Raw genomic sequence first — 72089 nt, forward strand, 5'->3', positions numbered from 1 at the left:
ATTGATTGGTCAAGATCTCCCTCTCTCCTCCCTCTCTCCTCCCCTCTCTCGGCAACTCCCCACCTATTTCACCCTCTCTCTCTACTCTCTCTCTAACTCACCTAAGTGTTGGCAATGCTCACCTAATAGGTGAATGGAGTCACCTAAAGGGGTCACCTAAGGTGCCCCGGACACCCTAACGAAACTTACAGGGCAAATAAATTGCAACCAAATTGTTGGTCCACATTAAATAAGCCTATGAAATCCTATATAAATCACAAAAATCACACAAACACGGCACATACAAGGGCTTGTGTTGTGGTGTCTTCAGCTTTACCTTTGATGTTTTGTTTTGTTTTCTTATTCTATGTTAGCTTGTGTTCTTAATTGGTTTTATAACTTTTTAACTTCATAATTAAAAAGGCTTTTTTTGTTGAACAAGAAACCAAAGTCAAACCACTTACAATCCTATCCGCATGTTATTACTTATCAAAGTATTATCAGATTATACTGTAATGGGGTTGTGGTCTTACTTGAATTTCTTATATTCTTTGAAAAATATTTTTCTAGTTATTGATTACGAAGGATATGATAGACTAAGTAGCTTGCCCGATGATCTTATCCATAAAATTCTATCTTTTATTGGGATTAAAGACGCTATTAACACGTGTGTTTTATCATCTAGATGGAGATATATATGGACTACATTACCCTATCTCAACTTCTCACAAAAGAATCTTCGCACTTCATACGTGCCCTCCAAATTTGTTACGGATGTTTTAACTCACCGTAATAATCTAATTGGACTGTCTTCAATCACCCTTAGCTATGGTCGGTTAAACTGGTATCATGTCGAAAAAACTTTAAGTTATGCATTACGTTATGATGTTCAAAAACTGAAACTTAAATCCTTATATGGGCATGACATTACAGGCCCGGTCTCTCTCTTTAATTCTCAGTCTCTAAAACATCTTACTTTGTACGGAGGTTACTTGGTACCATTGCTTATGCCTACATCGAAATGGGAACTCTTAGGTTTAACAACATTGCGTCTTATGTATGTTACATTATATAATGACAATACTGATGATAAGTGCATAGGCCTTTTCTCCAAGTGTGTGAATCTCAAGAGTCTCACCTTAGCTCATTGCACAATGAAGGGATTAGAGGGTTTTCGTATTTGTCATCCTCGTCTTTCTCATCTTCGTATTTATGACGGCAAAGAGAAGCTCTTTCGAGGTGATCAAGCTGTGCATATCTCTAAAGACACTTTGCATTCTTTGGAGAACTTGGATCTCGGTACTTTAAAGGCAGATGCTAGTAAAATATTTGGTCTACTTCAACACCTACATGGTGTCAAGTTTCTTGCACTTAACGTGGAACTCGTTGAGGTATATTTTTTAAATATTTCTTTTATGGACAACATACTTTCTAAAGGCGTTCACTGTTCGTAGAGTTTATTTTGGTGAAAACTTTGGCTGAACCCATAACTACGGTTTGTAAACCTAACCCGCCACGTTACATAGTTTCACCGGTTTTAGTCTTTTAGACAACACAAAAAGTTTTTTTTGAACATAATTTTGTATTAATTTTTGAAATAATGATAAAGACTATTCATGAATATAATACATACACGTAACTTTATTTTCCTAAAATAAACGAAAAATTAAATGATAAAGGTTCAATGTCCGATTCCAAGTTCTGAATCGTTACAACTATAGATTTACGCAGCCTGTTTCAAGTTCTAAATCGTTAAAGCTATAGATTTACGCGACCTGTTCCAAGTTCCTAGGAATTTAGGTTTATGAACACCCCTAAATTGCTTTCTTTGTGCAGTTTCTTTCTGCTTCCATGGAACTAATCTCAAGTCCACCTTCTCCATTTACTAATTTAAAGAGTTTAGAATTTTACGAAGTATTTAGACCTCTTGAAAAACCTTTATCTACTGAAATCATGAAGTATTTTCTAGATGGTTCTCCAAGTGCTTCCTTCAAATTAACCACGTACGAGGTATTTACACTATGACAATTTTTTATTTGACATAAATTGTGCTTGGTGTTTTAGGGGTAGAATTAAGTAAAAAGTTTATTTTCTAAAATGAAAATGAATTTTAATCCGTAATTTTTCAAATCAATGTTAAGATGAACAATGTAAGAAAAAAAAAAGGTGTGTCAAGGTATTTCTCTTGTTTATTGACTTTTTTTCTCCACATGCATATGCATATTCCACACTCATTTCTTAAATGTTCATCATTTTTTTATTTTTTTATTTTTTTATACGATGTTATTTTTTCATAAAAACTTCATCATAAAATCGAGTTTTTTTATCTTTAATTTGAGTATCTTATTGCTATATAAAATATGACAATTAAAAACCCAAAAAAATTGTTGTATAACATCTATTGTGCTGAATTTTTTTTACTGGATTTTTTTGTGCTATATTTTTTTTTGTACTTGATTTTTCGTCTATATTTTTGTGAAAACAAAAGGGGTGTCAGATGCTATCTTCACACTTCTACTTAGGGGTTGTTTGGTAGCCTCTGAATGGTCATTAAAAGGCTACCTCTTAATGGAATCATTAAGAATTTTACCAATGAGATGGTAGAAGAATGTGACATGTGATGATTTACCATTCAGAGGTTATCTCTTAACCATTCAGACCTGAGATTACCTCTTATTCATTCAGAGGTTTTAAACCATTAAGAGGTAGCATCTGAATGATCATTAAGAGGCTACCAAACAGCCCCTTACAAGGACCAAAATGTTTTAGTACTAAAATGTCCTTCCTCCATACTTATAAGGAGTGACACATGTCATTATCACAATACTTCTTAGTCTACTTAGACAAATCCCACTTTTTAGTGAATCGTTACCCGAAATTATAAAGAAGAGTATTAGAAGCATAAAATATATTCCAACTCAAAGGAAACAAACGCGCTATAACCGCTTGACTTGAAATAAGTTCAGGCAGGGAAAGATTTTCCTTAGGGTGCAACCCGAACCTAAAAATTTTAGACGAACTCAAAAATCAAGTCATATATGTGAATCCAAACATGACCTATTTAACTCAAAAAAAATCGTAAATTAATATATTAAAATTAAAAGTTTTCCACAAACGAGATAATAGAATTATATTTTAATTATAAAATCTTATGTTAATTCTCTTTTTAAGTTATGGTTATCGCATAAAATATCCACTTAATTTCATTTGACATAAAATATATTGTAAAAAATAAAATATAAATAAATGGGTTAAACGGGTCAACCCGCCAACCCGACCAGGTTGATCCGAGCCCGACTTGGTTAGCTAAACGGGTTCCCGGGTTGAATCTGAAACTGACCCGAACCTGTTTAGATTAAACCTAAACCCGAGAATTTCGTGTTCGGTTCGTGCCGGATTTTCGGGTCGTGTCAGAAATTCACACTCCTAGTTTCCTCGTCTAACCCTGCCAATAGCTTGCTATGAATGAGATTTTACCAGATACTATTGTTTATTTGTGGTGTTGTCAAACAAAAATCAAAACCCTCATTAAATTACAAAACATTATTGAGTGCTTGTTAACCTTTTGTTTTGATGTCATATTTTGTTTCAAATAGAATAATCTCTTTAGTTAAGCAATGTCTATATTTTTATTTGAAATGGCATTCAAACAAGAATTCTTGTTTATTGTTTGATACTATATAAACACTGCAGGAGAGACTTCAGAGAAGAAGGGATCATAATCATATCGATCCACCAGGCACACAAACTCAACATCACATTCGGATATGGTCGACAAAGATGACGAGTAGTTTGAAATATCTAATTGAGCAAGTTAAAGCAAAGTTTTGATGAATATGCATAATTTTGCTTTACATTACGGTAGAACTACCAACTATTTAGTATTTACTATGTATATAGTAGTGTATTAGTGTTTATATATTTTGTATTTTACATCACAAACGTTTAACAGATGAAGAACAGACTATTAAAAGCCATTATGGTTGAGTTAAAGTTCAATCTCATCTAAACTATTAAAATTAAGTTTTAAACCACCAAATTATAGCTTAAAAGATGGGGTTGTGGATATTTGACACTTAACAAAAGCGATAAAAGTGCTAGATACGTTTCAGCAAACATTTAGAGAAAACTTCAAATGGGAAAAAATTTATTATAATATCAAAAGTAGTTATAAACATTAGAAATGAGCCTTAAGCTGATTACAACAATTTAGTCTCAACTTAAGTTGATTACAACAATTTTTTGTGGTTTATGTGTTTGATGTCTTCACAACTTCATGGTTTTCTATTTGATAGGTTTCACATGGTTACACTTCACAATTTCATGGTTTTATATTTGATAGGTTTCACATGGTTACAAGATTTCTAGATTTCTAATTGTATGTCAGTGAGTTTAATTCATCTAAATTGTTCATGTTGTTTGAATGTAGTGACGAGTCAGGGATTTTTGTCATTAGGGTCACAAAAGTTTAGTTGTTTATATCAGTGGCCGGACACAGACATAACCCAGGATTTGTTTTCTGGAGGTGTGATCGGATGGTTTCACCATACTTTTAAGGGATACGATCAAGATTTTTGCCTAAATAATATACTAATTTTTTTTTTCAAGGTGAGCGCCCGCTACCCCATGGATCATAATGGGCCCGCGCCTTGTTTATATAGAGAGCCATGGAGGTACTTTGTCGATCGCATAAACTGTGGGTGATAGTTGTTAGCTATCTTTATATTTGAGAAGTTTCATATAATCATAAAATAGAAAAGTTTCTTACAAAATTATAAATATAGTTATGCATAAAATCGAAAAAGAAAAGTTCTTTAAATAAAAGGGTTATTAGATTTTATCACCCCCAACTATTGGCTATTGGCCGCTACCACCCCCAACTATCACTTTAACGTCTGTCACCCCCAACTTAACACTTAATGTGTTCTGTCACCACGTCGTTAACTGATCACTAACTTTTGATCTTGTTACTACACTTTTTGGGGTGTCATATGGATCTTGGGAAGGTTTTTAGGGATCTTAAGACACCCCCAAAAATATAGTAACATGATCAAAAGTTAGTGATCTGGTGACAGAACACACTAAGTATTAAGCTGGGGGTGGCGAGAGTCAAAGTGATAGTTAAGGGTAGCAGCGGCCAATAGACAATAGTTAAGGATGATAAAATTCAATAACCCTAAATAAAAGGACTTAATAATTTGTGATTGTACTGTGGCCATCTTCTATAGTAATGTTCATGTTTATCATGTATGTTTCAGTAATGTTCTTAAAAGGTAACCCAAGCAATGGGCTAATCTAAGTAAACAAGAGAGATGGGCTTCAGCCCACTATGAAAAACACACAAGATTTTCAACAATGATTAGTGAATAGTAATTGTATGATATCTTTCCATATAAAAACTGACAATGAAGATTAAAGACAAGTCCGAGTTCGATATTAACCGAGTTTTACCACGTGAGCCTATGGGTGGTGGGTTTTCTCTGAAACTAGTGATGGTGGGTTTGGGCTACCCAACACTGTCTGCAATTGCGGACGTATGAGATCGCCTCTTGCCATCGGGTTACCCTGGATAGACAGACTTTTATTCGTTGCTCATTCAAAAAAATAATAAAGTTTTACCAACTATTAAAGTAAATATAAACAATTACCCGAATTTATTAAGATAATATTAGTAGAACATGGAGTTGTTTACAAGTATCAAAGTAGTATGGGGATGTTATTTTACATTCCCTCTTTTACAGTTTCAAGTAGATTGTATTGAGATGCATTATTAGTTTATTCTGTTTTACTAAAAATAGCTACAATCGACGTCTTTTTTAATTACTAAAAGTTATCCAATCATGAACCTCAATCTTCGTGTGCCACCATAAAAGTCTTATTTTCTGCGTCGGTTGGGGTCATCAAAATTCCAATAATTGTATACTTTAGGAAATGGTAAAACAACTTCAAAAGATCTTATAAATTTTGTTACCGTTTAAGCTAGATTTATTAAAATTGAACGATTTATTTGTTTTATGGGTTAATTGATTTATGACAATGACAATGAATATGTTAATAATTCTTCATATATAAGATGTAGGTTATTACATGGTTAGGTTAATAATCTTAGAAACATTTGAAATTCTTAATTATTAGCATTTCCTTGTTTATTGACGTTTTCTTTATTCTAGATGTTTTATGTATTTATCATGGCGTTTTTCCTAACTAGATGTTTTTATGGCGTTTTAACTAGTTATTTTCATGGTGTTTTTCTAAACTGAGTGTTTTATGGCGTTTTCAACTGAGTTTTATCATGGCGTTTTTTCTGAACTGTGTGTTTTATGTCGTTTTTTCAGTACAAATTATGATTTTTCTGAGCTCAAAAGATATTAATTTAGGCGGTTAGACACAAAAAAAAATGGTTTTTTTTTAGATATATGGCTCAAAAAATGGTTTTTTGATCTGTTATAAATTATAGCTAAAAAAAATAGTTTTTTTTTGTGGCGTTTTAACTGGGAGCTTAGACTAGGGGGAGTGGGGCGTTCTCCCCCTCCAAGACGCCTAAGGCCGCCCCGCACACCACCCCCATTAGGCGTTCCATGAGGCGTCCCCCCTTTGGGCATCCTCTTCTCGTCGCTAAGCTCCTCACACAAATCAATTTTTGGCCGTTGAGCATGCACAAAATTTCAAGAATTCCCCCCTCCAACGGCTACTTTGACCAATTATTGGTTTTTTTTTTAACCAAATCACATATATATATATACATCCACCATACAACACCATTTTCATTAACACACTCTAAAAATATACAACACCATTTTTATAAAATACATTCTTTCAACACAACCATTTTGTTTTTTTGGAACCACAAATGGAGTTCAACGTCCCTTCGTCATCCTCGTCCGACGACGATACAACTTCATCTAGTTCTTTTGAATTTGAAGAAGCCATCAACGAGGTGGTAATGACAACGATCAATTTAATGGTTCAAGTTGCTAGTGAGGACAATGAAACGGATAACCAACCGATTAGAAGAAGAACTCAGATTATGCGGGATCGTGCCGCAGGACAACAACGGCTGATGCAAGACTATTTCGGGGAGGAGCCGGTATATGACGCGAAGATATTTAGACGTCGGTTTCGCATGAGTAAACGTCTATTTACCCGTATTACAAACGACATGGGGGAAGATTATGATTATTTCAAACAAAAGTACGACGCTCGTGGGTATCTTGGCTTTACTCCATTACAAAAGTGTACTGCGGCCATCCGACAACTTGCATATGGCACAAGCGTTAATTCATTTGACAAGTACCTGAGAATGTCTGCCATGACTGCGTGAGAGTCACTCACACACTTTTGTAAAGGTATATTTACTAAATTTTGTTTTCAATTTTTTTATATATTTAACTTTAGCGTCAATTTTTTTATATGTTAGTGTCAATGTTCGTATACATATTTAAATTTATATAGGTGTGATTGAGTTGTATGGGCCGGCTTATTTACGACGTCCGACTTGGAGTGATCTCCAAAGGATGTACGACGTGCATGAGCACGTTCACGGTTTCCCCGGTATGATCGGTAGCATCGACTGCATGCACTGGAAGTGGGAACAATGCCCTACCGCTTGGCGTGGTACACATACTAGAGGCGACATTAGCAAACCGTCGTTAATATTGCAGGCGGTTGCATCTTATGATCTTTGGATATGGAATGCATATTTTGGTCAACAAGGTTCTCACAACGACATCAACGTGTTTGAGTCTTCGCCGGTTCTCGAAGAGATTATAAACGGGTTGGCACCAAGTTCAGCGTTTTATGCGAGCGATAATTACTACAAACGCGGATATTATTTAACTGACGGTATCTATCCGGAGTACACAACGTTCGTAAAGACGTTCACCGATCCTATTGATCTTAAAAGAAAATATTTCAAGAGAAAACAAGAATCAGCAAGAAAAGATATCGAGCGAGCGTTTGGAGTTCTTCGAAAGCGATGGCACGTCATCAGTTATCCAGCAAGATACTGGACAAAGGAAAAAATGCATGACGTCATTTACACATGCATTATTTTGCATAACATGATATTGGAAGACGAAGACAAAGCCATTTGCCAAGATTACAATGAGAATGACCCTTCATTGTTCCCGGAGTATTGGACACAAGAAGTATCATCGGAGACACGAATCGAGAACATAATGGATATAAAGAATAGAGAAACACACAACATGCTTATGTCTGACTTGATCGATCACCCATGGGACAACAAACAACCAGGATACGAGGCGGAACTCGTTAACGAGGATGAAGGAGATAATGAGGATGAAGATAATAACGATGTAGTCGACCTCGACCTAAACGAGTATGTTAGTGACGATGAGTAGTAGATGTGTATTCTTGTATGTTTTTTAATGAATAAATTGTATGTTGGTTATTTTATTTAATGAGTATCAATAATTTTATAAAAAATATAACACTTTATATTTTTAACATAAAAAAATCAAAATTAAATGGGTGTCACGTGTCGCAAGACGCCCTACCCAGCAAAGTTACCCCACTCCCCCTTATTTGCTCAAAATCCTCTAATCTGACGTGGCGCCACGTGTCGCAAGACGCCCTCTCAAAAGGATGCCCCACTCCCTTTAGTCTTATGGCGTTTTTTGAGCTATATGGCTAAAAAAATGGTTTTTTTGAGCTGTTGTAAATTATAGCTAAAAAAATAGCTTTTTATGGGTTTTAATGAGCTAGTTAAAAAAAATGGTTTTTTTGAGCTGTTGTAAATTATAGCTAAAAAATAGCTTTTTTTTGGCGTTGCATTTTAACTGGGAGCTTATGGCGTTTTTTGAGCTATATGGCTCAAAAAAATGGTTTTTTTGAGCTGTTGTATATTATAGCTCAAAAAATAGCTTTTTTATGGCGTTTTAATGGGAGCTATATGGCTCAAAAAATGGTTTTTTTGAACTGTTGTAAATTATAGCTCAAAAATAGCTTTTTTTTGCGTGGCATTTTAACTGGGAGTTGATGGCGTTTTTTGAGCTCAAAAAAATTGTTTTTTTGAGTTGTTGTAAATTATAGCTCAAAAAATAGTTTTTTTGTTATGGCGTTTTATTTGAACACCCAGTTCACGTGAGTGGGTTTTTTTTTACAATATTACCCCTTAGTGTAATTTAACATCAATGCCACATGGCACTACCAAAATTGTTCTCACCGTTCTCACACTTTTCACCGTTCTCTCTAAATCCTGACCCTTAATACATAATATCGATCATAAGAAATTATTCGGTTTATTACTTTTTTTAACGGCTACAATAATAAATAATTAAAAAACTATATATTATTATAAATTAAAATTACTATTCATGGATCTTTGTTAACAATATATATATATATATATATATATATATATAATGGGAGAGATAAATCAGCTAATAAACTTTTATTTATCTCATATGGGGTTTATAATCATTATTACATTTAGAATTTTAGATGTATTGTTACTATAAAATACTATGGTTTCGAGGAAAATATAAAATAAAGATGGCTAGCACGATTATATCTTTGATGGAATATCAATGGGGCCTATAACGTTATATTGATATAATCTGTCATCGTCGAAAATAATACATGTAATTTATATAGTGTAGCTTTGAAGATAGGGTACTTAGTTTGGTGAAAACACTAGTAAATTTATTGACTTTCATCCAAAAAATAGCAATAAATTTAGTTATCAATAGGGTTGAGATCCTGTACAAACAGTGCTAATTATAAGAACCGTAAGAACAGATCTGAACCATTGTTAATTTAAATCAAGGGTTGATATTGATTATAAATAAAACTCTTATAATTAAAAATTACTACTAACAAATTAGGGGTAATTTTGTAAAATTGCTAGTCATTTGACCATTTTCTATTAAATACAAATTCCACCAAGGTTTTTTAAACTAAAATAACTTTTATATACTTGATTATTTTTTTTAAAAATATATACCATAAAATCAAGTATTTTTTTATCTTTAATATGAGTACCATATTGCTATACCTTTTTGTATTTATAAAAGTGTTTTTTAAAAAAAGTTAACAAAAGGTGTTGTATATTTGTGCTAATAAGGTGCTGATTATGTGTTAATTACAAAATAATACAAACAAACACCAAAAGTAGATATAATCAGCACATCTGGTGTGCTGATAATGGAGAACGATTGAAGATGTTGTGCTAATGTCGTTTATGTTGATAAAGGAGAACGATTCGAGGACGATGTGCTGATAATGAAGAACGATTAATGATGTTGTGCTAATTATATAGTGTTGTGCTGATTATATTTTTTGTAATTATTTTTAGTTAGTTATAAATAATTATGGTCAAAAAGTCTAAATTACCCCTAAACTAATTTTTTATTGATGGACACTTGTCAATTATGTATTGGTTCTTATGGTTCTTACAAACTTAAGTGTTTGTATTTGATCCCATTCCGTTATCAATAATGTAAGAAAGTAAAGATATAAATGTTAGAGTACAAAATAATTGAAAAGTATGATAAGTTTGTCTTTTCTTATTACGTTTTTTTCTTTTTTTTTTCTTTTTTAACCATTAAGTATACCCTAAGGAAGTAAATTTAAAATTGATTTGATAGTTTTTCTAAACTGCAAACTTACATGTACCTAAACTACTCCTAAATCTACTTCTTTACTTATAAAACTATATGTAATGTAGCGTTCACGTGAGAGAACGCATCATCACATCAGACCCATGTTCAGGTAATATTGTGTCGCGGTGCTGTGAGCCTAGTCTCTGTGGGCTTGATTACGTTGACGAGGGCGAAGATTTCACATGGGTCAAGGCTTTCTGGTCGTTGTAGAATGGTTGTTACTAAAATAAAAATTAAATAATAATAATCCAACTTAAAATTTTATAATTACCTGTATACTCTTTTCACAATTCTCGCTTTCTATTCTCGTTTATCTCTAGTTACTCTCCAAGTACTTTATAAACCATGAGGCAATTCACAATCAATAAACAAATAACTACCGCACGGATTTATTAGATCATATTTGAAGACTCGATTCACAAGATGATGGGTTAAAACCCCTCCAGTCTACATAACACCTACATTAGGACTTACGTGATGTACTTTTTCCGCCTCTCACTTGGTTATTACATATGATCTAACTAGACTTAAACAGTCATCACTTGAAATTATTTCAAGTGTCTGATACCATTTGATAGTTTAAGGACTTTTTATATAATAATTACATGTTTGATAATTAAAGGATTTTTTATATAATTACCGTAAAAAAAAGAGTAAAAATGAGACAAAATGTTAGATAGTTAAAGGACTTTTTAGTTTTTAGCGGCACTCGGTGATGATGGGAGACGAGGACGGCGATCGCTAGTTCAATCGTTGAACTGGGTGGGTTTTATCTCATCGTACTGTCGTGCGTTTGGGCGAGTGTTCATGGGCTTCTGCCATAGGTGAGAGTTTTCCCTAATTTGGAGATGAATGTGTCCTGATATAATGAATTTCGACAGTAGCCTGTTTAAAGGATTCGTTCCGTTTAAAAAAATTGGCGGGGCGAGTGGGTGAAGTTTGTTTTGAGGATATAAACATTCGATTGGACGAAGGGGTAGACGACGTGTTCACGTGTGTGCGGTGAGGTCACGTGATGTCCCTACACGGCGGCCGGTGTACATGTTCTTGTGGGGTCCACGCCCACCCTGTTCATTTTGTTTTGTAGTCACATCGGTTTTCGTGTTCTTTCCAGTGTGAAACTTACGAAATATTGAAGCGTCTCTTTCAATGTCAAAACACACAACTACTGTTTTATTATTATATATTAAAGATGGAATTTTATTTATATTATTATATTGATTAGTCAAAGTAGAATACAACTTAACCTTAATTTATCATCAAGATGAGTAAAACCGTATGTGTTTTAGGGTATACTGAGGCGGTAAACCCACTCGGTATCGACCCCCCTCTACTGCCAACCAACTTTGTCGATCAAGTTTAACGAAATAGAGGGAGTTTTCGGTGAACCTTCACCGAATCGGGGAGAGGGAGGGAAGGGGAGAGAGAGGGGTGTGTGGTGGAGTCCATGCCTTCTGAACCAATCACACATTTTTTCTTCTTTTGTAATAGTTTACCTATTTCAAAGTGTCTAACCACCGCCAACGTTTTTTAGCAATATGTAAACAAAATAGATAAAATGACGTGGCACTGTTTGATTGGGTGATTTGAGAGTTTACCTATTCAAAGTGTCTAACCACTCCCTTCACCCTTAGTACTGTAACTAGTGGGTTACATATGTGATTCGTGTATGTGTGCGATAATAACATGAATGGAAGGGATACGGTCGATACTGGTTTTGTTCACTTCGTTATTGATATGGTGTCGTCACTCGATATAGCAACCGAAAGAGAAAAGTTTAAAAAAATAAAGTCGTGATATTTCCAAAAAATGGTGGACACGTGTTTTTTCGATCTGTTTTAAAAAATTATATCATGTATTAAGTTTTTGTCAAAGAAAAAACTAACGAATAAGAAAATAAAACTATTGGGGTAAAGGTGTATAACATTTATAGTAAAGACTTACTTTAGGTTTTTTTTTTTTTTTTTTTTTGAAAAGTAAACTTCATTAAACACACCCCAACCTAAATGGGCAAGAGGACAAACAAAAAATAAACTTCCGACCCAACGAGCAAGATGCCAATTTACAACATATACAAAGACGAGTTACACCAATCTGTCCATCTAATCTTTTTAAAGGAAGACCTATTTTTAAGCCAAACATAACCTCTACACTTGACTTCACCAAAGACTTACTTTAGCCAAGGAAATGTTTTTAGTCTATATTTTTCTGTTTCAAAAATTTATATCACGTATTTAGTTAGAAAAAAACTAACGAACAAAAGTTATAATAGAAAATAAAACTATGAATTAAATGCTAAAATGGTACCTGAGGTTTGATCACTTTTGACACTTTAGTCTAAAATTGAAACCTTTTGAATCTGGGTCTTTGTGGTTTCAATTTTGTTGTCCTTTTCATCCAAAATCCAAACTGAGTCTGATTTTTCAGTTTACCACATGCCTTTTTGTTGTTTTCCTCCTTTAATAAAGGGTAGAATGGTCTTTTAACGTATTATTATTTGGTCATTTGGTTTGTGATTACCACAAATTGCTCGAAATATCATGTATTGGTTACATCTTGATCATACTGCGATTACATACAACACTGTCAAACTTGCAAAAGCCCCATATATTTCATTAGATTAATTGTCATTACATACAAAATATAATACATAACACTTACAAACGCCCAATACTTGTTCACCTAGACCAAACTAACACAACCCACATCCTGACTAAGAACCAACTGAACCCTAGGATCACTTTAAGCATCTTGTTCTCCTTAGCCATTTTTTTACTTGTTCTTCAAGATTTCTGTTCATGTTTTCCATTATGATTGCATTCTCTTAATGTCTGTTAATGGTGCCCAACAGCCCTGGAATCATAACAACAAGGTTCTGGATCATGGGTGGCTCAGCCCAAGCATCAAAATCGCAGCTTTGATCCTATAATGAAGTTCAGATCAATTTTAGAAGAAAATTAGATCAACAAATTTGTAATCAAATAACATACTGGTTTAGGTTTGTTACATCGATGGAAGTGACGACCCGGGTGTCGTCCACGAGGTGCGAAGTTGGGTTAGAGCTCCAGAGGTGCAGACCACCATTGTGTTAATCTTCAGTTGCAGGTGGCTAGGGTTGAAGAAGGATGGTGGGGACTCGGGTTGAAGAAGGGACGGTTATGGTTTTACAAAGGGATTTTGTGATTTTTATTTTTTTTCATTTTTTTAATTTGTAATAATATTGTGTTAAAAGACCATTCATGTCACCGTATTTTTTTACCTTTTCATGTCTTTTCGTAAGTTTTGTATTATAAGGCTCTTTTATCTTTTGCCTTTAAATTATAATTTAAAATTTGTGATATTAGTTCACTGTCTTAGCTTAAATAAGGCGTATTGTTTCTAAAAAATATATATGTAGATAAAAGTTCCGATGATTGTAGGTTTATCATATCTTTTAGTAGAACAGTAAATCTGGTTTTATAAGAAACACATTTAAGTTCATTAGTGTTTTATTTATTCCATTTCTAAAAACAATAAATCTAGTTTTATAAGAACCACAGGTAAGTGTAGGAACCGTTCGCGTAATTAAAAAAAATAAAACTAATTTTATTGCTAGATTAAAATACAGAAATAGAGAAAGCTGAAAAACTAAATACAATTACAACTGAAATAAATAAAATATAAGAATTGGAGATGAAGAAGATTGGTTGAGGCACGTGTATACACGCTTCCCTTAAAACAAATTCCCAGGGTACAACAGCCGGAGCAGAAGTACTGTCGGAGTTCGCCTACAACCCGAAGGTTACCTTGAAACTGCAAGAGAGAGATTAGAAAAGTTGTGGAGAGAAAGTGAATTGTTGTTGTGTTGCTGGTATTCGTGGTCTCCTCTGCAGCTGGGTATGGAGCTGTATTTATACAGCTCCCGATTTGAAACAGCCAAAAACGAATTAAATGAGAGGTTTAAATCGCATTAAACGTCTTCAATGCAATTTAATACGTCATTTAATTCTCAGTCATAACCCTTTGACTTGGCAGTTTCGTTGCTGAAGTATAACTGCATTTCTATTGAATGCTGTAAGCTTCTGCGCGCGCAATAGACACTGGTGCGCGCGCGTCCTTGTGCGCGCATGTCTGCACGCTCATGCGTGGTGCGTCCAACTGGCTCACTGCCATGCGCGCATGCGCCACCCTGACTTAGAACCATGCGCGCGTGCGCCACGTCACCTGTGAACCTCTACGAGCACGCCACACAGTCGCGCCGTATTGACTCACTCTGGTGCGCCGCGCATGCACAACAGGACCCATGCACCATGCGCAACCGCGCGTCGTGCCACGTCACGCGGTTCGAACCCGCACGCTACTTGGTCCTTGCAGCCCCTGTGATCAACCACGCGCACGTGGTCAAAAATACAAAGGCGGCTTGCGGCGATGCGAAGTGCAAAGTGCGCCATCAAAGCTCCACATTGCCCACGCCACGCGCGCGCGAGTGCGAGTTTCGCGAGGACACTAGTGTGTGCTTCCATGAAACAATAAGGATGGAGAGTTTCACCTTAAATACCCATTTAAGTTTCATCTCTCCTCCGATGTGGGACAAGGTGCTACTTTCCCTTTTGTTTCAGCTTCAATGTTTCAAACACCCAACTTTGAGCATCGATATCTCATTCATTTTAGCTCCATTTTGGACGTGGTTTAGTTCGTTGCGAATCTCTTGCAACATAGAACACAAACCCACAAATAAATATATGAAACCCGTTTATTTTATTATATTTATTTCTAGTCCAAAATAGGAAAAAATCATTTTCCTATATTTGTGAAAAATGTTATTTTCACCTATTTTTCCAACAGTAAGTTCATTATCTTTCATTCATTTTGTTTATAGCGAGTCTGTTTGCATTTCACACCAACTTGGGGAATAAGTTTGCTTTTGTCTTTGCTATGCGTTGACATTAATTCGCGTACTTGTTTTACGATTTTCTTGGTTTTGGTCGTCATTTGCTTAATACTTAGCACGGTTTTACGACTAGTGACGGATTTAGTGTGTTAGCAGGGGTAGCACGGGCTACCCCTCAACCCGTCTCCTTAGTGTAAAAATATCCCTCAACTCCGTTTCCGTTATACAAAGGATACTCCTGAATCCCTGATAAAAAAAATGGGATACACATAAATTTTTGGGCTAGATCCGTGGTTGATATGCCCTATTGTGTTAGTTGTTCTAGTATAAGTTTCTTGGTTGTAAGGCTTTCGTTGTCGGCCATTAGAGTTCTTATCTAAGGTCTTTTAAGACTGTGATAGGCTTTTACTATTATTTAGGATACTTAGCACCGTTTACAAAATAAAAGAAAAATATCACAGAATAGTAAGCAAGTTTTAAAAGTGTTCTAATTAAATGAACAGCTAAATTTGCTTGCAACTCAATTCACAAGAGAGAAATTTGATATCATCAATTCTCCGTCACAACCCATATATCATAATTGAGCTCACCATAACTTGATATCTATGCCCACGTTATGGAAACACAAAGAATAAACTATTCTCATACCTCTATTATATGCAAGGTATTACAACCCTAAAATAGATACATATTTCTTTCTTAACAATCACTTACATTGGCCTATAATGGGTTATTTGGTGCGCGTGTGGTCTAGTGATCATCAAGAATTATTTTGCTAAGTCTGGGTGCAGTGCTCTGTGCGCATGTGTTATAACTAGTGCAGTTTCAGGACCATACAAAAAACACTAAATTATATCAGAGTGAATTACAAGTTTTAATCTTTATCTATATACCTGATTTCTGCCGGTATCCTTTGTCTTTAATATTAACGAGTTTTGTACTCATTGTTTCAAAATCTTTCACTATATGTTTTTAACACCTAACAAATAAGGCATCCTATAATTTATTTCTTGTCTTCAAGTTTCTTTAATAATAGTAAATAGATTTGAATTTGCTTTAAATCCCTTTCAATATCACCATAAATGAAGATAAATAGATAATTGAATTTGCCTTCTTGTTTTGGTCAAGTATAGCTTGTAGATCTTCAGACTTGTACATGGCTTTATAGACTAGTGGTATCTTGGAGATGGGATAAGGCTTTGGGACCAATAGTTTCTAGGTTCGATTCCCACAAGGAGGTTTTTCCCATATTTATTGGGTTTCCTCCTGAATAGTGGAGATGGATATGATCGGGTGGTTCTGCTGGTGACATGATGATACTTCAGTAGTCCGTCAGTGATCCAAATTTGTCGTTCAAAAAAAAAAAGAAGAATCCACATATTAATCTACGATTGCTAAAGTTAATTCACCAAAAATGTTTGTTGTGTTAGATTAATAATTAGGGTAAAATGGTGGATTGGTGGTCTTCATATATAGAGAGAGACATGTTAGAAGTTTAGGCTCTAAACTATTACATAAAAACACTCTAGTCTAACACTCCCCAGCATGCTAAGCGCGGGAACATTGTGGCTTGAAATGTAAAAACAACCAGGTATAAAAAACTTTGTTTAACCAATGCGAAATCCATCAGGCCCCTCTTTGTTTAACCCACCACGGTTGGCGCGCTTGTGGCAGGTCAGGTTCTGGAGAAGTTGGTTGCGTGTGTGTTGCCTAAATGGTGTGTGCATCAGCACAAATGAACTAGCGCGTAACGGACCTGAGGGTTCAAGCGCGAACCACGCCGAGCCAACATTATGTTTGGACACGTGGTTCTAGAACGCAACATGGCACTAAAGCAAACTGCTCGCACGAGCCTATTGCGGACTAGTGTGCCACAGTGGCGGATCTTGACCTAAAACTCAGCATGGGCCGATGTTTTTTGGAGATAAAATCAGCCTGGGCCGAACCAATACACATTTAAAAATATTCTCGAAAACCTGAAATTTAACACTACTAAGCGAAAAGACCGCACGGGCCGAGGCCCGGTCCGGCCTCCTCTAAGCTCCTCCCCTGGTGTGCCAGTTCTAGCTCGCGCGTAGTTCAAATTTGAAATTAAAGCTTTATAAAACGCATAAGGTTGTCTACATCTTACCCTCCTCAGACCCTACCTTAGATTTGCTATTGGTGGTATTTACCGAGTATGATGATGATGATTTATTGAGTTGTCTCGACTTTTGTTTTACTATAGAATCAAGGTGAGCCTAGGTTGGAAAATACTAAAATACACTTCAACTCTCTGAAGAAATCTAGTAATCTACTTCTTGATTCAAGGTACAACTCGGATGTTATTGTCTTCCCCCACAGTTCACCAACTAAATTATAGGTTCTCACTTGTCATGTTCATAACTTTAAATTTACAACTCATAAACTAAATAAATTATTGATTATATGGTTTTCACTTTCACGAATAAAACTTTTTTCTCCCAATGAGCGCGTGTAAAACAAGCCAAAAAATAAGCAATAAAACTTTTTTTCTCAATGAGCGCGTGTAAAACAAGCCAAAAAGAAAGCAATGAACCAATATGACCCACGAATTATCTTGTGCAACTAATGTCGAAAGTTATGGGTCCGCCGCACGCATCAAATGAATCTATATAAAGATTTGAAGGAGAGTCTCAAATGATACGGCACCTAACAATAATTGTCTAGTTACATGAAATTCACACACATATACCGGAATATATAGTGACATCTATACTTAACAAATAAGTATCTGATTGCGTCACATGTTATCATTTTATGAACCCAATATTCTTTTTCCGTTTTCTCTTTGGTATGTATTCAATTTCTTAGTTAAAATGTTATAATCATTGGACTTAGCCTTGATGTTTAACTCAAAAAATTACCTTTCGATTCAAAGAAAAATCTTATTTCATCTCTCCTAAAACAGATTTATCCACTCATATAATTTAGGTATCATTGTTATACAATTATATAAATAGATAAAAGTGGTATTATAAGCAATATTTCATGATACTACTTGCCTATTTGGTTGCTTTATGTTGTGTGTATTTTTCATTTATTGTTTAGTTGAAAAAAGATGTTCAAGGCATGTAAATTTAGATTCTCCAACCAATACACCAAATTCTTGTAGATATTTGTTTTAACACTACTTATTTTACCAAATTCATGCACATATTTGTTTTAATTACACTACTTATTTTATTAACTTACAACACTACTTATTATACCAAATTCATGCACATATTTGTTTTAAAACTACTTATTTTATTTAATTTTTTAACGGCAATCAACAACATTTTATTCATCACCAAACTTTCAAACAATATATATCGTGTTTTATAAAGGCTCTAACTATCTGTACACCCTGTTTGCCTATCTGCACACTAAGGGTTTACCTACGCTGCGTATAGACCTATACTCAGCGTATATAAACCATGGATTTCAGAGCCTTATCAGCAATCATTGCACAGAAAACAAGGGTTTATATACGCTGCGTAGGGACCTAAACGCAGTGTATATAAAGCTCAATTTTTGTATTTTTTTTATGTATTCCTTTGTTTATTTATAAAAAAAGAAAATTATTTATAAAAAAAACAATATTATTGGTAAATAATACAAATATAAATTATAAAAATTAAAAATAATACAACTATTATGAATTATAAAAATTAAAAAAGAAAATTATTTATAAAAAACAATATTATTGGTAAATAATACAAATATAAATTATAAAAATTAAAAATAATACAACTATTATGAATTATAAAAATTAAAAAAGAAAGTTATTTATAAAAAAAGAACATAAATGGTAAATAATACAAATATAAATTATAAAAATTAAAAATAATACAACTACTATTAATTATAAAAATTAAAAAAGAAAATTATTTATAAAAAACAATATTATTGGTAAATAATACAAAGATAAATTATAAAAATTAAAAATAATACAACTATTATGAACTATAAAAATTAAAAAAAGAAAATTATTTATAAAAAAACAATATTATTGGTAAATAATACAAATATATTATACGATACGATGCAACACGATACGCTACTACACTATACGATACGATGCAACATGATACGCTACTATACGATACGATATAACACCCGTATAGGTCTATAGGTGTATATATGTCCCGTATAGGCCTATAGGTGTGGTTGAGGTCCCGTGTAGGCCTATAGGCATATACATCACCTATACGAGACTTATACTATACACTATACGATACGATGCAACACGATACGCTACTATACGATACGATATAACACCCGTATAGGTCTATAGGTGTATATATGTCCCGTATAGGCCTATAGGTGTGGTTTAGGTCTCGTCTAGGCCTATAGGCATATACAAGACCTACATGGAACCTATACGAGACCTACATGGAACCTATACACTACTACACTATACAATACGATGCAACACGATACGCTACTATACGATACGAAATAACACCTGTATAGGTCTATAGGTGTATATATGTCCCGTATAGGCCTATAGGTGTGATTTAGGTCCCGTGTAGGCCTATAGGCGTATACAAGAACTACATGGAACCTATACGAGACTTATACTATACACTATACGATACGATACGATGCAATACGATACGCTACTATACGATACGATATAACACCCGTATAGGTCTATAGGTGTATATATGTCCCGTATAGGCCTATAGGTGTGGCATAGGTCACGTATAGGCCTATAGGCAGATAGAAGACATATATGAGACTTATACGAGGTTTATACGAGACTTATACTATACGATACGATACTTAAAAATGTTTTTTTTTAAATTCACCGTTTTTTAAATTCACCCTTTAATTTTTATAATTCATAATATTTGTATTATTTTTAATATTTATAATTTATATTTGTATTACTAATAATATTGTTTTTTTTATAAATTAAGAAAGAAATACACAAAAAAAATACAAAAATGGAGCTTTATATACGCTGCGTATAGATCCCTACGCAGCGTATGAGACAAAAATGACACAACTACCCTTGTATTTGGCTTCGTATAGCCTCAACACAAGGGTATAAAGGACATTTTCAGACCTTTATATACGCTGCGTATAGGTCTCTACGCAGCGTATATAAATCTTGTGAAAAGCTGATGCTTCAAACCTACCAAAATGACCCCAAATTTTCAGATGGTTTATATACACTGCTTAGAGACCTATACGCAACGTATATAAACCTTGTTTTCTGTGCAATGATTGATTATTAGGCACTGAGATCCATGGTTTATATACGCAACGTATAGGTCAATACGCAGCGTAGAGGGTTAACCCTATACGCTGCGTATTGACCTATACGCTGCGTATATAAACCCTAGTTTTGCTAGGGTTTGGTGTGCCAATAGGCACATTAGTGTGCCAATAGGCACACCCTTTATAAATTTAAAACTTGATGCGCGAGTAAAAGTGCTTAAAATATATCTAAAGTGGTTAGTAAGCTACTAAGCCAACCACCTTTACATCATCGCCTAGAGCATAATAAAATTACATAAAATCGAAAACAGTATATTGATTAGTTATCTTTCCAATTCAAACCTCACCTATTTTTCCCATTCTATGTTTATCCATTTCGCCCGAAATTTTACCCACACGAAGGAAATTGCTTGGATCTCCCCGAAGATTACTTCTAAGTTTATTCGTTTCTCACCGAAGATGTGCTCGTTCCTTGCTTTCCAAATCTCACAACAGGTTGCCAAAAAAAAATACAAACACTATTTATTTTATTAACTTACAACAATTTGTTATTGTAACACTATTTCTCACTCCAAATCTTCATATTTTTTATATAAAACCTTTTGATCTATTTCGTTTAATTTTATACTCTTCCTATACTATAAATAGCTTATATAATTGTTAAAATCAACATAAAAGTTATAAATAAGTTTTAACGGATAAAATTATTATTTACAAACTATACATTTTAATATTAAAAAAACGACATCGACCATTCGTAGTGGATGGGTTGAGTGGACATGGGGCACACTAGCTAGCTTAAAAGGGAGTTGCACACCGCGTCGGTAGGGGCGTTGGTGAGGCGTGGGGGTGGCCATGGGATGGATATTAGATGCACAAAAAGTGAATTTTGCTCATGATGGTGACCAGTCTCTACGATGGTGCTCTAGTGATCAAACCCTGATATCACCCGATTTACTTTGAGATACATGATTTTTCTCTATGACTCCCTCATGTTGGCCTTAGGACCAATTACTAAGATAACACATTTTTCCACATTTACTTGACTATCATGAGTGGTCATACTTATAAACCCAAATGCTTAAAAGAGTTATCTTCTCTTAGTCTTAGTTTTTAGGTTTTAACTCACACAAGAGGATGTATATATAACAGTTTTAGGAGTTTTGTCTAGTAGATTTCTAGATGTTGCCATCTTTTATCTATTTTATTGAACGGTTAACGAATACTATACAAGCCCGGTCACCCGGACAAATCCATTGACGAAACACAACTCACACCCTTTTAAACATTATGTTAGGGGTATCTAGGGAGAGAAAAGAAAAAAGAAGAAAAATATTATCTGTATAACAATTGCAAGTTTTGTGAATAGTGTTTTTCTTTTTATCTTTTGTGTGAATAGTGTTTTGACTTTTCTTTTGTATTTACGTGTCGGTATAAATTCAAGTTAATTTATGTCTCGATGTAATTTTTATTGTGTTTTCTCAACTTTCAACATTAACACTTACAATCCTTTAACTTTCTAAAGACTTTGTAATCGAGTTTTATGTGTTTAGTTTTATTTACGTGTCAGTATAAATTCAAGTTACGTTTTAACTTAAATTTTATATTTTCTCGAAAATGAGTCGGGTCAAATATAATATGTTTTCATGCTTATGCACGTTTTTAGTAGGTCAACGTTTTGACGTAAATTTTGTTTGGAAACGAGTCGAGTCAAATTTAAAGCATTTTCATTAGATGGTATATATTTGATCCATTTTGCGTTTTAACACCGCCGCGATGCGGCGTACTATTCGTTTACTTAGAAAAAAAATATGTTTTCTTACGAGTTTATTTTTATGTACATGTTGGTATAAATACAAGTTGTTTATGTTTCGATGTAAATTTTATTCGAAAATATGTCAAATCATATATAATACGTTTCATGCTTATTTTTATGTATGCTTTCAGTTGGACTACATTTTAACGTTTTTTTTTTTCTGGAAATCAGTCGAGTCAAATGAAATGATACACGACTTCCTTTGAATTTATTTTTGGGTATTCTATGCATACACTTTTACATTGACATATATTTTTATGCTTTTATAGTTGTTAAGTGCGTTATTTTTCTATTTAAATTTTATAAACAACCAGCTCTAACGCACAACTTTAAAAAGACGTTATCCGATCACAAAGCGCGAATAACTTCTAGTTGGAACATAAGTCAAAGGAAGCAGGAGTCGGTTATGGCCTTTTAGCATTAGCCACACCCCCTCTATATCATTCTTAGATCCTATGGCATAATTTAATACTACATCCCTACCAACAATCCCCTTTTGGTCACAATTTAATACCAATCATAGTCAAAATAAGCACACATTTCTTACACTATTTTAACGTTTTTATGTCTTCAAACACTTGCAAAACAAAATAATATATTCCAAAAACAAATTAAGAAATACCCAAAATATTAGACACCAATTACTTCAAATATTAAAACCAACAAATAATAAAACTTGATTTCACATTTGGCCCATCAAAATACCTTTTTCCAATAATAATTCAAGATGTGCAAAAGATTCCATCCAAAAAAACAAACAATAAGTAACAAACCACGTTACACAATCGTACTACTTTTTAAACATCAAGCAACAACAACCCCATAAATTTATTCAATTCTAAGCAATCAAAATGAAAACCAACATTATTGCATTCATTAAAAATCCAAAACATATACAATATGTTAACTTCAGAACTGATTTTATTTTTCATATACCCTTTTTAAAAAATTAAACTTCAAATTTAATTATTTTAAGAGTTTAAGTAATTATCTACCGCGTTGCTGCCATAAACTCAGCCTCTATGCATCGGCGACCGTTCATGCATATGTAATTTAGTCGTCTTCGACTGCCGAAAAACCTTCAACGGGCTCGGAAAATACCATCCGCGACGCTTAGTCGTCGCGGGACTAAAACCATCACCCGCACCAACCGCAACCGATCTGGATCTCAACATCCTCGAATAATCTTCGGTTACGCCATGACCATCACTCTTATTCGATCCATCATCATGTAAATCACATTTACTAGATTTACCAACTTTAAAAACCGACCAGAAATTAATTTTACTCCTGCTAACATACGCAGGCTTCTTATTCTCCACCTCAACAAACTCTTGGTCCAACCCGTACCGCGATCGCGACCGTAGAAACGGGATCGCTAGCGATCTCGATTTCCGAAAAGCCGGTTCGCTCTCTATAAGATTAGAGATGCGACCTACTTCTTTATTCCCGTGACGGGACCCGCCACGGGAATACTGAAAGAGAGAGAATGATGAGGAGGATGAAGACGAAGAAGTTGATGTCGAATGTTCATGTTCTCGGGTATGAGAACATGAACATGGACGAGTGTTGGCACACTCCGGGCAGAGTGTGACCAGCCGGTCACGTAGACACGTAGGACAGATGCCCGTTGTTCTCCTGCGCTTTAAGGGGTGTTTTGGACATTTATAGACTTCTTCTTCCTCGGTGTAGAACGCCATGTTCGTGTTGTTTAAGGTTGTTTTAAGGTTTACTGTGTGATTGATTTTGGTGGATGAATGTTTTTGTTGTTGTAAGTTGTAACGGATTTCGGTTTTTTCTCTCACTTGAATTTTCTCTCTCCAGGAATTAGCCAGTTTGTTAGTGGGTGGGGTGTTTATAAAAGGAAGAGGGGTGGATCTTCATCTAACCGTGGTTGGGTTGAATTAACTATGGTTGAAACGATATGGGTGAGTCTAGTTTTAGTGTTTACATACCGGTTGGTGGACCAAGCTAGAAGGTTAGGATATTAAGGTGTCACAAATATGGTCCTTAGATTGTCAGCCATTTATTAAAAAGATATACTTTAACTATTTCATTATTGTAGGTGAAGGGAGCGGGATAAGTGTTCGGGTTCATCAAGTTGGACGGGAACGTTGTGGCAAATGGTACAAGATAGGATTCGGATTGGAAATTCTTGAGAGTGAACTTGATGTTGAAGCCGTAGAGATGTCTGTTACGATTTGGGAAGATGAAATTTGGGTTCATGAGTTCGTTTTCGAGTGCATTCTGCAATTTGGGTTCATCGGGTTTAGTTTAGGTAAAAATAAGATGACACTATTTCATCGGTGAGTTAACTCTCATCAATGAGTTAATTTGGCTTCAATTAGGAAATATATCTAATATACATAAAATAAAAGATATATAGGGTTGTAAACGAATCGAATGAACACGGACAAGGCTATGTTCGTGTTCGTTCGTTAAGGAAATTAACATGTTCGCGAACTGTTCACAAACGCATACCGAACATAAGTTTATGTTCGTGTTCGTTTGTTAAGGAAATTCAGTTGTTCACGAACAGTTCGTGAACACCGGTCTCGAACACAAACGAATGCAAGCAAATAACAACGAATGTAAACGAGCATTTAACTTGAAAAAATAAAAAATAAAAAAACATTGTTATCCTTAAACATTGGATATAAGTAGTTAAATACAACCATCAAATGATAAATTAAAACACAAGAAGTCTACTACACCACTAAATGATAAATCAAGGTTAACTAACCTAGACATAATTATCCCAAAAAAATGTCTTAGAGTGTCCAAATTTTAGCTAACTTAGAAAAAGACAGAGTTTCAAGTTTTCAATATATTTAGATAAAAGATTTATTATTTATTATTTTTAATATAATCACACGAACATGAACAAACGTAAACAAACATATTACCGAACGTTCACGAACGCAGTCGAACGAACGAAATTTATTGTTCGGGTTCGTTCGTTAAGCTAATCGAACAAACATGAACGAACTTGTCGCCGAACAGTTCACGAACTGTTCGTTAAACGTTTGGTTCGTTTATATATGTGCATAACGACTTACATGAATCAAGGTAAATAAAAATAAAGGGATTATTGAATGTTTACAAATGTAATTTAACGAATGATTTAGTAATCTTTGTAAATATGTATAAAATAATATTTATATATTGATATCGAGAGGGATCCAGTACAAATATGGAGTGACGAATAAATGATATAAATAACTAGAGTAATTATTATTAGAGTTAATTACTGTTTTCGTCTCTGAGGTTTGTTAAAAATAACGGTTTCAGTCCATTAGTTTAAAAATTGCGATTTCAGTCCATTAGTTTCATTTTCGTAACCATTTCAGTCCACTAACTTAACTCCATCCATTTATTTTGTTAACTTTGAGTTAACTAACTAATTCAGGGACGGTTTGCGTCAGTTTTAGAAACACAGGGACTTAAGTGTAAACTCTAAGACATTAAAACAAAAAAAATAGTAAATTCCAAAAAATCAAAAAAATTCCAAAAAACCAAACAAATTCCAAAAAATTCTAAAAAATAATAAAAATTCTAAAAAGTTCTAAAAAATCCAAAAAATCCGTTTCGGCGCGAACTGTTTCGAACCCGAACCGTTTCGAGCTGAACCGTTTCGACGCGAACCGTTTCGACCCGAACCGTTTCGAGCTGAACCGTTTCAAGCTGAACCGTCCGAACCGTTTCGACGCGAACCGTTTCGACCCGTACCGTTTCGAGCCGAACCGTTTCGACCCGTACCGTTTCGAAGCCGAACCGTTTCGAGCTGAACCGTTTCGAACCGAACTGTTTCGACCTGTACCGTTTCGAAGCCGAACCGTTTCAAGCCGTACCGTTTCGAACCGAACCGTGCCGTATCGAACCGAACCGTTTCGAGCTGAACCGTTTCGAACTGAACCGTTTCGAGCTATACCGTTTCGATATGAACCGTTTCGAACCGAACCCTTTGGACGCGAACCGTTTCGACGCGAACCATTTCGACGCGAACTGTTTCGAAGCCGAACCGGTACGGTTCGATACGGCACGGTTCGCGTCAAAACGGTACAGCTCGAAACGGTTCGGTTCGAAACGGTTTAGCTCGAAACGGTTCGGTTCGAAACAGTTCAGCTCGAAAGGGTTCGGTTCGAAACGGCACGGTTCGGTTCGAAACGGTACGGCTTGAAACGGTACGGCTTCGAAACAGTACGGGTCGAAACGGTTCGGTTCGAAACGGTTCAGCTCGAAACAGTTCGGCTTCGAAACGGTACGGGTCGAAACGGTTCGGCTCGAAACGGTACTGGTCGAAACGGTTCGCGTCGAAACGGTTCGGCTCGAAACGGTACTGGTCGAAACGGTTCTCGTCGAAACGGTTCAGCTCGAAACGGTTCGGGTCGAAACGGTACGGACGGTTCAGCTCGAAACGGTTCGGCTTCGAAACGGTACGGGTCGAAATGATTCGGCTCGAAACGGTACTGGTCGAAACGGTTCGCGTCGAAACGGTTCAGCTCGAAAGGTTCGGGTCGAAACGGTACGGACGGTTCAGCTCGAAACGGTTCGGGTCGAAACAGTTCGCGCCGAAACGGATTTTTTGGATATTTTAGGATTTTTATGATTTTTTAGAATTTTTATTATTTTTAAGAATTTTTTGGAATTTGTTTGATTTTTTAGAATTTACTATTTTTTTTTTGTTTTAATGTTTTAGAGTTTACACTTAAGTCCCTGTGTTTCTAAAACTGACGCAAACCGTCCCTGAATTAGTTAGTTAACTCAAAGTTAACAAAATAAATGGATGGAGTTAAGTTAGTGGACTGAAATGGTTACGAAAATGAAACTAATGGACTGAAATCGCAATTTTTAAATTAATTGACTGAAACCGTTATTTTTGACAAACCTCAGAGACGAAAACAGTAATTAACTCTTATTATTACATTACCCGAAAGTTGTAGCGTAATAATTATTATTTTATTTAAAGCATGATAACTCTAGTTATTTGTATTATTCGAACATTAAAAAATTTTTGTATTTGATTCTAAAACTTGATATGTATATATACACACACAAACTGTTGGTTCAGTTCTGTTTGTTCATGAAGGAAAACAATATAAATCATACCTGTCACAGCAGATAGTGCAGAGGAGAATCCTGTGAGAGAGTTCGACATGCCTGTCATCTTGATTTGGTTCCTCCTTAGGATGCTAACTGATGATGGTGCTAAGAAAACCGAAAAGGGATATCGGTTTGGAGAGGAGGCCGAAACTAATGATGTTATGATACTAATGGGGTGTGAATTGTGAAACTGAGTAACCCTTAAACCTCCACATAACTCTCCTTATATAAGCACCCAGGAGGAAACCTAATTAGTTACTAAGGGTAATATGGTCCATCAACAATTACCAACTAATTAATAATAGGTTCTAATATATTTTGATCTCTATAATGTAAATGATTAAGATGGCTATAGATTAAATATTAAACATAATATATTTAATCTTACATTCTCCCACTTAGCCGAGTAATCATTTACTATGAGTATTAGATAAGCCTGATCAGGAGTTAACACTCATTTTAGCCTTAAACAAGTACTATAGCAGAAAAATACAGCCGTTGAATCATTATGCGACTCAGGACCCCCATTAATCATACTATAGCCTTAATTTAAAACCTAGTCGTTATGATCAAAATACGCGTGAGCCCTTTGTTTGATTTGTAACCTTTTATTTGTCTATATGCCATTATACCGGTTGAACATATTCTAATAGACATACAAAATCAAACTTGAGGAAATTTCATTAAACATAAAACATAAGCTAGTACAATATGCTCAAATAAGGTCTTTACATAATCCCATATTCCGAACATGTTCTTCGTAAACCTTAGGAGGGAGACCTTTAGTCATCGGATCCGCAAGCATATGCTTAGTACTAATATACTCGATACAAAGATTATTTTCCTCAACACGTTCACGTACAAATAGATATTTTGTATCGAGATATAAACCAGCTCCAGTCGAACTGTTACTGTTCGAGAAACTAACGGCAGCTGAATTATCACAGTAAAGCTTCAATGGTCTAGAAATGGAATTTACGATTTTGAGTCCAGTGACCAGATTTCTAATCAACATTCCATGACAGGTTGCGTTATAGACAGCAATGTACTCTGCCATCATTGTGGAAGTTGTGGTCAACTGTTGTTTATGACTCTTCCAAGAGATAGGGCCGCCTGCTAACATAAAGATATAGCCCGAAGTGGATTTCTTGTCATCTTTGCATTTGGCAAAGTCAGAATCAGAATAGCCCACCACTTCTAAATGATCACTTCTTCTATAAGTCAGCTTATAGTCTTTCGTCCCTTGCAGATATCGAAGTACCTTCTTAGCTGCTTTCCAGTGATCTAGGCCAGGGTTAGTCTGATAACGGCCTAGCATTCCAGCAATATAAGCGATATCTGGACGAGTACAGACTTGAGCATACATCAAGCTCCCGACTACTGATGCATAAGGTATCTGGCTCATTTGCTCCTTCTCAACCTCTGTTGTCGGACACTGAAACGAACCGAAAACATCTCCCTTAACTACTGGAGCGACGGAGGGTTTGCACTGTTGCATGTTATATCGTGTAAGAACACGATCTATGTAGGCCCTTTGGGACAATCCTAAGATCCCTTTGTTTCTATCTCGGTGAATTTCGATGCCAATGACGTAAGACGCATCTCCGAGATCCTTCATGTCGAAGTTATGCGAGAGTAACCGCTTCGACTCATGCAACATGTCTAAACTATTACTTGCCAATAGAATGTCGTCAACGTAAAGGACAAGTATAGTAAAGTTGCTCCCACTCATCTTGAGGTAGGTGCATTGATCCACTTGATTCTTCATAAAACCTTGCTTCTTCATGACTTCATCAAACTTGAGGTACCACTGACGTGATGCTTGTTTTAACCCGTAAATGGATTTCTTCAGCTTACAGACTAGATGCTCCTGACCTTCAGGCTCAAAGCCTTCAGGTTGCTTCATGTAAACATCTTCGTCCAAGTCTCCGTTAAGGAAAGCGGTTTTAACGTCCATCTGATGCAGCTCTAAATCGAAATGAGCTACTAGGGCCATGACGATCCTTAATGAATCTTTACGAGAGACAGGTGAAAACGTCTCTTGATAATCAATTCCCTCTTTCTGAGTGTAGCCCTTTGCAACCAATCTCGCTTTGTAGCGTTCAACGTTACCATTCGGATCCAGTTTTGTTTTGAACACCCATTTGCATCCTACGGGTTTGACTCCGTTGGGTAATTCTACCAAATCCCAAACGTCATTTTTCTTCATGGAATCAAGCTCATCAATCATTGCTTTATTCCATTCAGAAGACTGATCACTGCTAATGGCTTCATTGTAAGAGATAGGATCATTGAGCTTTCCGGGATCCATTTCAGTCAGGTAGGTAACATAATCATCCCAATTAGGAGGCCTTCTTTGCCTGGATGACCTCCTGAGTAGATTATCGGGTTCAGCGTTGTCTTGGTTTTGAGCGTTTGATGTGCCTTCGTCATGAGGTATAATGGGTTCTGATTGTAGAGGTGAATTTGGAGTTGGTGCAGTAGCTTCAGGAACAATAGTTGCATTGGGTACAAGAGGAGTAATCGGAGTAATGGTAAGCGACGAGTCTCTCCCCCCCGCGTCTTGTACTTCTTGCAATTCTTCGTAAGGGTTGGTACTGCTCCCACTGACCTTGAAATCCTCCAGGAACGCGGCACGCTTGGTTTCAACAATACGGGTGACATGGGAAGGACAATAGAAACGATAACCCTTAGAGTTCTCAGGGTACCCGATAAAGAAACAGGTAACTGTCTTAGGGTCAAGTTTCCTTAGGAAAGGATTGTAAAGTTTTGCTTCAGCAATGCAGCCCCATACTTTCATATATTTAAGACTCGGTTTCCTTCCTGTCCAAAGTTCATAAGGAGTTTTAGGGACAGACTTAGAAGGAACTCTATTGAGTATATGAACAGCTGCTTTTAACGCTTCAGTCCAGAGGAATAATGGTAAGTTAGTGTTGGCTAACATACTGCGCACCATGTTCATAAGGGTACGGTTTCTTCTTTCAGCGACACCGTTCTGCTGAGGTGTACCAGGCATGGTGTATTGGTTCACAATCCCCTGGCCCTTACAAAACTCATAAAATGGACCAGGAGCTTGACCCACATCAGTATGTCTTCCATAATACTCACCGCCTCTATCTGATCTCACAACTTTAATCTGATGATCTAATTGCTTTTCTACTTCAGCCTTATAATCTTTAAAAGTTGTTAGAGATTCAGATTTCTCCTTAATAAGATACAAGTACATGTAACGAGAATAATCATCAATAAAAGTGATAAATGAAGTATGTCCTGTTATGCCAGCGATTTGGTAGGGACCACTAATGTCAGTGTGAATGAGTTCTAATAAATTAGAACTCCTAGTGGCACCTTTCTTATTCGCTAATGTCATTTTACCTTTAAGACATTTGACACATGTTCCAAAGTCAGAGAAATCGAGAGAAGGTAAGACTTCATCCTTCACAAGACGATTTAATCGTTCTTTTGAAATGTGGCCTAAACGCTGATGCCACAACATGGATGAAGTCTCTAAGTCTCGTTTCTCTTCCATCTTTGTGAGTGATTCATTAATGTTATATGACAACAAAGATTTGGAAAAGCCATCATCTAGTTCTAATCTATAGAGACCTCCATCCAGAACACCAGTACCATAAAGAACAGAATCATAATGGATAGAGAGTTGGCGATGACCATGGGAAACAATAAAACCGTCCATGTCTAACTTTGGTCCTGATACAAGGTTCCGAGTTACCTCAGGAACATATAAGGTATCATAAAGTTTAATACATAAACCAGTTTTCATAACTAATTGTAATGTTCCAATGGCCTTCACTTCTAATTCTCGATCATCCCCAACCTTAAGCGTTCTTTGGTTTCTTTCCAGCTTCCGGATTGAAAGGAATCCCTGAGTAGAATTGGTAACATGAACCATAGAACCAGAATCAAACCACCAAGAATTAGCAGGAACACTTAAATTATAGGACTCAAGTATCATAAAATAATCGTTACCTTTCTTAGCCAGCCACTCCTTAAAGTCAGGGCATTCCTTCTGCATATGTCCTGTCTTTTTACAGAACTTGCAGCGGATACTGCCTAAGGAGTTCTTAGAGCTGGAAGGTGCACTTGCATTAGTGTTAGGATTAGACTTATGGACTTTAGAAGCATCCTTCCTCTGATAATTGTGCTTCCTTTTCTTAGGATTGGAGGTAGTAAAGTTGGCAACATCAGTATGGCGATCCATCCTCATACGCTCCTCCTCCTGTACGCACATGGCGACCAGCTCACTCATCGTCCATTTTTCCTTCTGAGTGTTGTAGTTGATCTTGAATGCTTCAAAAGAAGAAGGAAGCGAAGTAATGATGAAATGAACAAGGAAACCATCACTGATTTCCATTTCCAGCCCCTTCAGCTTATTGGCCATGTCATTCATCATCATGATGTGCTCGCGAATGCCGCTCCTCCCATCATACTTAGTTGTCACCAACTTGAGAATAAGAGTACTAGCGTGCGCCTTAGACGTCCCTTTGAACTGAGCCTCCACATGCTCCAAGTAGGTTTTAGCATCTTCAGAATCAGGAATAGCTCCCCTGATTGCATTGCTTATGGATTGCTTCATAAACATGAGAGACATGCGGTTACACCTAGTCCACTTTTCATGAGTTAACTGCTCAGCAGCAGTACTTTGAGTGGTAAGGTCCGCTGGCTTTTTCTCTCTTAGAGCATAATCGAAATCAAGCAATCCGAGAGTAAGCATGAGAGCATCCTTCCATGCAGCAAAGTTATCACCAGTCAAAGGTGGAATCCCGCAGTTGGGTGCTGATAGTGGAAATAAGATGAGCAAGTTATGATACTAAGGAAGAAATTCTAATGTGATCTATGGGCACGTTAAACTAAGGCAGGCAAAATAATGACCATTTTACATAACGAAGCTGTGATAATGTCTATTACTAACATCAAAATAATAGACTTAACTAAAAATTCTACTTAAACGAAAACAAAACAGCTTTGGCCAGAAGTGTAATCGTTTAAGCATATGTGCAAAGTGGTTGTAACAAATCAGCTTTGGCCAGAAATTGAAACAATCACTTTAGTTATGCACTTGCTAAGTATGCCATCTATGAAAGAATTAAATCAGCTTTGGCCAGATATTAAAACATTCATGCTTATGATGCACACTTAGCATAGCTTTCGTAATACTTGAATGATAAGTAGATGTATCAAGTCAGCTTTGGCCAGAAATGATATATCAAAAGCTCATTCAAGTTAAGCTATTTCTGGTTTTGTAAAACATTACATTATCTGATTCTGATTAATTAACTAAGTAAATTACAAAACCATTTTTTTTTTCTTTAGTTCACATTTAAACAGCTTAAAATAATGAGATTGCGAGTCGCAACCACGATTTCGACTAATGACGTTATGGTTGCGAGTCGCAACTACGGTTTCGACTAGTCACGTTATGGTTGCGAGTCGCAACTATGGTTTCGACTAGTCACGTTATGGTTGCGAGTCGCAACTGTGGTTTCGACTAATCACGTTATGGTTGCGAGTCGCAACCTCATGGTTGCGAGTGATGACATTCTGGTTGCGAGTAGCAACCTCATGATTGCGACTAATGACGTTATGGTTGCGAGTAGCAACCTCATGGTTGCGAGTCATGACGTTATGGTTGCGAGTAGCAACCTCATGGTCTCGACTAATGACGTTATGGTTGCGAGTAGCAACCTCGTGGTCTCGAGTAGCAACCTCGTGGTTGCGAGTAGCAACCTCATGGTTGCGAGTAGCAACCTCGTGAACAGCTGTAATTGTGATATCATAACCGAAAATTCGAAATCTAAGGGATTAAAAGATATCCTTTCCTATTTAAGCTGATCTAATTTTGTTAACAGATTTCGAAATTTCAATCTCTTTATCTTTTAACAGTTTTCTAAAAATTTTAGAGGACAAAATTAGATCAAAATCAGGAAAAACACTTAATAATCCAAATCATATTCCAAAACATAACAGAATATTCGAATTTTCACATAAACATGATGAACCCTAATCATAAAAAATAAAAATTCTGGAACCCGAAACCTGAATTTTTAACAATTTTACTAAACAGATTTCGGCTAAAACATGATCCAGTAAATTCGGTAAACAAAACAATTAATCTTTTCATCGAAAACATGATTTCGAGTCGATACTTATGACTTGAAACCGGCTGTTGAGTTTTTAAAGGTTTCAAAAATTCCGTTTTCCAAGTTTCAATCCCAGAATTATGGATACGAAAACAGAACTGACTAATCAACATATGCTCTGATACCACATGTTGGTTCAGTTCTGTTTGTTCATGAAGGAAAACAATATAAATCATACCTGTCACAGCAGATAGTGCAGAGGAGAATCCTGTGAGAGAGTTCGACATGCCTGTCATCTTGATTTGGTTCCTCCTTAGGATGCTAACTGATGATGGTGCTAAGAAAACCGAAAAGGGATATCGGTTTGGAGAGGAGGCCGAAACTAATGATGTTATGATACTAATGGGGTGTGAATTGTGAAACTGAGTAACCCTTAAACCTCCACATAACTCTCCTTATATAAGCACCCAGGAGGAAACCTAATTAGTTACTAAGGGTAATATGGTCCATCAACAATTACCAACTAATTAATAATAGGTTCTAATATATTTTGATCTCTATAATGTAAATGATTAAGATGGCTATAGATTAAATATTAAACATAATATATTTAATCTTACACAAACTTCTCATGCAATTTAACAATCGTTCGATTTTTCTACAACCATAAATATATGAGTGGAAAAGGAAGGTTGAAGGATCATCGAGGGGCCATATTGTAATTCACTTATTCATGTTACTAGTCAAATATGGGATTATGGGGTGAGAAAGAATAAAGGAATATATGGGACTAAATGAAAAGGTTTGTATTTCAAACTTTTGACATGTATGATTAAAAAATACCAAGATTGATATTTTATTACATTGACCTTTTTAAATAGAAAACTATAAAAGAGTCATAGAAGTAAGGGGAATCAAATATTTTACAAAGATCGACCGTTTCATAGTTGGGTTTTTATAAGCCTTAAGAAGAGGAAAACAAAGGGTATTTAAACTTCTAAAATAAACTTCTTTTAAGCCTCAAATATTTGTAGAAGAAGAAATGGACCAAACCTTAACAGTCTGGAAGAAGAATACTGTTTGTTTTTAACGTATGTAGACTTCTTAAATAAACTGGTGGTGGTGTACGGAGGTGGACGGTGGGTGGTGGATGTGGACGATGGGTGGTGGTGGTGGGTGGTTGACGTGGACGGTGGGTTGTGGTGGTGGTGGTGGTGGTGGTAGATGATGGTGGGTGGTGGACGGTGGTGGTGGACGGTGGTGGTGGATGGTGGTGTTTAACCCTTACAGTCCTTAGAAGATCTTAAAAGTGGTTGGACCAAGTCCGCATCAAAAAGAGCTTGCGCAGTTTTTTAATGAAACGTATTCGGAAAAACAAACAATCTACATATGGCAATGTTTGCGCGGTGCAAACTGAAGAGATTGCACGAATCTTTTTTAGAAAAACAAACACCACCTAAACAAGTTTCTTCAACGTCTTTAGATGCACTCACATTTTGACACGGTCCCCTTAAATAGATTTTCGTTCACGTGCGAAACTAGGGGTGCAAACGAGCCGAGCCTGAGTCTTACCTTACCCGAGCTCGGCTCGAAAGCTCTATCTAATTATTTGTGGCGCGGGCTCACCTCAAAAGATCGATCTAAAATTTATAACTAAGTATTTGTATGTAAGATATTTTTGTGTTAAAAGTAAAATAAGTACATGGATGGGCTGGATAAATTTGGGCCGGGTAATATTAACTATTAAGAGGAGTAGAAGCTCAAAGATAGTTTAAACCCCAAAGTATAATAAGCTCGATAAGGCTCGACAAGTCTAAACGAGCTACACATACAAGGCTCGAGTTTGGGCTTGAAATCCAATCGATCTTTATTTCAAGCTTGGGCTTGAAAAGGCTCGGCTCATTCGATCTTTTTATCGATTTGATCTCGAATAACACGCGAGCCGCTCGGCTCGTTTTCACCCTTGTTCAAAACCATTTCTTAATGTACAACAATAGAACATTAACTATTGTAGATGCACTCACAAGCTTTAGATTAACACCAAGTTTTCGCGTGTTTTATCAATTGTGGGGAAAGAAAAAAGAATGAGTAGAATGAAACACTATTCAGAGTGCTTTTCTCTTATTTTATGAACAATATACTTCCAAGTGACTCTCATCTCGTCTATTGCATGTTTCGTTTTTCATAATTTAAATTCTTTAAAGTTTAATCGTTTACTAGATTTTTTTGAAGTCGCACATTGCGGCGAAACAAAGCAAATGATAATATAAAACAAACGTTATTTGAAAATAAAGGGTGTTGTTTAGGATGCCAAACCATCAGAATCGATTTGGTTCAATTAATCATCATACCGTTTTAAGATACCAAATACATACTCTATTTTGAATACAACTTCGTTTTAATAAAATTTATACCGAAATGTGGAAGAAAAAAATTAAGCACAACTATGTACATAGATTTTTAGAAAAAATTAACGAACAAAAATTATTAAAAATATTAAATTAAATAATAAAGGAAACATGATTAAAAAATAAAAAGGAATGATTAAAATAAAAAAGTAAAAGGGATTTTTAAAAACAAAAACTCTATTATGTATATAATTCTTTGCTCACTAAAAACGACATCGAAAGGAAAACAAAATAAAAGAAAAGGCCAAAACACATAAAAAATAACATGATAACAAAGAAAAAGAAAAAAGGAAATAGATAAAATGAGAAGAGAAGATGGGTTAAAAATGGGAAAAAGGTTGTTTAGACCTGAACTTGTAACCTTATGGATGCAACTTCAATAGATTAACCAATAGACCAAACACAAACTTTGTTCGTAGCTTATGTATAGTAAGTATATATATATATATATATATATATATATATATATATATATATATATATATATATATATATATATATATATAGGGTAGGGCTAGATAGAAAACCCTATATATATAAAAAACCCGAGAAAACCCAAGCTCCCGACATTTTTTTTTTTGAAAAAAATAACACATGTAATATACATGTTTTTAAGACTTTTGGGCCAAAAAAATCAAAAAAGCGCCGAAGGGATATTTTAAAAAAAAAAAAACAAGTTTCAGCAATTTTCAGCGAAATTCTGTCTTTTTTGCTTAACACGTGTTAGGAGCTGAAATTTGTTTATTTTTTTTAAAAAAATCCCTTCGGCGCTTTTTTGTTTTTTTTGGCCCAAAACACTCTAAAACATGTATATTACATGTGTAATTTTTTTCAAAAAAAAAAAATGTCGGGAGGTTGGGTAAAAATGGCTTCCCATTTGGGTTTCCAGAGTTTTCTAAGAATTTTAGGGTTTTTTATCTAGCATTATCCTATATATATATATATATATATATATATATATATATATATAGTGGAGGGTTCAAATGAGAAGAAATTTTTTGTAAGAATAAAAAAGAACAAACTTCAACCAATAAAAATGTTTCATTTTACTTCATTTAATTTTTATATTTAATATGAGTGTAAGGGTATATTGGTAAATTTAGATAGATCATTAATTATTAGTCTTCCTTTTTAATAACTAATTAATTAAATTTGTAACTTATTTTCAAAAAAATATATATATCTTTTCAAAGAAGAAAAAAAATCAATTTAAAGTGTAGGATAAATTATAAGCTGTGTAGGATGAATTACAAGCTGTGTAGGATAAATTTCAATATGTGTAGGATAAATTTCAAAAACGTGTAGGATAAATTTTGAGGTGTCTAGGCAAAAATTTTAGTGTGGATGATGATAGTCATTATGACTAATTAATTAGTCAAAGATAATAATAAATGAGATGAGAAAAAAAACTATTTAATGTTTTACAAATGTACCCTTTGTTCTTTTTCTTCTTAATTTAATTTTCTTCTCAAATGAACCTCCCCCTATATATATATATATATATATATATATATATATATATATATATATATATATATATATATATATTAACTATACTAGATTTACCACCCGCCGCAATGCGGCGGGGGATTCAATAGTTATATATCATGTAAAGGCAAATGTTTCTCACATGACCACCAGCCTGTGTGTAAAACCGAGAAAAAAATAACTAAGTCGATCTCTGACTCGCACGTTGCGACAGACCTATCAAATGGGGAAAAATCAATGTTTTAAAAACCGGTAAATACCGACAGGTTACACCGGTATTACCGTTTCCAGATGTAATTCCAGTACGAAACACCCTGGTAAATAAGTGAAACGGCATAAGGTTTGTACCGGCGGTAAAATCCGGTATACCGGTTTGAAACGTAATACCGGTACCGACACAGGGTTATTTTAGTTTGAGTTGATACTTATTTTCAATATATATGTTAGTTATCTTATGTCATTTTTATATATTATGATTATTCGTAACTAAAAGTTCTTATTTAATATTGTATGAAACGAAAATAGTTGATGTATTAAACACTCAAATTGCTTAAACATATCGTACACTTTCATTTAAAAGAGCTTGTTGGAAAATTGAATGATTTTCAATTATCTTTTGGATTATTTTTTAATTATGGATTTACTTTTGGATTCTCTTTTAGTACGTAATCATTTATTTTTGGATTAACTTTTGAGTTGATGTTGTAATTTATGAAATTATAGAGTTAGCTAGTCAACCCGGTTGAACCGCTCGGTACAACCTGGTTCAACCGGTTGAACCATTTTTTAGCCTAATCCGGTTTGATCTAAAAACCGGTTTTTAAAACATTGGGAAAAATAGACGCGCTGCGACGGAAATGTCAAACAGGAAAAAATAGATGAAAAAACGTTGAATCACACACGCACGTTGCGGCGTGTTAAGTCGGAAATTTAGAACGACACGTTAAACAGAGAACTTATGAAAGATGAAAAGTATATAAGAGACTAAAGTTGAAAGTAAAAAAAAATGTTGAGATTAAATTGCAAAAGATGAAAAGTTTTGGATTGAAATTAAAAAAAAATTAAAGAAACAGAAAAAATAGATGAAAAAACGTTGAATCCCACAAGCACGTTGCGGCGTGTTAAGTCGGAAATTTAGAACGACACGTTATACGGAGAACTTATGAAAGATAAAAAGTATATAAGAGACTAAAGTTGAAAGTAAAAAAAAAATGTTGAGATTAAATTGCAAAAGATGAAAAGTTTTGGATTAAAAGTAAAAAAAATTATAGAGGTTAAATTGCAAAAGATGAAAACTTTTGAATTATAAATGAAAAAACAAATTAATCAAAGGGATTAAAATACCAAAGATTGACAATTTAGACTTAAATTGGCAAAGATTGAAAGTTTAGAGTTAAAAAAGAAATCAATTAAACAAAAGAGATAAATAGATTTAGTTAAATTGATGTTTAATATTATTATTATTATTATTTAATAAAAGAGATAAATAAGAAAATAAGGGTGAGAAATTACCAGAGAATGACACGTGTTCAAAAATGATTTTTGTTTATTAGTATAGAAAGATTTGAAGATGTAAAAAAATAAAAAAAAAATAGTGGATACCACATGACATCCACTGATTGGTCTATCATTTACAACACTATTCATCAAGGCTCGCTAATAATATATATATATAATATATAATATATAATATATAATCTAATCTAATACTAATAAAGAAGTCCTCTTAATGCCACATGGCATTATCTCATAATAAAGGGTTTTGTCAAAATGTCATGTGGCAATTTATCATATAACATCAACCATAATAAATAATACCTAATTGTCCACCTTAATAAATAATTATATTTATATATCATCTCACTCAAAAGAAATTGATATACCATGATAACTGAGTTACTAAATTATATTATATGATATATAGATAAAGATATAAGAATTATTTTATCTCTTGAATATACTGATTTTACATATTAAACAAGTTCATCTTCACCTCTATGACATACGATAAAGGGTCATTATATTTTTTTTAATATGTCTGTATTTAATATGAATATTCTTTAAAATCAAAAGTCTTTTAATCGTTAGTTTATTATTATCTATAACAAAACTATTATTATTTTTATTATTATTAATATCTCCGATTTAATTATTTATGCATTATTATATTTATATTATTTGATAATATAACATCTCATTAAGATTAACCACATATATTTCTAAAAGCAAATGATTTAAAATATTAATTATAGATAAAGATGATAAAATAACAAATCTACTAAAAAAAGTCCCCTGAATGTCACATGTCACTCTAATTTAAATTTTACTAAACATCAAATGTTATTTAACTTTTAAAATAAGATTACAATTATTGTCACGTGTCATTTTCTCCTTTAACCTTACAATTTAGGCTTACATTTTATTTAAAAATATTTTTTTAATCATTATCCTTACTAATATAATAAATTTAATTTAAATATGTTAATAACCATATTAGGATGCACTATTTAATTAGTTTTATAGATAAATACAATGTATTTTATTAATTATTATCGTAAAATAAAAAAAAGATAATAATTAGATCTTTTTTAGTAACCCATCCTTATATTAATACTAATTGGAAAAACGCAATAATTAGATTATACTAATATTACATTTTTTAACTATGTGATCAGGATTATATAGAAGTATGATTTACAATATTTTTTTTTTTGTTTTACATGTGTAATACACGGGTTTATAACACTTATAAATTAAAATATTGTTTAATCTAAGTTTTTTTTTATATTTAATCCGTGTGATACACGGGTTTATAGACTAGTAATAATAATATAATAGTTATTTTTTTTGAACGACTTTTGAATTTGTTTATTAATTCACCAAATGTGGATGACAAACTAAATAAAGGGAATGGATGTTATACCAACTTATTTGCAATCACTCTTTAACCCTCATAATTCTATCGGTGTTTATTTCTTTCAATGTTTTGGATATTGGGTTGTAGCTCTCTCTCATATGGCATACACCACTTCAAAGATGTCCAAAACTAAATCTTAAATGAACAATGGAAAAGTACTATAACGAGGCTACTTCGGTACTCGGTACTTGAGATACACACGGGAATATAGACCGCACTATGATGGATATCTGGTTTTTATCGAATGATACAATGATGATGATTGGATATATGAAATAAAAGAATCTTAATCAAAAAGCGATAAGTGTACACATCCGACGGTACAACTTGTAAACGGTACCCTCAATATGAGCCATGCCTATCGGCTATGACCCGTTTAATGGTTGACCCTTAGTCCCTTATACAAGAGGAAATAACCACATTCTATAAGCTTACAAGGGCCTCTTCCTGGCTTTTCCTAACAGCCACACTTTTCTCTCAGTATATATTTCTATCTCATATTATATAATAATACAATTAGGAACAAGGGTTGCGTTTAGCGCCGAAAATCAACTCCCACCCTTTCCATGTTATAGCACCGTTTCAATAGAAATAAAAAAAATACACAAAAGGCACATGTATATGCAACATATCTGTATGGATATGCTGCAAACACAAAGGTCGAACCGCATGTATGGATATGTTGCAAACACAATAGGTCGAACCGCCGTTTCAAACATCTACAAGTAGACATTCTACACAATGATATATAGAAGTTTTTGTATGACATTTATACAAGTTGAAATGATGAAATCATATCCAACAGTATATATAGTACTGCATCATATAAAACAAACAAGAAATCTATGTTCATAAAAAAGTATACAATATTTGAGTCCCATTCAAATTCTACTACTTTGTTATAATTTATATTTATAATTTATCAATAGTATTACGTATTCTACCGTTTTCTTCGACAACAACATGTCAAAATTCATTCCCTTTTACTCTCCTACTTTACACATACTAGTATTTATTTATTTATTTATGAAAATGACAAACACATAAATCCTTTTGAAAATGATATCCAAGTACATTTTTTAATTCAAAGCTTTGAAATGGTCTAACATGCTGCAACACATAAAACTAGGTCAATACATTATAATTTACGTTTCAAAGGGAGAAAAAAAGCTTATGACTTTTTTTTTTTTAAATTGGCACCCAAGGTGTGACAAAAATACAAGTGGTTTTATGTTGTTAGTTTCACCCTAAAGGATTTTATGTACATGTAACATGTTACATCCGTATCATATATTCGAGTGATACTAATTTAATGAACATTTTTTTTTTAAAGTGACACCAGTAGAAAAAATTATGTATTAATTTTAATGTAACATTTGATATAGTGTTTAAAATTAATTCTTATGTTTACCAACAAAATAGATGCTATATATTTCTTTGAAAACAACTCAAAATAAATAATAAAATAATCCAAACACTTTTGATGTTTGACAATGTGACGAACAATTTGAGTTTTCGGTCTTCTTTTTGTTTCCCCTTTTATTGTAAAGACTACAAATTTGAAAATTTTATGCTTCCATCTCAATAGGTCGTAGTGGAAAAAAAATTGAACAATTCAAACGCAACAACTTTTTTTTTTGATAATTAATATATGTAAATGATAATACATTATCTAACCCACAAATACACAATCATATTTCTATAGAAATAATCAAATTTAAAAACCAAAAAATAAGTGTGATTCGTTTTTATGTTCTTGGTTGAAAAGAAAAGAAAAATAGATGAATGATTTTTTTTTTCAATCTTGAAAGTGTAACCTAGTTTAACAATATTTCAATTACCCCACCAATTGTTATTAAAACTTATGAACCACGCTGGAAATATTATTAAAACTAATTACTTTTTTTGTTCTTTCTTCAAAAAGATATCATGTTACATGTAACTTAAAAAGGCAAATTGGATTTAAATAATCCCAACTCACTGTTATTGACCAATAATAATCCCAACTCATTTAATCACCAATAATAATCCGAACTATTCACTTTTGTTTGTAAAATACTCTCAGTTAAAAATACACTAACTAGGTTAAAAAATTGCTGACGTGGCAGGTGACATGGCATGCCACATCAGCAAATTTGCTGACGTGGCAGTTGATGTGGCATTTTTTGATGACGTGGCTGTCTACGTGGCATTTTTGATGATGTGGCAACTGATGTGGCAGGTGACGTGGCATGCCACATCAGCAATTTTTTAACCCAGTTAGTGTTTTTTTAACTGGGATTATTTTACAAACAAAAGTGAATAGTTCGGATTATTATTGGTGATTAAATAAGTTGGGATTATTATTGGCCAATAACAGTGAGTTGAGATTATTTAAATCCAATTTGCCCTTAAAAAATGACAATCACTAAATAGTTATAAGTTTATTTTATGTACATTTAAGTCAGTAGGTTTAAACATTTAAACAAAATTTACAATAATAAAAAAGGTATTGTTTTTGTAGTTGGAAAAACATTTGTGTTGCTTTAATAGAATAGAAAATTATCTTAATTACATGTTAATACGAAGAAGAAAGCTCTAAGTTTTTATAATTGCACACTTATTATATAATATACTAGGTTAGAACCCTGTGTATTACACGGGTTGAATAAATGTAATTTTATATATTAAATAATAAAAAATTATATCATTATGAACCCCGTATATTGTACGGGTTAAATAAATGTAATTTTATATATGAAATAATAAAAAATAGTTATATCTTTAAAAACCATGTGTATTACACAAATTAAATAAATGTAATTTTGTATACTAAATACTAAAAACGTCGTATCTTTAAAAAAAACCCGTATATAATCAGGTTGAATAAATCTACCAAATAATAAAAATATTACATCCTTAAAAACCTGTTACATGTGTTGAATAGATCTAAAAAAGAGTTATATGTTTAAAAACCATGTGTATTACACATATTAAATAAATGTAATTTTGTATATTAAATACTAAAAACGTCGTATCTTTAAAAAACATGTGTATAGTCGGGTTGAAAAATCTACCAAATAATAAAAAAAAATTGTATCCTTAAAAACCCCATGTATTACACGTGTTGAATAAATCTAATTTTACATAGCAAATGATAAAAAGTTATAACTTTAAAAACTTCGTGTATTACACGTGTTATATAAATGTAACTTTGTATAGTAAATAATAAAAAAAGTCATATTTTTAAAAATCACGCGTTTACACGAGTTGAATAAATATAATTTTGTATACCAATTAATAAAAAAAATTATATTTTTAATAAATTAGATAACATTTAATATTAATTTACTATTTATATATATAATATAAGATAAGTAGGAAAGAGAGGTATTTGTTTTAAAAATATATTAAATTAACAATTCAGATTTAAGGATAATATTTTATTAAAGCATGATTAGATTTATATTAATTTATATTTTATTTATTTAGTTAATCTATATATATATATATATATATATAAACATGATAAATAAGGGCGGATGTGTCATGATATAAGGGCTTGGAAAATGATGTGGCATCACCATAGGCACTCTAGAATTTGGTTTTGGCTCCAAAAATTCGGGTCTTTTTTTCTTAACATGGACAGACAAGGGATCCGGGTTTTGACCCGGCTATAAATACCTTCTAAAACACGCTTTTTTTTATCCCTGTTCTAAACCCTAGCCTCCCCTTCCTTCCTCTTCTACATCAGTCATCGCCGCCATCACTGAATAAGGATTAAGATATCGATCAACCACTACAGGTATGTTCTTGATCTTCAAATTAACTCCATGTGTAAGAGTATGGTGACGGTGGTGGTGGTGGTAGCCTTAAGAGTAACGAATCTGTATGTTCTTTGACTCTATCCTTTTTTTGGTATGAAAACCCTAACTCGCATCTTTGAACAATCGATGCCAAACCCTCAAGGTAAGTTTGAAATTAAGTAATCTACGCCACTGCATGTGATTTTCATTTGATTTTAAATGTTCAACGCGGATTTTATTCGACACCACGATGTTTGATTTACTAACATTCATCTACTATCTGTGTTTGTTCATGGATTTGGGGTTTTTGATGATTCTCGACTGTTACAACTTGCGTATCTGTTGATTATCTTCTTGGTAATTTTGTGCTTCCGATTCGTATTTTGGATACTCCAAGTTTTATTAGCCGTTCTAAGTCTTATCATTATCTTCTACTTGGCGTATGATTATAGGATTGGTTGAGCAGAGCCACAAACTGGGCTAAATTCGGTGCAACAGCCGGGTTAGGTGTACCAATGTGAAGGTAATTGTCTACTAACATTTTTTATACCATAAACTTCTTCACACACATATATTTGTATAGTCGGGGCTCTTTGCTTCTGAAAAACTTTTTTAGAAAAAAAACTTATCTATATGTGATGCATAATTTCAATGTTAAGCCCTTTCGTGCATCACAATTTGAAAAAAAAATGATGCACAAAACTTACTCTACCTGATGCTCTACTATTCTGTATGTTGGTTGGTTCAGGTGGTTCAGCATGGTGCTTGCTTAGGCCTTGGCTTGGCAGCTTTAAAGCCTTCACAGGTATCTCTCTTCATGTCGGTTACTTCATCTTAGTTATTATAATCTATTGCGTTTAATCAAGTCTGATTCAGTCTTCTATCAAGTATTATTATGATGAATCTGATCTTGAAAACGCAATCATTACTGTGATCCGATCATGTGGATTGAAATAGTGAAATCCAATTGTTTAGTTTGATGATTGTTATTATTCATTATATATGATAATTTGTGTGTTTCGGTGGTTTCAATAACGTTTGATGCATTAGAAAGAAAATAATTTACAAGAATTTATGTATTTTGCAGAGGTTTTGATCGTTCCGGCACATGATATCTCCGTCTCCAACGACGTCGAACAGCTCCGTAAAGCCTTCTCAGGTATCTCTCTTCATGTCGTGTCCTTCATCTTAGTTACTGTAATCTGTCATTGAATCAACTCTGATTCAGTCTTCTATGAAGTATTATTATGATGAATCTGATCTTGAAAACGCAATCAGTACTGTGATCTGATCATGTTGATTGAAATAATGAAATCGAATTGTTTAGTTTGATGATTGTTATTATTCATTATATATGATAATTTGTGTGTTTCGGTGGTTTCAATAACGTTTTGATGCATTATAAAGAAAATAATTTACAAGAATTTAGGTATTTTGGATAGGTTTTGGTCGTTCCTGCACATGATATCTCCGTCTCGGACGACGTCGAACAACTCCGCAAAGCCTTCTCAGGTATCTCTCTTCATGTCGGTTACTTCATCTTAGTTAGTGTATGGCGTTGAATCAAGTCTGTTCGGTTTTTTTGCTAGGAAAAGGTGACCCGATAACCGACCCATTTAAAGTTCGAGTTGTTCGGGTATGGGTTATTCGGGTTCGGGTTAGTTCGGGTCGGATTGTTTGGGATTTTGCTAGGAAAAGGTGACCCGGAAACTTAGTCCGGTTGTGTGTCTGTACATGACTGTCAGTTAACTCAGCTTTTTGAAGCTTTTTGAAGCAGACTGCATGTAGTTGATGAAGTATAATGTCAAGAGTAACAGAGTTCTCTTAAAGCTCTTTAAGCGGTGGTCCTGTGTGAAGTAGTTGTAAAATTACAAGAATAATCACTATTGACTTCAAAACTTCCAACATAAACAAAAATGCTGGCTCAGCCTTCGCTTTCGTTGAAAGTGTATGCTAAACTGGTATTTTTTTTCCCAAAAAGTTCAAAAAGTGACGCCTTAGCTGGCGCTTACGTAGGAAATCGGTGGCTCAGCCGATGCTTTTGTCAGAAATCAATGGCTTAGCTTGCACTTTTGTCGGCAATTGACGGCTTAGTGTGTTCACCTCAGCCGACGAAGCTTACTTGGTGCAATATGATTGGTTTAAGTAGCTTTCAAAAGTCTAAACGTGATGTCTATTTTGCAAAAAAAAAAGGGTCAAAGATGTATATTTTAGTTATTTTCTCTGTATTTGATAATTGTGTGTTGATTTTGTCATTTATCTACATTTGGGGACTTTTTAGGTTTAAATTGATTTTTGATGTTATTACATTAACGTAGGTACACTGGCTGTGTCTTCTGGATCTGATATGTTTGGATTAGAGCAACAGTCGAGAACGCAACAAACTGATAGAATGGGGAAAGAGTCATCTACAGTAGGTCTCATTTCCATATTTAGTTTAGTGAATATTTTTTTATATTTATTTATATCTCTAAACACTTTTAAAATATTTTCCAGTCTGAGCAGGGAGCATTATTTGAACACCGACGAGTTTATTGACGATGTTGCTGATGAGCTCAAAGCAAGACTCCCCAACAAATAATCATGGTATGTATGATTGATTATTATTTGTTGGTTAATTAATTATTAAATTAGTAATGTCTTTAAGTCTTTACCTAATTTCTTCCTTCCGAAAGAGTTACTTTTAGTTTTTTTTTATATAAAAAGATGGTAATTTTGACCTATTTACTTGCAAACGAGTTGATCCAGCTGTATTTGTATCTAAAACGGGTCAAATAAAACAATGTAAGTAAAATTGGGGTGGCTCAAATGGACTGAACTGGTATGGATATGTAAACTGATAATAACCGGTTTCACCTTTATTGACTACTTGAAATGCAAATGATTGCTTATTGGTTACATGGTGGTCTAGACTTGAGAGTCGGTTTCAAAGATTCTAAAGAGGTATTGTTCCTTATAAGTTTCACTTTATTGGCTTACCTCCTTTTATACTTATATCTTGGAAATAGACCATATAATTAGATGTAACAAATTTTGACCCATTTATATTGGGTTGTTTTATATGTAGATGGTTAAAAAATATAAAGCTATAAAATTTTATCTTAAATGAGTCAAAATAAGAGCTTGAAGTTACCCAAAGTGAGATGGGTTCAATGATTAGTATTTTTTTTTAATATTTTTTGCTGGTCTTTTATTTTCTGTACTTGTAACTGGCATTTTGGCGAATGCTATAAAAGATGCTACTAGACGACCAAGATCGGGTATCATTTAGGGCATGATTTTGTTTATTACTCGGTCGATGCTTCTTGAGTGGTGTTAATATGTGGGTAAGGATGAGCATGGTACCCGTTCGGTACCGGTACTGAAAAACGGGAAAAGTGGGTACCGGTACCGAACATACCGGTTCAGTACGGTACGGTACCGAAAAACGAAGAAAGTGGGTACCGGTATCAGTACTAATATACCCGGTACGGTTCGGTACCGGTTCGAAATGCTCATCCCTATATGTGGATATGTGCTTCTTTGGCTCAATTGCTAAACAATACAGACAACTGTAAGGAATAGCAACTTGAATCCAGTTTGGAATGAAGAGCTTATGCTTTCTGTTCCTCAGAATTACAAGCCTGTTAAAGTGGTAAGTCTAAATGCTTTCACTTATTATTCTCTTCTTAAAACTTCCAGAATTAGTGCATTTGGATCCATAATGCTTGAAATCTTGCCATTTTCATCCGAATCGTTAACTCCATCCATTTTTAACCACAAGTCGGGTGTTTCCGGCAATTAATCTTGCCATTTTGTTACAAATAAACAAAACAAATAGCTAAAATGACGAAAATGCCCTTCACTTAACGAGTTGGATGAAAATGACAAGAATTCAAACCTTTTTGCCTTCATATATGAACTTCATTTGGGTGATTGAGCAATCTGAAAGTGTTTTAATTGTATTTTATTATGATTCCATAGATGACAACAGCCATAGCCATTGGAGATGTTACACAGGAGGTTAAGATATTGCTCTGGTATAATTGTATTTTCGCTTAACGGGTCGTGCCTTGACCAGGTGAGCAGTTTAATATGTTTGATTTTTAAAATTTTGAAAAATATGTTGTGTCATAAGTTAAATTGTTCTGGTATAATACGTCAAATTTTAAAAGATCAAAAAACAATGAGCATCATGTTTTTAATTTAAACGTAAGTATTTTACATAGATCTCTATTCTTTGTTGTAAATTTGTAATCTGAGTGTATTAACATGCAAAAAAAAGTAAAATAATTAAAAACTTTTGGACTAAACATGGCGGGTTCATGTGCGGACACAAGTGAGAAAGATGCAATATTTAACTATAGGATGAGGTATCTACCCACTCAGCAGGTAATGCAAGTATATATAACATGACCTATCTAATTACTCGCGTCGAAAAAACTTAACCCTAACCCATGACCCACATAACCAGTCTAGATGTGTCAAACGGGTTGGCAGGTTGTAAATGGGTTGATAAATTATCTTATATTTTGTTCATTTTAGCTTTGATTAAAAGCGTTGGATCGCGCATTGATGATCGGTCATTTGAAACTGGATAAACTTGGTACTGATTTTGGTGGTTGCATTTTAACCTTTCGCAGATTTGTCGTGTTGAAGACATAGAGCAATGAGTGTCATCGTCAGCACAGAAGGTATGATAACTGCTTCCGAGTTAGGTATTTTTCTTTAAATTTTTAAGCAAGATCTACTTTATCCAAACTGCATGTATATTGACATATAAATACTTGAGATCGTTTCTGCAGGTTGTCGAAATGTTCTATATAGTTTATAATATTGTGTTGTTACTCACTTACTTTTTACATTTGTAGCAGGAAAACATTCTTCAATATGTCAAAAGTCAAGCTCCTATCACAACCGCTAACAATGATGATGCGAATACCAGTTGTGATAATAAAATAAACAAGCGTAAACTGGTTGACGTCTATAATTCTCCAACTTCAAGTAACGTCAAGGATTCGGAGAAAGTTAGCAAGAAAGAGGTTGAGCTTCGTATATCTACGGATTTAAAATTAGTTTTTATGTTTCTTACGTCTTAAACATTAGTCTTAAACATTGTTTTTTTTTTATTATTTCTGTTTGTTGAGTTTACTGTTTGATGCTTATTTTGTTTTCATATGTATGAATAACTCTTACCATTTTTAAAGCAAATAATTTTGTTTTTATTTTAGCTAATCGTCCTTACATTTGACGTTTAAGACTTTTATCACATTGGTCAAAATACTCTATGTACTTTTTATTATTGAAAACTAAATTTTCTTAACTCGGGATGTTCTCGGGTGATAACCTAGTATGAGATAAGTATAGATTTGAGGATACCTTATATGAATGACACGTGTCCAAAACTTGGTTTCTTTTATTTTAGTAGATAGATTTTAGTTAGAGAAATTATTGAGATAAAATTATAAACTTTTTTGTTTCTTTCCTTTTTGAAACTTTCCGAAACTTAAAAAGGTAGACAGCGGTTTAAATTGGTTTGATCTTTCCCAATCATCCTGACTGGAACTTGTACGCTGGGCCAAATGGGTTGAGTCTTTCCTCAACCCAGCTAGCAAAGCTAAGGTATGATCTGAGGAGGGTAAGATGTAGACAGCCCTACCTCTACCCCATAGAAATAGAGAGGCTGTTTCCGATAAGACCACTGGCTTGATAATAATAAAAATAAAGATAATTTACTAAAAATTATCCACGTCGAATTATTTTTGGTCCAAAGGAAAACTCTGGAACACAACCAAATGCTTAAATCTCTTTTTTTACTTCGTTATCTTTCTAGACCGGGAAGAGAGGATCTAAAATTCCTAAGTTGTATTTTCACTAAAAGTGCTCCCTACCTAAAGCTCTAGAAGCTTATAATTGGAAATACCTTTTTGAGTTAAATGTTTGGTTGGTCCCTATGGTTTTCAAAAATTGCAGACTTGGTCCTAGTGGTTTATTAATTATACGCTTGGTCCCAAAACTTGTCAAAAATGCACTCGGTTGGTCCCCAACCCTAACATCAGTTAAATTTCTCAGTTAACTATGTATGAAATGACTATATTACCCTTGAACAGTTAAAAACCTAAAACTAAAAATTAAAAAAATTAAAACACAGTATATGTATATGTATGAACATTCTGCATCATCTTCATCACCATCATCATCTTCATCACCAACCCTCCTCCCTCTTCTCTCCCGTTTTTCCTGCCACAGCCCACGCGACAACCACCTGCACCTTCAATTATCAACTTCCCGTGTCAACTTCCCCTCTTTCGCCAACTTCAGCAACGGAGATCAGAAGCGAAGAGAGAGGAGAGAGACGACAAGAGAGAGAAGAGATCGGAGAAGATGGTGAAACGGCGGTAGCGTCGTCGCTCACGGCGGCGGCGGTGGAGGCACAGGCGGTGGTGCTTGATTCAGGTGGAGGCACAGGCGGTGGTGCTTGATTCAGATGATGATGGTAATGAAGATTTCTTGCCGACTCCAAATTCCCTCAATCTCGAACCCTAATTTTCAACAACATCTTCATCATCTCCATCAGGTAACATCGTCTTTCAATCCAACATCTTCATGGTGATGAAGATGATGACGCTGTGGTTTTGCACAACAACATGTGGGGGTAATTCTTTCTCGTTAAATTGAGTACCGTAATCCCCATCTCTCTGTTCTTCAAGCGAATTAAGAAGATTCAAAGCTTCATCGAGTTTAATCTTTAAGAGGGAATCGTTTGATGAGGATAAATTGATGAATGGGTTTGATGAGAATGATTGGGTGAGTGTAAATTGATGAATGGGTTTGAAGATGATGCAGATAATGATGGAGATGAAGATGATGCAGTGAGTTTTGTTAATAAGCAAGGGTAGTTTGGTCATTTAACATGAACTTAACTGAGAAATTTAACTGATGTTAGGGCTGGGGACCAACCGAGTGCATTTTTGACAAGTTTTGGGACCAAGCGTGTAATTAGTAAACCACTAGGACCAAGTCTGCAATTCCACAGGGACCAACCAAGCATTTAACTCTACCTTTTTATATCCGTTCATGATAGATGTTTTTTTTTTTTTTGTAGGTGTATATAATAATAGACTGGTTTCAAAATTTAGGCTAAGTGTTAATGAATGCAAAGAGGAGCCATAATAGAGTGACATCCAAAAATTGTATGATCGCGTGAAGCGAAACATGGATTCCCAAGGATACTAGGCAGCATCGATCGTACATATTGGTCGTGGTGTAATTATCTTAATGCGTGGCGAGGTTAGTTCAAGTTAGGTGATCATGGATATCCGATAGTAATGCTAAAAGCTATGGCGTCACATGATCTATGGATTTGACATGCTTTCTTTGGTGTTATCAGTTCAAATAATGAGTGAGACCTAATTCTTAACTTGGTTTTAAGAGTAGAATACAAACACATATATTATTTTGCTGACGGAAAATAACCTGAATACGAAGTAACTGTCAAGTCTTCCACATTTTCGGAAGGTGAAAAACAAAAGAAATTCAAGGCAAGCCAAGAATCTGCAAGAACTGATATTGAACGAACATTTAGTGTTTTAACTACGACGTCACATATAGTGCAAAACCCGTCGCATGCACGGTCACCCAAAAAACTGAGGCACGTAATGTATGCTTGTATCGTATAGCATAACATGATTCCTGAATATGATGTTCTAACGATACGTCAATGCGGTGAAAATGACATTGATGAGAATGTTCAATTAGTTGATGAAGCACAACAAGAAGTCTAATATGTGGGTGTTACACAACCAAAATACCCACAACAAACTTCGTACGGATTTCATCGAACATATTTGACTATTCGGTTGTATCAATGAAAACTAATTATCTTGTATATTTTCTAATTATGTAGTTTTTTTAGTAATGTAGTTTTGTTTTGTTTTTAATAAGGTAGCTTAAATTTTTAATTTTTTTACTAATATTTTTTTTCATTTTAATTATTAACTATTTTAAGTTAATTAATCTTAATGTTTAAAAATTAAAACAATTCAAATGTATTAAAAAGTGCTGTATAATATAGATTGATGGATTGAGGTAAAGGATGAAGTAAAGGGTGATGTGGCGCAGAACTGAGTAAAAATAGATAGATGAGAGATTAATATAAAAAATAACCTTATAAATAGATTAATATAATAACCTTATGTGACTTGACCCAAATACGAAAAAATGATTACCTCTTCTTGCACTTTCTCATTCACATACGCACGTAATATACATGATGCATGGATATATTTACAAATATGCATTTAGATCTACAATGATGATGGCTGATATGATTCTTGAGACTCCTAACATGTGGAAAAAGGAGGTCGATCTGGTGTTGATGACAACCGCTTAGTGGATATGGAAGACTATAAAAGAGAAGGAATTTAACAACAAAGTCATTATTGTATCCAGGGCGATAGAGAACATTGACGAAGATAATTTTCTTTGGATTAGAGACATGTCTTTTTTTTTTATATGGTAAATTGGAAGAGGTCATCTGATTTTAATATTCGTGATGTAATTATGTCACTTTGGTTGTCCTTAAGATTAACAATTTTTGGCTGGCCTCTTTTTTTCAATATAGAGATTAGCTGTGAAAGAAAATAACTACAAATGCAAGCAAACATGTACATAGATTACATTATAGAAATTTCTAAAAAGAAAACATTTAGGTATAAGCTAGACGAGTAGACATACACATGGGCCTGAATTTGGATCAATTGTATGGCAATGAGATAGATCCGTCATTGAAACGAAATTTGGCAGTTTGTCCCTTTTTGATGCCGTTTTCTTCTATTTATAAGTGGATTCTTGTTCTTAATAGAAGGTGGTTAGGTATGTAATGTTAAATCAATAGCTGATGTACCACAAAAGCTTTTTTTTTTAATGGCAAGGAACGATGTGTCAACCACCGTGACACCGAGAGCTGTGGTCAAGGTCGACTACTCGACCGCCGTCAGCCCCTTGGCTCTTCAAGATGTGTGGAAACCCGACCTTCACCTACCCGAAGGCACGACAGTGGAATAATCGGTAAATCCTCGCCTCCCATCTAAGACGAATCGGCGCCACCCGTATTCGCCCTCTTGGATGCCGCAGAAAATAATGGCGATAATAGGAGTCGAACTTGGGTCACAAGAAACACCAAGTTTTTCTCCAACCGTTATTGGCGATGTACCACAAAAGCTAATAAGCATTATTTGCATGAAAGAGGTCGGCCATCTATACATTTATTTTTTAGTATGAGATCTGTAAATATGTTTTGTTTTCCATTTCTTATATATATGTTTATTTAGGAGTCGGAGATTTAGGTTTCCACATTTTAATTTGTAAAACTATATTGAAAAAAAAGAGATGTTTTGAAACTTCTTTTTAATGGTTTAAAGTTTTAGTTATTTATTAAAAAAACATGAACATAAATTATATGTTATGTAGATTAGTAATTTGCGTATTTTGTTAAAACCAAAACAAAAATCCCAACCCAATATTCTTGGTATATCTGGCCATAATATAATTATTTATGAGCTCAAATTTAATGACATTAGTTGATTTGAAATGACATATACTTCTTGAGGCCCAACTACCAAATCTGGTCAAGCCCAATGTTAATATACTTTTAGAGAGGTGTTAAGTGTTATAAAATGGGCCTAAACCTCAAAAATACAGTAGGGTTGTAGTTTTTATTTTGCTCAGAATTATTGGCTCGATGTTTTCACTAATTGTGGTGATTGAAACACTTTGGATCAACCAAATATTGAGATTCTTGAACCCAAAAAATAGATATTACAATCTTCAATGTTAGAGCTCACCTTTTCAGCTAAAAATACTTTTACGTTAAATACAAAGGATCCTAATCGTAAAAAGTGTAAGAAGGATTTATAAAGTGACAAGTGTTCAATAACCTAAAAAACCCACTACAAAAAAAAAAAAAAAAAAACCTTAAACATCCACCACCACCAAAAACCTAACCCCCCCCCCCTCCCCATCACCCACCCCCCCCCCCAATTTTTTTTTTTTTTTTTGCCGAGGGGGTGGGGGTGGGTGTTTAGTTTTTTTTTTTAGGTTTTTGGGGGTGGGAGGTTAGGTTTTTTTAGGTTTTTTTTTTTTTTTTTTTTTGGGGGGGGGGGGGAGGTGTTAGGTTTTTGGGTTTTTTTTGTGAGGTATAGTTTTTTTTTTTTCTTTGCCGGGGGGGGGGGGGGGGGGGGAGGGGGGGTTTAGGTTTTTGGGTGGTGGTGGGGTGGGGGTGGGTGTTTAGGTTTTGGGTAGTGATGTAGTGGGTTTAATTTTAGGTTATTGGACACTTGTCACTCTATAAATCCTTCTTACACTTCTTACAATTAAAAGCCTTTGTAGAATAACTTGACCCCGTTAATAATACTCATTTACTATGTGTTATTTACGTATGTGATAGTCGAGTGACATCGACTCGCCGAACATGTTCATAAAGTGACACCAGTAAAAGAATACTAGGTCAGCCATTGGGCATATGATATAGTTTCTGTTTATAAAACTGTTAAAAGTAGTTTAAAGAATAATATAAAAAAAACCCTTTACTATCTTAAAAGATAAAGTCGGTGGGGTTTTCCACTTTGTCTTATTCCCCTAAACTTGTACAATATTGCATTTCTAGCCTCTTAGCTTTGCTACGGCTTCTCCACTTTTGGAGTAATCAATTTTAGTCACTTATCTAACTTTACTATTCTTCTACTTTAACAATTGACATTTTTAGCCCCTAACTTTTTACTAATTTAAATTTCCTTCGACAACATTCGTTCGTTAATTTCTTTTGTTTACCCATATCATTTTTTATTACTTAAAAAACTATTTTTCCATGCATATTTTCATGTACGTATTCGTATAAATTTAAGGTTGTCTACGTTTCAACATAATATTTTTTCTGGAAATGAGTTAGATAAAATATGATACGTTTTTGTTTAAAAAACATTTTTACGTGCATATTTTTATGTATGTGTCTGTATCAATTCGAGTTGGTCTACATTCGGATATATATTTTTTTTAATATAATACGTTTTCTTACTTATTTTATATACGTTTTCATAAATTTTGATCCGAACAGAGTGGAGTCAAACTGTGGTTTTTTTTTTCTTTTTTCCAAAGCTTTAATTAATCCTATAGAATAAGTTATGATTGTACGAGATATATTCAATTTACTTTACGTTATGATCCAATCGCAATACTTATATAGGTTACATTGAGTTCAGTCAGATATGTCGACACACGCATTTTCGTATGGTTAACGCATCATCTAATACTTGAACAAATACATTCGATGTTTGTGATGTACTCGCGCCGTAACGCCCGCGAGCCTTATTACTAGTTATTATTATTATGTTAAAATATATTCTGCCTAGTACTAGTAGTAGTTACAAGCAATTTTCACTTGAAAAGAAATGAATTAATATATTGTTATTTGTTAAAAGTCATAAAGTGGTGTTGCACGAGAAACATCCAGCCACTACCAATCTCTTTCAGCCAATTGGCCCACTGCTGTGGCGGCTCTCTTATCCTTCGTGGATATGGTTAACGGTTGGGATTCAAACTTGTTTCAGATATTTATCTATTATTATTACTATTAATATATTATATCATAATGATTATAAAAGTTAAATAGGTATTTGATTTTGGTTGACAAATAGGAAGTCGAGTGATAGAGACATTAGGGTATTTGATTTATTGTAATTAGGATATTAGAAGAATGAAATTCGACTATACTGATTTTAGCAAGGGAAATTAGAAAAATCAACAAGTTGATCTTCAAAGTTGAATAAATAGAAATTCAAATTTAGCCCTTAGAATAATGAATAAGCCGAAAGGTTCATGGTGAAGTAAATAAACAAGTTGACTTTGAAAGTCGGAGAAATAGATATTTAGGGGGAGCAGGGCACCCTCGGTGACCCGTGCGGGGACCAACCCCACCGAGCGGGGCGGTGCCGCCATCCAGGCGGGGAGCTGAATCGGGAAGCCCATTTCGGGGAGGGGGCACCGAAGAGGGAAGGAGAGAGAAGGTGGGCCACCCTTTTTCCAACCAATGAAAACTTTCTTTTTTTTGAATAAAAAAACAATTCCCCTAAAAGGGGAGTGCCGCCATCAAATTGGGGTGCGAATGGAGTTTAAGATGAGAGTTGACGTGGCATAACCTGATTGGGTGTGCGTAAGAGAGGGGACTCCCCTAAGAGGAGAGTGCCCCTCTCACCCTTATATTTGGCCCTTGGAATTATAGAAAAGCTCAAAGGTTCGTGGTGAAATAGAATTAGGTCCCCAATAAAATCTACAGGAAAAAAAAAACGTGTAAAGCGAAGGCTAAGTAGCCGGCAGATGAAAAAGCAAAGGCTAAATAGCTGGAGGTTATCAGCCCACGCTTTTTACATGTGTTTCAATCTAACTGACTATAATACGGACCTTATTGTACTTTAATCTAATCCTATTTGGCATCTCCTGGTTGGCTCTCTTTCTTTTTTTGTTTTGTTTTTTTTTAAACGACGAAACTTCTATGTATAAATATAGAAAATCAGGCCAACAAGAAACTGAATACCCGACATTGCAACACTACATCGCGGATATTCAAATCAATACATCTATCACAATTAAGATTACAAAATTTTGATCTATCCAATATCCAAAGAAACGAGTTGTCTTTGATTGTTTCGGCCGTTCCGTTGAAGTGAATATGATTGCCATTAAAGGTGCTTTCGTTTCTAGCTTTCCGTATCTCTCATGACGCTACTTGTAAGACCGCTCCTATAATTTTCTTCCAAGACTGATCTATTTTTAAGTGTGGGATCTAACCCAAAAGTTTAGGGACATCCCAATTTTTTTTTTCGGATCCGCCCCTACTATTTCTTCAAAGACTAGATATGGATGTCTATTCTTCCAAACTTAAAGGTCAATTTGTCGAATTTAGTAATTTTCCCTTTTAGTAGAATTTGGGTTTCAAGTAATTTTAAATTTTGTTATTTTGATCAGGTTCGACCCATGTTTTCAAATTTCAGGTCCTAAATAATTTTTTGTTTATCACAACACATGTTTCTATTTATCTATTCTCATAATGTGGTTCATTTAAATCAGACCCCATTATAATTGGTTTCCCAATTGTTAATTCATATTTGAATTTAGTTTTAGAATTTTAAATTAACCCATAAACACCCGTAACTTGACTTATATTTCCAAGTTATGTACCAAGCACATATATTATTCATTTTATATTTATTAATATTTAAGTTGATGTTCATTCGTTTGTTTTAAAAATCACCAACATATTTCGTTTGAAATTACAAAATTTTCACATTCAACTCATTTAATATGTAACTAGAACTTCCCCGTTGCGGCGGAAAATCCGTATTCGATTCATTACTTACCGTTATTAGTTTCAACACATTATTAGTTTTTCGATATATTGTGGCTAATTGAACAATTCATTTTGGTATAAGACGATTTTAAAACCATGCTATAAACCAAAATTATGAAGAACGACCCCATTGATTCAAAAAAACATCGATAAAAAATGCATGTGCGGTTAAGCCACACGGTGAACACCTGGTTGCATACATACATGCACACGTTTACGTTCTTCTATTATTTAACAGAATTACACTACACAAGTTACTTTTGTTTATTATTATTATTAAACAGTAATATAATTTCTTGTGTTACAGGAATACCTATAAAAAATAAACACTAATAATTTACAACAATATCTATTTTTTTTGCATTCAGTCTTTACTATTTTTATTAGCTATAGTATTCAAACAAGGGTGAGAGCCACATAAAAAAATTGAAAATGTTCCTGAATTGAAGCTTGCATTATAGTATTCAAACAAGGGTGAGAGCCACAGAAGATTAAAGAACACTATATTGAGAATATACATGATTTTAATGTGTCTAATGCTATAATTAATAATTTTGTATCAACTACCAAATTATTGAAGTAGTTACAAATTAAGAAATTACATTTGAATAAAGAAGCCGTGAACATTCTAACTGAATTATACTTGTCTAAACTAAATCATTTACTCTTGTTACTCTTTAATCATATATATAAAACTTTTTATTATAATATATATAGATATTTCATAAAAAGTTTGTGACTTATTACATTATTAATTATAAAACTAATGTTATTATTTATCACCTTTAGTGTCAAAAGTTTCTTTCAACTTTCCCCCTAGCATTCAATATCCTGATTGAATTTGTAGACTAAATATCTCTTTTTAATTGGTTTATTTGACAAATTAGTCCACAACTCACACCTACAACCACCAATGTACTTGTTATATTCCAACTATAATTTCTTAAAACTCTATTTTCAGAAGAAAAAAAAATAAAATAAAGAAAAAGAAAGGCATACAAAACATGACTTTTCATCATCCTTCTGCAAGAAGATGACCGAAGACAAAACCTCAAAACCCTCATACAGCGAGCATTAGCCATTGCAAAGTTTTAGACTCGATAAGCATGGGCGGTTCTTTCCATGGGCCAGGCGGGACCCCTTTCCGTCGTAGTGTAAATTTTACCGAAAATTTCTGATTTTTTTATGTACTGTAATATGTTGCATTTTGAGAATCCAGCTCCCCTTATTTTATCGAAAACTAAGTTCGAGATCCACTCATGCGGATAAGCGATATCACATCTCGATTTGTTGGTTGAGGTTCATAGAGTCTCAACCAGGGACGGAACCAGAGGGGGGTTAAGAGGGTCCGCTGACCCCTCAACCACGAATATTTATTAGATTTCTATATATAAAACCGAAGATTTTTCTAGAAAAAAAAAAGATATGATTTTGACTCTTTACTTGTAACCGATAGAAATAAAAGCCTTATAATGACCCCCCGATAAAATAGTTCTGGTTCCGCCACTGATCTCAATCGATCTACCATGCACATTGCAAGCCATAATACAATTACTTAATTTTCTGCGATTTAGCACCCATCATATTAGTTTCAGATCGTATGTTGTATATATAAATGAATTTCATTGCAATTTAATGTAAATTGTTGTCCTTTTTGGTTGACAATGTGCACACGTTTGGTTGTTGGGCAAAGTTTTATCATCTTTCATACATCCAACTATTTATAGTCGCACCATGTATGGCCCAAATAAGTTTTGAACGATTAAATAATGTTATTTTAGATCCTATAACCAGCAAACTTAGGTTAGTTAAGACAGAGACAATAAAAAAAGAGTATTACATTAATGATAGTTAAACAAAATTAAATTAAAATTATATACATATTTAATTTATGTTAATAGTTTCTAAACTTGGTCACATGATTTTAATATATTTATTACATCAGAAGACTTCAAAAGAGTTCACATTTCCGATTAAATCAACTATCTTTTCTTTTCTTCAAAATCATAATTTATAACTCAAAATTTGAGGTGTAAATTGTGACCGAACTTACGGTATAAAGGAAGCTTGACAACTAAAAACACGTTAAAGAAACTTAAACGGTATATGTTAATTCATCTCGAGGTACTATCTTTTAGTTTTTCTTTTTTCTTAGGTGATTATCTAAAAGCATGTGTCTCACCATTGGCGGAACTTGAACAACTAATGTGGGGAGCCGAAAATATTACACAAAAAAGCCAATTTCTTTTCGCCATATAAAGACCATAAATCTAAAAAAAAAACAAAATCCCTAGTTCTTCTTTTTCAGCCCAGAATAGTTTAAAAAAATAAATGGGCTAACGCTTATACTTCTAACCAAAAAAATTGAGGGGACGGGAGAGATGGCCCCCTCTAGCTTGCCTCAAATGCATATGTACAGTCTAAACAAATAATAGAGAGGATGTGAACAAAAAACATTCCAAAAGAATGTTTTGAAAATATGTTAAAATCAAATTTCAAAACATGTTAAATGAGCACCTTAAGCCTAGGGTGATAGACACTAGAAGGTACATTGTCTCTTAGACAACTTTTTGCACCGTGTGACATATAAATATCCAAGATAGTGCCGTAAAGGTACAATGCTTCATCTTAAGGCTATGATACTCACCATAAGCTTACGGTGCCAAACTGCCAATGTACCAATCATGCACAACCACAAGTACATTCTCACTAAGTTCCTCTATCCAATAACCATATAACTAAATTTCACAAATTCAAAACTAAATTGTGCATAGCTTAATCATGGTATATCTACCAAACTACTTGCACATTTACACGCACAATACCAATCCATTTATAATGGTCAGAATCATTGTTATTTGGAAATTAGTAAGAAGAATGGTTCCTAAATGTTTAATATCAAAAACAAAAGAGTAAATTACATTGATTGTCCTTGTGTTTTGGAGCAAATTACAAATTTTATGCTTAACTTTTTAAAAGAGTAAAGTACACTAATAATCCCTATGGTTGATCAAAATTTTGGATTTGGTCCTTAGATTTCCAAAAGTACACGGATGGTCCCTGCGGTTTGCACTTTGTAACACATTTAATCCCCAACTTTAGCCACAAGTGAGATGGTCCCTATGGTTTGCACTTTGTAACACATTTAGTCCCTAACTTGGACCTGCTGAAACCTTTAGATTTTTTAGCCGGGGACTAAATGCGCTAAAAAGTGCAAACCACATGGACCATTCGTGTACTTTTAAAAAGCTAGAGACCAAATCAAAAATTCTGGTTAATCACATGGACTATCCATGTACTTTACTCTTTTTAAAATTTTACGAATATGGTCTCAATTGCTTGTTTTCTTTCATGCATGGTCCAATAATCTAACGATAGTTGATTTTTCTATTAAGTTTATGTAAAGTACCATTTTGCTTTTTCATCCATATGTCCAATAACAAACAAATTCATTGCCTTGTATTTGGACTCCCCAATTATGGGAAATCGTCAATATTAAACAGAAGGAGGTGGTTTGTAGCGTCCAAAGAAGATGTCGATTTCACACATATTGCTCTTATATGCCCCTTAAACTATCCCTCATTGGGTATGGTATATTAAAAGGCATTTTTAAGATGTTAAGGGTAAATTGGTAAATTCATATTAACTTAGCAGAAAGGTGACTATCCTTAACCGATTGGACCATGGATGAAAGGGAACCCTGCAAATGGAGACTAAACTCGTAATATCAAAAGTGTAGAGACCAAATCCGTAAAAGTATTTAATAATATGTTAAACATATACAACGATGTGTCTAAATTTGCTCGATATACTATTATAACGCGTTTTGAGGTAAAAGTTTATAATTGTGTACATCAAATCCATTAAGAGGGTGTGCGTGCTAATTTGATTCACATAAACAAAATCATTTTGTCAATCCATAAACACTTGATGCTTAGTAATTAGCATTAGCATGGGAAAATGAATAACCTCTTATAACAACCCTCAAATGACATTAACGTCCAATTATGCCCATAGCTTTATAGCCTAGTGACATTTTGGGGGTGAGATAAGGTTTTGGGACCAATTAGTCTTGGGTTCGATTCCCACAATGGGGGTTTTTCTCATATATATTGAGTTTCCTCCTGAATTGGTGTATACACAATATGCCTAGTGGAGATGAATATGATCGGATGGTTTCACTGGTGGCACGATAATACTCCAGTGGTCCGTCAGTGATCCACATTTGTTGTTCAAAAAAAAATTAACGTCCAGTCATATCCACACAACACGTTTAGAAAAGGTCAAAAAGGTGGATGCAACAAAAATTTATGCAATTACTTAAAAGAAAGTGGCACATAATTGGGGGTAAGTTTTCATGCAATTTCCATATAATGTGAAATATCTTTTTGGTTTCCAATAATATCTTTAATCTTCCTAACAATTTTTGGTTTCCCAATAATATCTTTAGTCATCTTGCTAGACAAGAAAAGGTTTGGTGTCCACTTATTGCCAAGTACCAAGGTTCAATAATTGACTTTTCCATTAACCTATTAGTTGACCAAGCTAACTTTCGTCGAATTTTCTACCCCATTTCTAAGGACATAATGGCAATTTACACACATTATAGCAACAATTGGTTAATTGCAATTAGCCAATTAAGACCTTTCCTTAATATTAGGTATAGAAGTCCTTAATTTTGGGTGTGTTTAAACAAATAAAGTGTACGACCTAATCAACTTCCTATTTTGAGGAATCTTTTGACAAAACTAGCTAAACAACAAATGAAATTGCGTTAAACAACCATGTAATAAATAATATGAACATGTATTAATTTATATTCATAAAGATTATAATATGTAAAAGAGACCGCTAAAGCATTCATTATAAGTTTATCAAAGAGACCGCGAAAGTGTTCATTATTCTTGAAAGAAGTTTATCAAGTAATCTCTTAAGCTACAATTTCCTACTACTAACAATTTAAAGTAGGCTATTCACAAGATTGAAATTGAAACGTTGACACTTGATTGGACCAGAGACCGGTAGTGAGTAAAAAAACAGATCGGAGATGGGCTTGTTATAAGGTTGGTCAGTTCCAGCTCGGTTCGGGTTGGTCATGTGGTTCATAATCTAGTTTGGGATTGATTGCTAGACCCAAACTACATGATGTTTTCAGGGTGGTTTATACTTTATAGAGTAAAGATTACTTAGTACACGGGATGTCCGATAAAGTTTTCCTTAGAGCTTAGCATTTTGGCATTAAAGCTTGTCGATCAATATTAGAAAACATTATATTTTTGTACAACTTTTACTAAAAGTCAAATATTGAATTAAAAAGGTAATTTATATATATAATTTATCATTACAAAAATGTTCAAAGGGTTATTTTAACTCCTGTACGGGTAAAAATAAAATTATGGATTTCTTATTGCTCAAACACATGATGTTAGATTTGTTAGATTTCGACGTGGTAAATTGGATTTTAATAATACAAATCATACATCATTGATCGATAATTATCCGTACTACCAATGTAAGAAATAACATTAATGCAAACTCACTGTAATGAAAAACTAACATTGTACGCCCCTTCCTTCGATTTATGTCTTTCAAAATAGTTTACAACGTTGTGATTGATATAGAAAAAGCAACCAATTATTCATTAGGGATAAAATAGTTTACAAACATTGTGGTTGATATAAAAAAGCAACCAAATGTTCATTAGAGATTTTTATTGCATTATGCATTATTATTGGTTCATAAGTTATAATATGTATTCTTTTTATAAGAGATAAACATCCAATATTCCAATTCACTCTAAAACTTTATAAAATATAGTTTTATCTAACTAACGAATAGAAAATGCATATAATGCAATGGTCATCTTTCACTTGGTGGTTTACCATATCACCTCACATCAGCAACACCTTTATCATTCAAATCAAAAAAAAAAAAAAAAAAAAATCTAAACAATTCGACTTTCACCCATCATTATTTTTTCCACTTCACTGGCACTTTGTATATTCATTTTTATAATTAAATTATTGTTATAATGAATTATTTACTGTTTCATGATGTTACTAGTTTACATATACACAAACTTATAGGTATATACAAACTTGGTTGGAGTTGGATAAAAAGTTCAAAATTTCTATAAATATAATATAAAAAGTTATAAAACACCATAATATCAACCTTAAGAGACCTAAAACCCACAAATAACATAATGAAGATTACTAAAACATCATATTTGTGGGATTTTGTTGTGTGTTTTGGATGATAAGGTTTTAATTATCGAATAACTAACATTAATTATCATGTTGTGTTTTATATTCATAGTTCTATGATGGTGTGTTTGATTTTTTTATAAAGGGTTAGGGTTTGAATATAATGTTTTAGTAATCTTCACTCATTTATTTGTGTGTTTTATGGCTAAAATTGTAGAGTTTTATGACTTTGTACACTTTTTAAAAGTTTTAGACTTTTTAGCCGAACTTCACCATAAACATATATATATCGTTACAAGTCCATACCAATTATCAAATTTTATTAAAAAACTATACATATAACATAATTTATATTTCGTCATCATAAATAGAAAAAAAAAACTATACATATAGCATAATTTATATTTCGTTATCATAAATAAAATAATACATATAAGTCCAAACACATCATAAGGAAAAAACTAAAATGGCTAACACTCGTCCGTAATTTCTTTCGTCCACATGAATATACCCACAAAATGTAACATTTGTCGCTTCCCGTATTCTTCACCGTCAGAGTAGCATCAATGACCATTTCTCTTATCTTTCACCATCACAGTAGCATCAATGACCAGTTTCATTACAGATGCTCTAATAACTTTATATATTTATTTTCTACAGCTCAATTAATGCAATTATCATCTTACAAGTGTAAAGAATATTCTAATTACGATAATAGTTATCTATTTTTTTTTTTTGAAAGGTGAACTTCATTAAACAACCGAACCCGCAAACCGGGACGGCAAGAGAAACAAAAACTTACATATTCACAAATTTACACCAATCCCCCCAATCGGAATTACCTTTCTTCGCTCTATACTTATACCAAAAGAAACTGACTATCATGACTTCACTAAACACCTCCTCGACACTACTCTTTTTACCGTTAAATCTTAGGTTGTTCCTAGCTTTCCATAGCACCCAACACGTGGTAAGAACAATACCGTGAATCGCGTTCCTGTCCGCCGTCCTTCTCCACCCCATCTTATGGATTTCGGTTAAATCTCTAAACGAAAAGATGAAGAACTTCGGTATTTTGCACCAAAAGCTAACCTTCTCCCACACTCCCAAGGCTAATGGACAAGCTGTGAAAATATGGGAAACCGAATCCAGGTCTTCGTTGCAGAAGTTACATCCGTCGCCGAGCACCACCATTCCCCTTTTTTCTAACGCCTCAACCGTTGGAATTCTATTCAAGTCCGCGCGCCACGCGAAGATATTACACTTTTTTGGGACCCATTTACACCAATCCATTACGAATCTATCGCTGAAATCCCGGTTAGACACCATGAGGTTTTTCACGGCCGCCACCGAAAACTCCTTAGCTCCACTACCCAGCCATTCCCACCTGTCCGGGCCGTTGGAGAGGCAGGCCGCCGCCACCGCTGCCTTTAAAGAGAGCCAATCTGCCGATTCATCCGGAGAATCCGGGTCATGTTTCCAGAGCCAGAGGCCATCCCCCTCCAACCGATCTTTCACACAACAGGATTTAACAACCTCTAGAGAAAAAAGAGAAGGAAATTTATCTTTGAGCGGGATGTCGAAAAGCCACGGATCTAGCCAAAAAAGAATCTTCTCTCCCGTACCCACCATGAACGGGATGTCGAAAAGCCACGGATCTAGCCAAAAAAGAATATTATTTTGAGCGGGATGTCGATAATACTTATCTATAATTTTCTTTGAGTTGCAATGAATGATGAAACACCATGAACTAAGGTGGCAACAATGCATTTTAAGAGGAATCCCATAGCCACCTCACCCTTCGTAACTAACAACTCATTGTAGGAACGATCCAACTCACCATACCATCTTTTGTGGTATAATATAATATATTAAAAACTAAAACACATTTCTTATGTATAAATAAAATAATATCTTCTTGAATTATGCATAATTATTAGAGCGTTTTAAATATTTATCACAAGCTATTTCTTCAATGTAGAAATTCAAATGAAATCATTATATCAAACTTATATTCTGTGTCATGATTAAAGTGTAGATTCTAACCACTTAATATTAATTAATATTTATAAATATACCACTTTATATATACATGAGTTGAAAGAAAAAGATCCAACTAAAAGCCTACTGAACTAGAAAATTACATTTTTGGTCAAAAGATGGTTTTCCATATGCTTTATTCCTGATAGGAGTATTGAATTCTTGCATAAAATTCGTCCGATTATTAAAACACTACCCAACAAATAAGGACTAAATATATGTGTTATTGTTTATTATAATAAAACTAGTATTCTACAAGATTCAATAAGAAATGGCCTGTGGCAACTTAAATAATCTTCTTTTAGCTATTTATATATTATAACTATTTTTTTTGACGTCACGTGTTGCGGTAAAACCAGACAAATAATAATGTAAAATAAACGTGATTTGAAAATAAAGCATGTTGTTTATAAAGCTACACCATTAAAACGGTTTAGTTTATCATCGCACCGTTTTATCATTTACGATAATAAATAAATACTTGGTCCCCTTTCATCACAAACAATTGCACACACACACAAGCCATGTCTATGTGGTTCTTTCCAATTGAACATTAACACTTGTCACATAAAACCTAAAACCCATGAGGAGCACTCTTTCTCTTAATTGTTTACAAACTTCTTAGTGATTTGCAATTTAATTTTAGTTTCATAAACCAAACCAATCAAAACTTGAGATTGCTTTTAAACATTTTAGTTTTAATATTCATAATTCACAAACTACTTAGCAAACACATTTTCCACAAACTCCCTATATTTGATACCTATTTACCATTATCTACTTAGTGTATTCGGGTTATTTTTGAGTGAGACTTCGACCTCACATCACTTCTTAAGGGCAAAATCGAGGCTTCGTGCTTTGTTGCTTTCTTTGGGCAGTTCTACCAGGAAATCTGCTATGACTTGACCTTTTAGCGAGCCTTTCGTTCGAAAGTGATATCAAAAGCACCGAGTTCGACGGCCCATTTTGCCGTTCGGCCGGACTCCTCTTGTTTCCGTAAAACATGCTAGATCCTTTGATCGGTCCGGAATTCGATTGGGTGAGCCTGTAAATATCGACGTAACCTTCGAGAGGCATGTACTTGTCACACCCCGATATTTACACGTTTCACCGGTGGGGAGTATCGTGACGTAATTGATATCATCATAGTCAAACAACACAATATATAAATGCACAGCGAAGCAAAAGATAAAAAATATTACAATCCGAATATAAAGTAATATCAAGTATTACAACGGAAGGTAAAGGATCCACAGGCGGATCAAATAAAAGGAGAAACTGTTCAACAGTCTTTAGACGCCTAGAACTTGCAAGATTCCTTATTAACGCCCTGAGCTTCCAGCCAATTTCGTTCAGTACCTGTCACTTAACCTTTTTGGAAAATACGTCAGTTTACACTGGTAAATACAATTAACCGACTCATTTGAAAAGGTTTAATAAAATTGATTTGAATGCACAAGGCATAACATATCTTTTATAACTTGGGACAATTATATTATAATCTTGTATACAAATTTACATGTTCGTTGTACGTTCAGGGCCCGATGTAGAAACCGAGTCAAGATTAACAGACACGCCACAAGTATAGGCCTACAAGAGAGTGAGATACCATTTCCCTTATGCACTGTCAGGGGTATGCCTACACCTCGTGCATAAGACGTGGCAATTTTATAATACAATGATGTCAAGGATATCCGGGACATGGTCATTAACCCCTAAAGGCTTTTATTTCAAACAATACAGATTAAAGCGGGTTACCTCAATAATTTAATCACAATACGACTAAACATTCAATACCCGACCAAGCGGTATTATTATAATACCGTATCCCAAGCCCGTATAGGGAAAATAAGTTAAAAGTATTTACCTGAGCTAGCAATGCAATTTATACTCAGCCGTATATCCTAATCAGCAAGCACAAGTACTTCTACTGGGGCTCACAATCTGGAGCGAAGGTTTTATTAACCTTTTAGATTCCTAACGGGTCTTATTTAAGTCGTAACTTAGACCGGTTAGTTTTAAGGAACGGTTCACGGTTCATAACGCATGATTAAGCGAAGACCGGAATAGAATGTGATTTAGACCCGACAAGTTTGGAGGCTTGTATAATATGGGTACACTAAACACATTCTGGATTTTGAGATAAAAATGTTAACGTTTGACCCGTTTCGGCTAATTTATGCAAACTAGTTACATAAACCGAACCGAACGCGCAAGAAGCGTAACGGGTGACCATAAGGGTCCTAAACAGGTTTCCTAAGTTAATATGCCTTAAATATGTTGTGATATCAGTAGGATATCTTCCATTATGCCCAAAACGAGTTTAATCTCAATATAAGCCTCGTAGGGGTATTTTGGTCATTTTAAAGATTATAAAAGAGATTAACTATGATTCTGAGGTTCGGTTCTGAATACATCAGTAAAATAACTTATTTTAACAGGTTACATCAGTTGATGATAAGTCTTATGTGACAAAATGGTTTTTGACCCAAACTATGCGTTTAATACGCTTAAAAAGCCATTTTAAGCGATTTCCGGGTTATACAGGAAATCTAAGTTTTCTGATCAGGTTATAAAGTTCAAAATACTCCATTTATTGTACAAAATCAGTAGCAATTGGATTGGTGTCATAACGCTATGTAGAACTCATTTTATGCCCGAAAAGGGTATAATCGGTATCTACCGAATCAACGCCTTAACCTTAGGTTATGAGTAGGTTAAAAATAATTAAAAATCTTTAAAAATCTCAAAATATTATATTACATCAGAGGGTAAAAGGTTTGGTGCCAAAAGTTGGGTTTAGATAGGCTTTATGCTAAGTGCGCCTGTTTAATTAACAAAAGTTTCTTATTTGCGCTATTTAGCATAACTCCTATTCTGGACCTCGAACTGTTATGAAACTTTAGGGACATGTTTATAAATTAGTCACGAAGATTTTTGCTCTCTCACATTCCCAAAATTCTCGTTTTATGGACAAGAGGGCATTATGGTCAAACATTAGGCAATTAACGGAAACTTGTAAACGAAGCGGACGATCAATGAACCAATCACAAGGGTTTTACTATCATGTAACCTGGTCCTAAGGAAGTCCTAAGGCATTTCTAAACTCTACTAAAACGGGTCAGAACTGAAGTCAAAGAAAAAGTCAAAGTTTTGCGACTTTCGGTTCCGAACCGGGTCAAAATAGAAAATGGTAGGATCAAACATGTTTAGGCATGTTCTTACCTTAATTACTAAGTTACAAGAGTAATAAAACAGGTTGCAAAGCTTCTACATTGTTAGTTATCTTTTAAATCGCAAATTAGGATCCTGTTGACTTTTTATAAACAACTTTGACCCGACAAAAGTCCTAGAACGGGAATCAGTGGGTGCCCTTTTAAGGGTTTATTGCCCACAAAATTACCAACTTATAACTACTTTCAATTCGACTAATCACTGGACCATTAGTGATTAATCGCTAAGTCAACCGTTAATTGCGACGGTTTGACTTTTAAGCTAAAACTAAGTAAAAACTCAACTAGTAAAGGTTAAGCATACTTACCAAAGTCTAATGCACTATTAGAGATGGCTTGGGTCTGCTCTTATGCTCCAGGAAGCTCCAATAAAGCAGATGGAATGAATGATCACAAAGTTGCAACCAAAGGCCTTTATATAGTGTTCTTGATTGCTTAAGATCATGACAAATCATGCTATACATGATCCCTGATGATTAACAAGTGTCCCTAAGGCCTAAGGATCATTTTAGGCAGCTCTTGGGAGTGTTTAAGGGCAATATAAGTCGGTTAAAACGCTAAACAGGCTACTGCCAAAGATTTTCTGCATCTGGGCAAGCCAGGCGGCCCGCGTAAGGCCTTCACAATGTTTACGCGGCCCGCGTGGGCCTTCTGATCTGATTTCCACACTTTTCAATTATTGCATGTTGGCTCTTGGCTCCTCGAAAGGTCAGTTTAACTTTGTTTCTTGCACTATGACCCCCTTGTATTTACTTATAAGGGCTTCAAGACTTTTACCCATTACGTTAAGTCCTTGGTCACCTTATGTTTACCCAAAAATTCATAATTTTCAACGTTGACGCTTTTAACCCCTCATATACGAATTTGATCTTAACTTCCTCATATTATAACGAAACTTTATAAATTTTTTATCGAGCATTCTAGTGAGCATAATTTACCGTTACAAAGCTTCGGGTTTGCTAAAAGGTCACTTAGAGGTATAACTTAAACATGTTGACACATTTAACCCCTGTAGTTTGTAATATCTCACTTTCTTTCACAATTAGCTTCGTATGATCCATGAATCATTCGTTTAAGGGTATAAATATCATGTAGGGTTACTGCAATGTATATTTATCCCTTGTTGACATCTTGAACCCTTGAATTCACATACTTTCTATGTTTGTCGACTTTAGTCCCTCTAGAGTATTCTTTCTCACGTTCTAACTTATGACACGTGTCGATACATTATAGGACGTGAATTTTTCGAGGTGTTACAGTACTAATGCTAAAGCCAGCTTCTCTAAAATTGGGTACCTCGTCTCGTAGTCTTTCAAGGTTCAGCTAACATAATACATCGGAATCTGAGAGTCGGTTCGATGTGCTACCAGAACAGCGTTGATCGCACCGTGTGATGCGGCTAAGTATATTGTTAAGACTTCGTCTTCCTTTGGCACTGTGAAGGCTGGTAGGATACTTAGACAAGTTTTCAACTCCTCGAAGGCTCATGCTGCTTCATCCGACCATTTGAATTCCGCTTTGAAACTTTTTCGGAGAACATCCATGAACGACAGATTTATCTACTGCCTTGGATAAGAAACGATGGAGTGCTGCGAGGCGTCCGTTTAAAGACTGAATTTCTTTGACCGAAGATGGTGGTTTCATGGTGAGTACCGCATCCTTATCTAGATTGGCTCGCAGGACATTCGATCTGACCATAACCCCTAAAAACTTTCCTTCCTCAACACCCGACGTGCATTTCTTGGGGTTCAGCTTCATATTTTTGCTTCAGAGCCTAGTGAAAGTTTCATGGATATCTTTAAGTATGATATCCTCATCACTGCTTTTGATAACAATATCATCGATGTACACTTCCAAGTTTTGTTCGATTTGATCTTTAAAGGCCTTATTCATCAAGCACTGATATGTGGCTCCTGCATTTTTTAGCCAGTTAAGCATTTTGGTGAAACAATAGATTCCTACATTTGTGAGAAAAGTTGTTTTGTCTTCGTCTTCAACGACCATTTGAATTTGGTGATATCCCTTATATGCATTTAGAAAACATCTTAAACAGAACATGGCGACAGAGTCAAATTTTTCATCGATTTCAGGGAGTGGGAAACAATCATTTGGACAGGCGATGTTTAAATCAATGTAATCAATACACTTCCTCCACGAGTTGTCCTTCTTCCGAACCATGCCTAGGTTGGAAACCCAAGTCTGATATCGGACTTCATGAATATTCCATACGTCCAAAAGGCTTTTTACATCTTTGGCGATAGATTTTGCTCGATCCGGGGCCATATGTCTCCTTCTTTGGGTTACTGGTTTCATTGACTCCTTTACATTTAATCGATGTTGTGCCATTGCTCTGGGGACGCCCTGCATGTCTGAGTGTTGCCAGGAAAACACATCGATCGAGCTAGTGAGTAAATTCCAAAAAAGCTTTTTGGTCCGTTTTGGTAATTGAGCTCCGATTGCTACCTGCTGCTCTGGAAACTCTGGGTTAATTGACAACAGCTCTGTGGGAACTTCTGACTTTTTGAGCTTGTCTCCGCTCCCTGCCTTACTTCTGCTACACACAAATTTGACTAGGAATAGATAGTGGCAATGCCTGATTCGGTGGAAATTTTATGGCCCCATGCATTGTGGAACTAACAGCGCCGAGAGCACGCATTCCCGGTCGTCTGAATATTACGTTATGGATAGATTTGGAGCCTATGACCAAAAATGTAAGTTGTACGGTGCGAGACTTGCTGTCTTCTTTAAATGTAACTGGGAGGGTAATCTGTCCGACTGGCTGCACTACCTCTCCTGAGAAACTCACCAAAGGAGTAAACACTGCCACAAGCTTTTGCTTTGTGTGAGGGGCTAGTTGCTGGAAACACTGCATGTACATGATTTCGAAGGCCCTTCCCTTATCAACGTATAT

The 72089-nt window shown here is 34.4% G+C and overlaps 4 protein-coding genes and 2 long non-coding RNA genes across 8 annotated transcripts; 5 read left to right on the top strand and 1 right to left on the bottom strand.

Moving 5' to 3' along the window:
* The first annotated feature begins 293 nt into the window (after positions 1-293).
* On the top strand, positions 294-3917 carry LOC110925758 (putative F-box/FBD/LRR-repeat protein At4g13965). Of its 2 annotated transcripts, XM_022169607.2 has the most exons (3): positions 307-1370; positions 1816-1989; positions 3673-3917. In XM_022169607.2, exons 1-3 carry the CDS (start codon positions 456-458, stop codon positions 3808-3810), a joined length of 1227 nt encoding a protein of 408 aa, XP_022025299.1. In that variant the 5' UTR covers positions 307-455; the 3' UTR covers positions 3811-3917. The 2 variants fall into 2 exon arrangements, with proteins under 2 accessions (XP_022025300.1, XP_022025299.1); XM_022169608.2 differs by lacking the exon at positions 1816-1989 and having other exon boundaries at positions 294-1370.
* A 2912-nt stretch (positions 3918-6829) lies between these two features.
* On the top strand, positions 6830-7300 carry LOC110923622. The gene has a single exon (XM_022167692.1). The coding sequence runs from the start codon at positions 6830-6832 to the stop codon at positions 7298-7300; it is 471 nt and encodes a 156-aa protein (XP_022023384.1).
* A 193-nt stretch (positions 7301-7493) lies between these two features.
* On the top strand, positions 7494-8342 carry LOC110923621 (protein ALP1-like). The gene has a single exon (XM_022167690.1). The coding sequence runs from the start codon at positions 7494-7496 to the stop codon at positions 8340-8342; it is 849 nt and encodes a 282-aa protein (XP_022023382.1).
* A 15190-nt stretch (positions 8343-23532) lies between these two features.
* LOC110923620 lies at positions 23533-24219 on the bottom strand. The gene has a single exon (XM_022167689.1). The coding sequence runs from the start codon at positions 24217-24219 to the stop codon at positions 23533-23535; it is 687 nt and encodes a 228-aa protein (XP_022023381.1).
* A 20004-nt stretch (positions 24220-44223) lies between these two features.
* LOC118489074 lies at positions 44224-45110 on the top strand. The gene is made up of 3 exons (XR_004886089.1): positions 44224-44675; positions 44771-44841; positions 45067-45110. It is a non-coding gene; the product is annotated as an uncharacterized LOC118489074 (long non-coding RNA).
* A 1743-nt stretch (positions 45111-46853) lies between these two features.
* On the top strand, positions 46854-48995 carry LOC118489075. Of its 2 annotated transcripts, XR_004886091.1 has the most exons (4): positions 46854-46904; positions 47866-47952; positions 48282-48378; positions 48941-48995. It is a non-coding gene; the product is annotated as an uncharacterized LOC118489075 (long non-coding RNA). The 2 variants fall into 2 exon arrangements; XR_004886090.1 differs by lacking the exon at positions 46854-46904 and having other exon boundaries at positions 47841-47952.
* Positions 48996-72089: the final 23094 nt, after the last annotated feature.

The sequence above is a fragment of the Helianthus annuus genome, chromosome 17 (assembly GCF_002127325.2).
Source record: "Helianthus annuus cultivar XRQ/B chromosome 17, HanXRQr2.0-SUNRISE, whole genome shotgun sequence".
Lineage (NCBI taxonomy): Eukaryota > Viridiplantae > Streptophyta > Magnoliopsida > Asterales > Asteraceae > Helianthus > Helianthus annuus.

Excerpts from the sequence above, each read along its gene's own strand:
- LOC110925758 (XM_022169607.2), top strand. The coding sequence starts at position 456 with ATGTTATTACTTATCAAAGTATTATCAGATTATACTGTAATGGGGTTG. Across the intron at positions 1,371-1,815 it reads TTAACGTGGAACTCGTTGAG|TTTCTTTCTGCTTCCATGGA; the intron begins GTATATTTTTTA and ends TTCTTTGTGCAG. Across the intron at positions 1,990-3,672 it reads TCAAATTAACCACGTACGAG|GAGAGACTTCAGAGAAGAAG; the intron begins GTATTTACACTA and ends TAAACACTGCAG.
- LOC110923622 (XM_022167692.1), top strand. The coding sequence starts at position 6,830 with ATGGAGTTCAACGTCCCTTCGTCATCCTCGTCCGACGACGATACAACT.
- LOC110923621 (XM_022167690.1), top strand. The coding sequence starts at position 7,494 with ATGTACGACGTGCATGAGCACGTTCACGGTTTCCCCGGTATGATCGGT.
- LOC110923620 (XM_022167689.1), bottom strand. The coding sequence starts at position 24,219 with ATGGCGTTCTACACCGAGGAAGAAGAAGTCTATAAATGTCCAAAACAC.